General features: G+C 40.6%; 1 protein-coding gene across 3 annotated transcripts; it reads left to right on the forward strand.

The window, feature by feature from the left end:
• The first annotated feature begins 5,607 nt into the window (after positions 1–5,607).
• Positions 5,608–51,041, forward strand: LOC117552967 (kinase suppressor of Ras 1-like). 3 transcript variants are annotated; one of them, XM_034226697.1, is made up of 21 exons: positions 5,608–6,153; positions 18,307–18,447; positions 25,533–25,680; positions 25,769–26,258; positions 31,564–31,745; positions 32,478–32,547; positions 32,672–32,755; positions 33,185–33,246; positions 33,333–33,442; positions 34,802–34,970; positions 36,488–36,529; positions 36,842–36,890; positions 37,282–37,345; positions 38,190–38,465; positions 43,893–44,089; positions 45,054–45,150; positions 45,429–45,562; positions 45,881–46,012; positions 46,108–46,243; positions 47,208–47,341; positions 49,765–51,041. In XM_034226697.1, the coding sequence occupies exons 1-21, from the start codon at positions 5,929–5,931 to the stop codon at positions 49,769–49,771; spliced, it is 2,949 nt and encodes a 982-aa protein (XP_034082588.1). In that variant the 5' UTR covers positions 5,608–5,928; the 3' UTR covers positions 49,772–51,041. The 3 variants fall into 3 exon arrangements, with proteins under 3 accessions (XP_034082588.1, XP_034082587.1, XP_034082589.1); XM_034226696.1 differs by lacking the exon at positions 49,765–51,041 and having other exon boundaries at positions 47,208–47,594; XM_034226698.1 differs by lacking the exons at positions 36,488–36,529; positions 49,765–51,041 and having other exon boundaries at positions 47,208–47,594.
• Positions 51,042–72,089: the final 21,048 nt, after the last annotated feature.

A 72,089-nucleotide genomic window follows, 5' to 3' on the forward strand; every position in this document is an offset into this window, starting at 1 on the left:
GTGTTATAGCTGATATTCTTCCCGTTCCAATGATGTATGGGATGTATTGATTTGATACAAGCAAGCCAGTGTTTCATGTCATGGTCCGGACCCACCGGTGGGCCCATCAAGTTCAGCATTCACTGTGATGAATATAAAATAAGACACTGATACTGTTTTCTTCAATGAACATTTATTGAAAGAGAAATATACCATAACAGAACATGTGTGTGTGTGTTAACGTGTGTTCACGCACATAGTTGGCAATGCAAAATTGTGGAATGTCACCTCAGGCTCCTCTCCCTTAGGGGCTGTTAACTGTGATGGTTATTCTCGCGTCCAGGAAAGAGAAGCTTAAAAAGGAGACTAAATGGAGTCTCTGAGATGTTTTCAAATTGGTACTTTAATTAATAAAAAGCATGGTAAAGTCACAAACAGGATATAAGTCCGACAGAAAAGCAGCTGCCTCTGGCCCTCGCTAGCAGAGAAAAGAGGCCGAACCCCTCAGGTTTCGTTGTTTATATAGCCTCTCCTGGCTCCTCCCTGGGGGCCGGCTCTCCGACTATTTAATGTCCGTTGTTACACATATCACAGTATACAGACATTGTACATTCAATATATATCTAAACACTCCTTTTCTCCTCCTTAACTCTATCATGACTTTCCATTCAACACATTCCAAACGCTGTAATCAACACTCCAAAAAATACAGGAAATCCTTCACAGCAATTCGATTTCCGGTCGCTCCGAATGTTGTGACATGCTACCCACATCTGTAAACGATAACGTACTCAAATAAACTGTACCTTCATTTAATATCCAACAATAATAATATCTCGACATCTATAGTTGTAGTGTTGAAATCAGTAGGTTTCGGTGTGCAACATCATATCATATCGCTGCTAAATTCACCTCTATAGGAAATGGTATATTAGCCTCATGCTAAATGCTAACCGGAGGTGAAGGATTTTCAGAATAAAAGTCTAACTGGTTGTGCACAAGAACTTCTGGTTTTTCAGTATAAAACAGTATTTAAACTAAAGGTACATTTAAGGTACATTATGCCATCAAAACATTGATTTTAATTTCTAACAGGGCCTCTATCTCAGGGGCCTCTCCCTCCTCTCCCTCAGGGGCCTCTATCTCAGGGGCCTCTCCCTCAGGTGCCTCTTCCTGGTCTGTTGTAGGCTCATAGTCTGGGTCGCTGTTGTCTTCCATTTCTGAGACATCTTCCTCTATCTCCTCTTCATCTGGTTCAATCTCCTCTTCATCTGGTTCAAAAATGTGTCCAGAGCCTCTCGTACAGGAAATCGCCTAATCGGTCGCCTGCTCATTGTGTCAATGAGTCAAATGTGAGCAAGGCACAAATATAACTGCTTGAGAGCCAGTAAGGGAGGCGCATTTAGCACGAGAAAGTGAGAGGTTTGTGTTTCTCGAGGGGCACAGAGCTCGCACCTGTGAGAAGGTATGATACATTGTATCATACAGCGAGAGAAAGGGAGAAGTTCCTGTAACGTGTGTGTGTGTGTGTGTGTGTGTGTGTGTGTGTGTGTGTGTGTGTGTGTGTGTGTATAGTAGTGCTGGGGGGAAACGATTATTTTGAAAACGATTAATCGGGCGATTATTTGATCGATTAGTCGACTAATCTAACGATTATTTTTCTGTTGTTCAATTCATAAAAAACGTAATGTAAAAAAAACGTAATGTAAAAAAAAAATGTTTCACGATACTGTGTCTCAGGGGATCTTAATATTTAAGAACCTATTAATGTGTTATACCAGATTAACGGAAATAATCTCAGCTAATTGACGATACAAACCATGTTTACCAAAACAAAACACAAGTCTCATAAGAAGCATCTAAATGACCCCTGAGCGAAAAATGCTAACGGACATTGGCACAGAACTCAAGATAAAAAGTACCCTTATTACTTATCGTAGCTGCACATACAATATATCCGATTAAAGCTGAGACTCCACAGATTATGTAGGTATATAGTATCATCACTGAGTGATCCGGACTCGCGACAGGGGAAGCAAATACAGTCATCACAACACGTACCTTCACAGAGCTTCTAGGGAGATCGTCTCACCACCGTAGCTGTCAATCTGATCAAAAGACGTGTTCAATGGCATTAAAATGAGAAAAAACGCGGCTGAATCGATTAATCCATAGGTTTTTAACGTAAAAAAATGATTGAATTTATAATCCATAATTCCATTTTATGTAAAAAATCGGAGAGCAAATGCTAGCTGCTAATGGTAGCCACCACAGCTAGCTGCTGCTTCTGCTAGGCTATGCAGCAGTCTCAGTGAGATATACATATATAAATATCTTTGCGTTTTGGACTAACTTTAAAATATTCCCATGCTTTTGAAGACCTAGGGCGAGATGTTTTCGTTTGGGGGCTTCGTGCGCAATCCTGTGAGGAGGAGGTGGTAGCCGTTTCAGTCTCCATTGTGTTTGAAGTGCGATTGCGAACTGCTTGTTGCTTTGGGTGACCCACGTGTGTGTAGCGACGCGTCGACGCGGAAATATGTCGTCGACGATATTTTGAAGTCGACGTTGTCGACGCGTCGCTACAGCACTAGTGTATAGATGTTTTCCATCTGCAGGATGAACATAATACACTCATACCCATTCATTTTCTATGGCGGTCAAATCTGACCGAAAACGTCAAGGGTGTTTCACTGTTGAATAAATCACTCAAAATTCAATGCAAGTGGTGATCATCAAGTGTATAGGTTCAGAGGCCTAGTGTGGAGGATAACATAAGGTATTGAGGCAATTGGATGAAAAACACAATATTTATGATTAAAATAAAAGTAATTCGGTCACTTTTGATCCGAAACGCAAGAGAAGGGTTAATTAAGTGATGGATTATAAACACATTTGAAATGTGGCTTGTTGTTGTTTTGGAGTAAAGTAGTTTTTTCCTCTTTCTATGGGTTTATTCTCCGGAAAAAATAATCATATTTTAGATGGGTTAAATTATTTAAAAAATGTTTAAAACCCACTGGTGTGATGCTCTGTTTCCACTACTAACATCACATCATTGTGGAAAGTGCACAGTCTGCATTTGTATGCAGACCATGTTCACTCACTGGACTACATGCAAGTGGAATGTCAACTATGTGGACTTGGATTGGCAGGACGGGGAGGGGGCTGTACTCTGATCACAGATTGTACCGAAGGATCCTGTGGCCTGATAATCCTATTGCTAAAAAATCTCTAGTTTCCCTCTAGGCCTACTGTGCATCTCTTTTGCTCAACACAGTGTACGGAGGCAGTGCACGGTGCTGTGAGTGAGGGGGAAGGTGGTCATTATTCTTTGGGCCCTGCCTCTCCACACTACTGTGCAATTGTGCTGTACAAGTGTATCTGCAGTGGCGGTTCTAGACCAATTTGACTGGGGGGGCCAGGCTGGGGCCAGTTATTTTTTGACGGGGGCACAATAAATGCAGGACGAAAAAGACAAAGACAGTATGAAGTAATTGCGCATAAGAAAACAATGCAATACAGTTATTGGTATTTGTTTCAGTACACTTATTTATTTCAGATACTTATAGTTACAGTTTTTACGCTCTAATGCAGGGGTCTCCAACCTTTTTTAGGATGATAGCTACTTTCAAAAAATCGTGTTGTGAGCTACTTTTATTCCTCTTTTTGTTTTGTTTTTTGCAGTGTATATATTTAGCACATTTTAACATTATTATATCCTTACCTTTAACCTTTGTGTGCTGTTTGGGTCTGTGGGACCCGTTTTCAGTGTTTACTAAAAGAAAATGTATGCAATTTAATTATTTTAACCTGCTTTATTTGGGGGGGGACCTAACATCCTCTAGGGGGGTCCGGGGGCATGCTCCCCCGGGAAGATTTTATTTTAATTGTTGAAGTTAAAAGCATCAATCTGGTGCACTTTGAGCCCAAAATGAATTCATGGATACAGCTCTCAACACTCATATGAAAGAGAGCTGTATACTTTTCAATAATCAAAACATCTTTAGAATATGATCACAACCAATAATAAATCATTTAAACTTGCTTATTCTTATTTTATGTTACCTATAGTTTAGTTAGCATTCTTTCTTTTTATTTATGCATATTTTACTAATCACTCCCCTTTTAAACTTTTTTTTTTTTTTACTGTCTTATAGTACACATTGGAATGGCCACAGGGGGGTCCAAAGTCAGTGTTAAGGGGAACTGGCCCCCCTTTCCCCCCCCCCCTAGAACCGCCCCTGAGTGTATGAGACGAGTATAACATCCCGAATGCCTATTGTAGACAGTAGCACAATACATTTGGCTACTCTACTTTATTACAGTTTTGGAGTATGTGTACTTAAGCTTGGTATTTTTATTTACAGCTACTTCATACAAATCCATACAATTCAGAGGCAGCTCCATTTATTTGTAGAGCTTTAGTGACTTTGAAGATTCAGATTCAGCATAATACAAGATATAACCAACAAATGACTTATTATGCATAAGTATAGGTTGAGACCAATCAATATGATCCCTTGGTGAAATTCACAAGCTACCACTGATATATTTAATATATATTGATATATTTGTATGATGTATTTTATTAATCATTTTTAAAAAGCACCTCCTCTACCAGATGCAACATAGAAGCAATGGAATATTTATAATCCAAGTTCCAACAATATAACATATCTTGTTCTGAAATGGTCCATTGTGCTGAATTAATACATTTACTTTTTTTTACTATAAATGTTATTTGAAACTCATATTTTCTACTTCTATTTATGTAAACTTTTGAATGCAGGGAATGTGCATATATTACAATTACAACACATTTACCTAACAGTTATGAAAGTGGTTAAGGAATACTAAATCCATAAATAAGGCCTAACAAAAGGTTGTAGGCCGAAGCTTGATGAAATGGAGCCTTTACTTACACTTAACAAGGCAATTAACTCTACCCAAAATAGCAATCAAAACAAAACTAGAAAATGTAAATGTATTTAAGAACCATCATATCATAAATAAGCAGATAGTTAAAACTGTAATGTGTAAAATAACAATCAACAAATCATAACAAATAAATAAAAACAAAGTGGGGACAATGATGAACATCATGGATACATTAATTGTCACAACTAACTATACGATCAGTTGTACTGTACACCTCACCCATTGTTCCCTTATTTGTATATGACCTTCATTTCCAATCTTCATGTTTTTAAATGTTGTATATTTCATTTTCAAGATCCATTAATTTAGAGTGAATTAGATTATCATCTATTAATCAGTTCCTTATATTGTGTTTGCTACAAATAATTAAAAGTAAGCCTCTTTCTTCTTGATCTTTTGGTGTTTTTCCAAGTAGTAGGATAAGTGGGTCAAAATGGGCCCTGAACTCATCACCTTAATGCAATGCAGACATATTTAAACCTATTAATTGTACCTGTGCTTTTCTGTTATGGAGTCTTATATTTTCCAGTACAAATGTTAGTAAAATATCCTTTAAAAAAGCTATTTACTGTCTCTAATTCGCGTGTTTGTGTGAGAGGGTGGGGGAGGTTGTTGTAGCGTGGAGTATAGCCCACTTGACTCCATTTCCCAAAGTGCACCGCGCCACATGATGTTCCCAACAGCTGACAGACGGTGAAAGCCTCTGCCAGAGAGCTGTCGGTGGAAGAGAGTAGCCTGTCGTCGGTAGCCTGTACGGACCGAGAACACAAGCCGAGCTCTGCTGCTCTTCGGCCCGCTTCACCACCAGTCACCGTCGAGCACCGCGTTTTCATAAATTAAAAAAACATTAGCATCCTGACTTTCTGTCCTGAATTGGAGTTTAGGGGACATTCGCTGTCAGCTAACTTCCACAATAGGTCGCTGCGTCGCTGGCTGGACTGCTGCATGTGTTTTTATTGTCGCCTAACAGTTTGACTCCAGCCCCCTTCCACCCGTGCCCAATGCTGAGGAATGGATAGTGTGTCTGCTACCGGGGGGAAGATGGTGGAGAGTGATGAGCAGCCGGAGAGGGGAAGCGGCGGCGGCGGCGGTGTTGGTGGCGCAGCGATGGCCGCACTACATCAATGCGAACTCATCCAGAACATGATTGAAATCTCCATCTCCAGTTTACAGGGGCTCCGGACCAAATGCGCCGCGTCCAACGACCTCACACAACAAGAAATACGCACTTTGGAGGTAATGCGCTTATTTTTTAAATAATAAATATGTCCTGCAATAGAGAGCACTGTAGTCAAATTGCGGAGTCATGAAGCCCTAACACCATGTCCGCCTCGTATAGGCTGAATATCGGCTGCAAGCGAGGCGCCCTATCACTGAGTGTCACTGAGCTGAGCACATTCTGTCGCTTACAATAAACCACTGATCCGATGCATTGAGGTGCATATATCAAAAATGATATTGAAATGTCTGCATGTGTTATTCCTGTAGAAGATTCGTTGTGTGACCTCTTTTTCGAGGTGGAAATATGCTGGGATACTTCGCTGGCCTAATGGCACACATTCAATAATCTGATGCTGCTATAATTTACGCTACTGTGTGCTGTTCCCTGCACAGGATTTGGAGTCTGCGGATTATCATATGGCACGCTACACAAACAAAATACAAATGTATGATGTGTAGATCTGTTTGCCAGACCGGATTTTCCTGCATCTGGATGCATATTGTGCTCATTGGTTTTGGGATGACTTGACATTGCTTTGCGCAAGAGCCATGGCTTCAAAGGGCCTCAGCATATAGGCAGTGAGTGAGGTATCAGCAAGAATGCACTATTCTAGCCTTTCAACCATTACCATGTATATTATAAAAGAATAGCTGCAAAATAAGATGCTTCTATCACCATAATCAGGAGTGCTTTTTATATAAAGGGACTTATAATTTATTTTGTAATTGTACAATGCTATGATGATGTTATTGTCCTTTTTTATACATAGGCTATAGTTTTTTCTATCTCAGGCCTTCAGCTTTCCATCCTTGGGATATTTACAGTCACATATTGTTTTTGCAATATCCTCAGCTGCGAGATGACTGGAGGAATCATGTCATGGAAAGTCCAGCTTCATGTTGTTAGTAACAATGCCATGAGGGGACATAAGGCCCGGCTTCTGCAGAGGAGGGTGATGGGGAAATGGGGGTTGGTGTGTTGGGGTGCAAAAGGCTGATACAGTGGATTTTAATGAGTCTTGAAAAACTGTTTCGTAGCACAAAGTTGAAAGGCTTACAAATGTGAATGTATCTTTAGTATTGGCTCCAGACACATGCAGACATTCTCGAGACATGATAGATGGTAAATGGCTTTTCTGCCTCATGGTTTATTTAGGCGTTATACCTTGGATAAAAGGAATATTCACTCCTGATTGGCTGGAGGCTATCAATTATCCATGTCTGTTTTATTTCTGTATAACTGACACCCAATGAACAATTGTGAACGAATGTTCCAGAAAGCTCCGAGAATGTAGTTTCAGTCACACATGAGATGCAATATGACCTTCAGAATGGTCAAGAAGCAACATTGGTAATTTGCAGATTTACTGTGTTTCTGCTACTTTTGCATGTTTTCCTGAGCAGGCCAGCTAGCCACAAAAAAATCAACAACAAATATCAGTTTGTATTTGTGATACACAAATAAATGAACAACCTAAAAGAAGTTGATGACAGAGCCATGATATAAGTGCAGCTTTTTTCCATTTTCATAATGCCAACAAAATATTTTCATAGTTCTTTAGCGAGCTGGCAGGTTTGATCTACAAGTTGGCCAGACACTGTGTGGGGACCCTTTTTCTCCCGCTCAAGTAAAGCAACCCAGGAAGTATTAACTGGCTAAAAACATGGTCTGGAAAAAGAGTGTACACAAATAAATGTTGAAGTCAAGTTCACGGCCTGTCCCGCCCTACATACTCCGATCTTCTTCTTCTGTGGTCATGCGTGCTGCGTCACTGCGTGCGAACGGGACGTGATCTGGCAGAGTACTTCCTGAGGTGCGCTGTCTTTCAGATGCTTTTTGCACTGGCATTGTTCTACATGACAATGTTCTTGTTCTTTCCTGTTTCTTGACACCTATTAAAGCTGCTCTGAGGGGTATTTCCTGTTGTAAGAGAGTTGTGAAGGGGGGATCCCTGAAAGTAAGAAGTGCAAAATGTGATACCTCAAGTTAGCTTAGCTTGTTTGTAGTTTAGCCAGGTTCATTGTTCTTCCATATTGCAATTTGAGGATGAGAACAACTAGGATTGATTGGAAATGTACCACTTGCCTCAGAATGATCACTGGCGTTTAGCTGCTGAACTGGAAACAGGTACAGTAGTTGTTTCTGATGTACAGTACAACGTGGATTTCCTTATATTATTTGGATTCAAGCCTTGTTTTCATTGGTTATACGTTTTGTCTCAATGGTCAAACTATTTGTACTCTTCAGCCCTACCCAGTCTATGGCCCTACCTCACATGCAACAGCATACGACTTCAAGTTGTTTAAACTGTTTCAAAATATGTATTTACTGAAGACAAATGTGACTAAAAATGGGATCACAGTTAGTGTTAAAAAACATTCAGAAAATTCTGTTGAACTGATCTTTTGCCGTCGGTCTCATAATGCATCAGCAGAATTGTTGATTCATTTGAAGTATGTAAGATATGTGGAGCTGACTTTGATCAGTTCCAGTTTGTAGCTGCAGGTGCTTTGAAAAACGATTTTTAATTTTAAGATGACTATTTTTCCTATTTTTATTTGTATTCATAAACAAAGGACGAGATAATTAAACAGTAGTTCTTCTTGCTTTGCATTGATTCTTTATTTCAGATTTTTGGAAGCATCATTCCTGTCAAGGGCAGAAGTCACAACTATTTAAAAAGAGAATGTGATAATATATAGAAGACAGTATTCAACTTCATAAGTCATAATACATATTCTCCCTTTTTCTTTTTAACCTGCTGAACATTAAACAGAAGTTTTAGATATGTGGTTAAGTCTGCCAGCTTCATTGTTGCTGCTCTTTGGCCTTTAAGAACCCTGTGAGGAAAACCGAGGTAAGAGAATGTCTCAGTACTGAACTCTTTAATTGCATTCAAAAGGCATCGTAAAGTTAATTGGTCAAGAATGTTATGTTTATTCAAACAATACATTAAAACTATTTTTTGATTTTCTTCTAGATGGGCATTTTATTTTTAAGCTAGTGATCGCTGATCCGGGTCAAATGTCAGAGTCGAATGTTGACCTCATTTCTAAGCAGCCTAGTATTTTAACGGGTTTTCTGGCCGGGCATGGGGCACTGTCATGATCAGCAGACTTACTTCCTTTATCTTTACTGGCACACCATTTTGAAACCACATCTTGCCATAAGTGTACACTTTCACTTCCTTCTCCAGCCCTCCTTCAGATGTTCATTTGGCACATGCGTAAGTCAGTCAGCAGACTCTGATCATAGATTTACGCTGACTCTAAAGACCCTGGTAGATTCAAAATGTTTGCCATATACTGTATGTCAGGTGCTGTCATGACCAAGATATACAGAAAACGCATCTCTGTTGTGTCTGTACCTTGACCCAATGTTGTGAGAGATTTACAATGGAGCTATACCCTCCAGGTCGAAACAGTGAAGCCAATGTGGAAGTGCCTTAAACCTGCATCATCTTTAATTTCCTGCAAATGGTTGCAAAAAGAATTATAATTGTGTAGAAGTCCATGAGAAAATGGCCATACTTCTAACTTGATGTATTACCTCAGTTTATATTTTACTGACAAGTTTATGGGCTCAAACGCTAGATTTAAGTCTTCTTCTTCGTTGTGCTTATTTTGCACATGATAGTTGCATTTAAAGTAAATAGACAACCAAGCAGGGTTTGCTTTAGGGCTTGGCTACCTTGTGATTGACGTTTGATGTTGTCTGTGTTTTTTTCAAAGGGTTTTACATTTTTTACGGTGTGTTTTCAGTTTAAAAGTTAATTGTAAAATCACCTACAAATGGCTTTTTCAGCATTCGTTTGTCACTTCTTCTTTTGTCACTTCTGGCTCCTAATAAATCAAGATGGCGGGGGCCAAATTGCCAAACTCAAGGCCTCAAAACCTTAGTCCAAAAACGATTGGGTGACATCTCAGTGACTAGGTCCTCTTCATATTTACAGTCTGCGTTTATAATATAGCCCCTGCCATTATCTTGAAATCAAAGCAAGCACCTGTAAACCATCCTGTAGCAGCTACACGTAATATATATGATTACTACAAACGCTTGGAGCGCCGTGAGGTCGGAGTAGTTGTCACATTCAAGGTGCAAAGGGGCATCGCTCCAATATTGCACTGGAGTGCCATCGAGAGAGACTTGATCTCACTTTATACTCTCATTGAAAGAGCTTTATTATTCCACTTGAACTGTGTGTGTGTGTGTTTTTCTGCCTTTTGCCAGTGAGAGGATAATGATACTGGCCTCTCAAATGGAGTGCTAACTGGTACTTCACTTTTCACATGTTAATCCCACTCAGCCTGGTCTCTGCCCCTTTGATACGTTTACTGTAACTCTTTATATGTTCCTGTCATTTTGACCAACCAAATTACTCGACATAATACACACATTTAGAAACAACAATTCAAACCATGCTGGAAACCCTTTGCTTATGATTTACATAACCTAAATAAAGTGTCCAAGATTTTTTTTTTTTACATAAAAGCAATTCTTATCTTGTTTAATCACAGCTGTCTGGGTAATGATCAGCAAACAGGAAAGCGTCACTCTGTCTTGTCTCCTCACGGTGTTGGAGAGAGTTTGCTGTGCGAGCTGTTGTGGCTGCATCTATATTTAGACATCTTTCTTCCTACGCATTTTCAGGGTTGGTTGTTAAATAAGAAAATCAAATGACGCGCAAAGAGCCTGTGCAAGAGGGGAGAGCAGGGAGGGGAGAATCAAAGCCAATCTGCTGGGCTACTTCTTAGTGGTGGTGTGTGTGTGTGTGTGTGTGTGTGTGTGGGTGTGTGTGTGTGGTTGGGTGTGTGGTGTGTGTGTGTGTGTTGTGTGTGTGTGTGTGTGTAGTGTGTGTGTGTGTGTGGTGTGTGTGTGTGTGTGTGTGTGTGTGGTGTGTGTGTGTGTGGGTGTGTTGTGTGTGTGTGTTGTGTGTGTGTGGTGTGTGTGTGTGTGTGTGTGTGTGTGTGTGTGTGTGGTGTGTGTGTTGTGTGTGTGTGTGTGTGTGTGTGTGTTGTGTGTGTGTGTGGTGGTGTGTGTGTGTTGTGTGTGTGTGTGTGTTGTGTGTGTGTGTGTGTGTGTGTGTGTGTGTGTGTGTGTGTGTGTGTGTGTGTGTGTGTGTGTGTGTGTCCTAGGAGAAGACAATGGAGGATGTTGCTCCGGGTAGAGAGGAAACACAACTGTAGCAACGCTGACCCTGTCTCTGTTTCCTTTTTTTGTGGTGGAGCCGATAAGAATGGGCTGCATGATGGGGAAATCAGGGAGGTTTAAAGTGTGTAGGCAGGCCTTAATCTATTCTTAAACTGACTCAGGATGAGTTGCATTACATCCTGTACTTTTTAGGTTTTGGTCTGCAGTACATCTCTAGTGGGAAAGGGCCAATTTGCTTGCCCAAATAATAACGTGGTGTCTGGTTGTGAATGTGCTATGTTTATAGGGCTGCAACTAATGCATTTGCAGATTTAGTGTGTGTGTCAACTTTATCACCTCCTCCCCCCTAGCCTTGTCCAGTAGGGGTCAACAAGCACTGGGGATAACAACAATGGGGGAGGGGCTACAGGGCATTGTCTGAGACTGTATCCCCCCTAAGTCCATGTGACCTGGCCTCTGCATTACTACGTCTGTCTGGCTCCATTGTGCGCTTGTCTTTTGACATTTTCATCTTTTTTTTTACAAGAGGATAAAAGTTTCAGCATCAAAAAGTAAATTTCACCCAGGCCTGCTCAGATAATATGTCGAGAAAATTATATAATTATAAATGATATATGTATTTTAGAACTATTCTTATTAATTGATTATTGAATTTTGGTGTGTTTTTTTTTAAACTATATATATTGTGAGCCTTAGCCTCTGAATTTACCCTAGGGATCAATAAAGAACATATAGAATAGAAGCGTTTAATGTCATTATACATGTACAATGAGATAATAAATGCTTCTCCCTTTCAAGGGTGCCATCAAAACAAAAAAACATCACAACATAAGACAACAAATACACGCAGCATACATACTTAGGAATAAGGAATAAAGTGCAGTGATTATTTCCAGGATTATAAAAATAAAATCTGTAAAGTAATAAATAATAATAGTAGGTATGTATTTATAATATAGTAATGATATATATGTATATATGTACAGAGTCACATTTATCGTACAGAGTCACATTTATGATTTAAGAGGTATGATTTCAGGTGTTAAGAGCAATGATGGCTCTTGGGAAAAAACTGTCTTTGAGTCTGTTTGTTTTGGATTGTATACACCTGTAGCGCCTGCCGGAGGGCAGCAGGTTGAACCGGTGAAAGCCGGGGTGTGAACTGTCTTAACAATGTTTTTGGCTCTACTGAGGCAGCGGGAGGTGTAATGTCCATCAGGGAGGGGAGAGGGCAGCCGATGATCCTCTGTGCTGCTTTTACGACTCTCTGGAGCCTCATATATAAATAAAGGTGTTTTTTTTTCAAATGTGTATTAATAATCTAAATCTTAAAAGCATCTACAGCTGTCACAAATGTAAAGGAGTTAAAAGTAGAACATTTGCCTCGAAGTAGAAATATAGAGTAGCAGGAAAATGAAATGATCTTATCTATTAAGAAGGCCCTATTATGTTTTTCCCTGGCATGTTATATACATTTTTGTGCATGTAAATGGTCTAAATGTCCAAGAGCCCTCCATAGTGACATCATTATGTTACACTTGTGCTTCTATTGGCTAGGGCTCCAACAAATTGTACGTGATTGGCTAAAGGGCCGGACATCTGTAAGCAGTTGACCAATAATAACAGAGCCGGCCAGCTAACCAATCACAATCGTAACACGTTTTGAACATTAAAGCATGTAAACACATCACAGTAGAGGCACAAAATACAAATATGAACCTGAAAATACAATAGGGCCCCTTTAAGTATATTTACTTTCCACCACTGGTCCCTTTGTTTGTTGCTAAAAGTGAACATGTTTTGCACAAATGTTGTTTTCTCAAACAGCATTTGTCTCTATATTTTTGGGATTTTTCTTGGCCTTTTAATGATCAATATGACCCGAGATGTAGAAGTGTTTCTGTCCTGACGTCAAGAAACATACGAATTTCCAGTCTTGAGATACCCGTGTAAATATAATTTTCTGGAATAAAGCATTATTGCTCAGATAGGACATATCCCTGGCAGGTGCACCAAAAGGGGCTGTGTCAGCAGGAGCATAACTGGAGCCATGGGATCTGCCTCGCTCCCCCTCCCCCTCCTGTCTCTCCCCTCTCTGGTGGCCTACTCTCTGGCTGTCACTCATGTCCTCGCAGCATTAGGCCGTTGCCATGGTGTTGTTTAGCTCTGCTGACAGGTAGGCTCTGACGCCATATCTCCTCCCCCTCCTCCCACCTCCAGGCCACACGTCAAACGCTGCTTTCTTCACTCTGCACCAAAAATAATAAGCACAGGAGGGGCCTGTCATTATCTCTCTGCTTGTTAAGATGCTCCCAACACAAACACACTGATATCAATGCTTATGTAACTATCCACCTTTTGATTTTGGGTCAATAATATTGGTCATGGTTTTTTTGCTAGTACAGTTATTACCCCGAGCAGACGCATGGTGATGTTTGCATGTTGAGATCATGTATTGTGTTTGAGCTCCGTGTGTCACATGTATGGGAAAATCCCACTGAAATGTTGCTGACGACTCAGAAGAGGTGTTGCTAGGTAACCTGACGTCACAGGTCTAAACTGGTGTGTATGGGGGAAGTGGGGGGCACTGGAGGCTAGCTCATTAGCAACATCGAGTATAAGGCCTTTCACTGCCAGTTCACATCTTCACAAACACTTAATTCAGATACTTAAAGAGAGCTATGAATAATCTGTGAGGCTCTGTAATGCAGAATGTTGGATTTATGCAACGTCTGGATATAAAAATATCCCGGTTTCACATTGTGCATGCACATGGATACACATTACTATTTCCATTCACATGTGTAAAATAAGAAGGAAAACATTGTTTATCCTGAGGGAAATTTCTGTGCAGCAGTTGCAATACAAAGGGAGAAGAGTGCAAATGTATAAATTATAGCAAAATGGGGATAATAATAATAATAATAATAATAATGTGCAAATCCTATCCTCCTGAGACCCACCCATTCATTTGTGTCCTCTGTGGTGCACATTGGTTTTTGGTCCATTACTTTGAGGTTATACATGCCACAGCATTAAATCCAATTTTACTCCACAGAGGACATCCTGGGCTTTTCAAACATATGACATATGTGGGGGTGTGGCTTTGAAAAAGATAATTTCATTGTATTTCAAAATGGCGTCCAACAACACAAGCACTGTTTATAGAAAGATAAATGGTAAGTTTGTAATTTTGTAAGTACCAGTGTTGTGAGTTCAATATTTTTAATTAATTATAGTAAGGGGACATCTTAGGAGTTAGTGTAGTGAGTTTTCAGAGCAGTGTAATAATGATTTGATCTAAAACTAAATGTTTTTATGAATGTCCTCTGAGGAGGGCATGGGGGTTTGCTTACTTTTTATTTCCCCCATTTTACACAACACAAATGGAGTCCACTATGGGCCACAACTAACACGTAGGTTTCTGTAGGGTTCATGGCAGACGGATGCAGTGGGAAAACATACATCAAGTGCCTCATGTATCTCTGCATTTCAGAAAAGGATGGAGTACTACAAATGAGGGCTCAATATTTGTTGCATTGAGTTGTTGTGCTCTAATGTTGTCTAAATGTACTTGTATGTTAATGTTGTTTGTATACTATGCTTCGCATAACTAACACCCGATGTCCTCTACGAAGGACACACAATAAAACAAAAAAATATATTTTTAGTTAGTGTCAGTCATTATGTTAATACCACCCTAAAAACTTGTGTGATAAAAAAAAAAGGACATTTTAAACCTTTTTCTTTCTGGATCTCAGGAGGACATATTTATTCTGAAGAATGCCAAAATCAGGTTAGGATATGTAACATTTCCACATTAAATGTATTATACTAATAGATTCATGCAATACATTTTGTTGAGTTGAGTAACTAGCTTTAAGCAGTAATTGATTGAAGTTTTTATCCACATTTTTACGATTTTGAAGGTGAAACTGCTATAAACCGCCTCCATTGGACTCCTTTGTGTACTTCCGCGACATGTTGACATCACTATGTTACACTTGCGCTAGTAGCGCTCCAACCCATTGGACGCGACAGGCTAAGGGGTGGGATATCTCCCCTTAGCCTGTCACATACGAGCAGACTGGGCTCTGGTTTCAGACAGAGGGTGAAAAGAGGTGCTGCAGCAAAAAATCAAGAGCTTTTTGAACATTAAAGCATAAAACCATGTCAGAGTAGAGGCACAAAATACAAATATGAACCTGAACATGAGCAGAATAGGCCTTTTTAATAAAAAAACAAGCCGAGTTACCATTAGCTGTGAGCTTAAAACCCCTCCATCCTATAAACACAGACCTTAAAGAGTGAAAGAGCTTACTAGACTTTTGAATGAGCAGGTGTTTATGCTTTTTGGTGGATGAAGATAGGCACAGTTATTTTGCATTTGTTTTCTTCAGTATCAATCAGCTTTCATGACACGGTCTATGCTTGTAATTTTTTTTCAAAACATCCATTTTTATTAGTTTACATTCAATAATGCATGCCATTTTATTATTTTATAATGCCCTTGAGTGCAACCTAATAAAAGCTGAGTAATTGCAGAGCTGAAAAGCTGCAGTCAGCGTCAATACGGAGGGCATTTACTTCCTCTCCATCCTCTTTCATCTCAGTGGAGATGCTTTTGTTAGCTGCCACCAAGCAGCCTTTTCACATCCCAAGGCCGCACTTTTGAGAGTATCAGGGCTGCATGAGCTCCTGTGTGCTTCTGGAATGGAAGTTAAATGAGCAGAGAAAGCCGCACGCTCCTCATTGTAGCTCGGCACTCGAGAGCTAGCTGGTGTCGCACACAGCTCTTCTGAAGGTGCTGCCTGCTGTAATAGACTCTCATAGATAGACTGCGAGATAAGGAGACACACTATACGGCACAACGCGGCCGATGCAAGCCAATACCACGGTGTACATTGTGATACTTACTCACAGGACCACTGCACTTGACATTGGCTTTCAAAGCACGGTGGGTAAAGTCTCACAGCTTTTATATGCGGGTGAATATGAGATGCGCTGCGACGACGGTCTTCACCTGGGCTGATTAGCAGATGTAAGGGGAAGATTGTAAGGGGAGGTTACTGTGTGCATAGGCTACTACCTTGAGCAACAGGCAAGCCTTTGTTCTTCTTCTTCTCATCTTCATCAGTAGCGCCACCTGAATGTGTAGACATTGGGAAGCTGTTTGGAGAGGATAAGGAGGTATAAGTCGAAAAAAGCCAATGTTTTATTTTCACAAAGGAATATATTTATTATGCTTTGTAGCTTTTATACCACACACTTTTTATGGCTAATTGGGAAAAGCTTGTGAGGATAATTCTTAATATACAATATATGACCAATATATTGTATATGTTTTTCTTATCGACTTATCGTCCTTTTCTTTGGTTTGGGAACATTTTGGGTTTAAGCCGAGTAAGAGACAAGAATTGTTTTTGCTACATATATTTTATTTTAGCTGTGCAATATATATATATATATATATATATATATATACTTCCAGTATTTAATACTTTCACCTGGCAGCTATGTCGCTAAACTGTTACTGTTTTTGGATGTATATTTTGTAAATACTGTAATTTCTAGTGTTATTTTTAATATTTGTATGCATGCTCATGATTGATATTAAGCTATCTTTGGCTCTTTATTTGCTGTAACAAATGTACATTTCCACTCTGGGATGAATAAAGGTATTCTGATTCTGATTTAGAGCTAATATTTGTGTTTTTTTAACATTTAAGAAATTAATGTTCCAAATCTTAGGAGTATAAAGAATTTGTCAGGTTTTTTTTGGGCATCAGAGATAAAGATTATTTTTTAGTTATTGTTATGGTTTTATTTTATTTATGTTTTTTTATATCAGATATTTTTGATTTAATGCCAATGTCTTAAACTTCTTGAGAATGTAAATGGATAAATAAGCACTGTTATCAATAGTAACACTGTATGATTGACTGTGTACTTAAAACTAAATAACATTATTACAAATAATAGAAGACAGATTGTATAGAAATCCATGAGAAAAATGACTTTGCACTTAATTTAAAACTTCAGTAAACATTTTCCCAGCAGTACCAGACAAAAGGTGCAATTCCACACAATGTTTTCTAGGAGTTTGTGGTGAAAAGGAGAGTACAGTGCCTCTGAAACGAACTGGAAAAGTGTCTGGTCATATGGCACTTTCTTCATTATGTCACCGAGCTGCTTCGTGTTCCAAACACTCTTTGTTTGCTGTGCCAGCACCGCAGATGCTCTCATTAGATGACCAGCTCATTGTTCCTCTCTGTGATAATAGTCTTTATATCTAATTAACTGTCTTCTGCACTGGGGGAACTGGGAAATTGGGTTAAACAAACATGGGATCATTACCGCAGGTACATTGAGTTCAAAACGGAAGTATGGAGTAATTCATGTGACCTTTTATTCTATTGAACGTCGATGGTACATAAATACTGTTAGCCTGTATAAGCTTCGGTGAACTGTAAAATAGTTGACTAATTGATTAGAAGGTCTGCAGAAAAACAAGGGACAACTATTTTGATAATCCATTCATTGTTAATATAATCCTTAATGCAAAAATGCAGTTTTTAAATGTGGAGATTTCCTCTTTTTTTCTTGTTTGTATCTTATTAAAAATAATACGTTTTGGTTTGGAATTTGAAAAACTGGACATCTTTCACTATTTCTGACATTTTATATACTTAGATTAACAGGTAATAAAAATCCTTGTTGCACCTATATTGATAAATGTAAATTAGATTTTGCCCTTTTTTGATGTTATGTCACTTTTATAAAATCCACAATAGCCAGTAGTTACTTTGTCATTGCTCCAAAGAGTTATGTTTGGTATTTCAGTAAAATAACTACACACATACTGCTTATTTCTTTGTAATCTCACTAAAAGAGTCCACTTCCTACATCACGGTGGGACATTGGAGGCCTGCTCCTTAGCTGGAGCTCATAGCACACTGTGAGTCTCCCCTTCTAACCTGCCCCCCCCTCATCTGTTCTCTATTGCTCCCCTGCAGGTGAAGCTGATGAAATACATCTGTAAACAGCTGCAGTGCAAGCAAAAAGTGCCGGAGACGGAGAGGCCCGAGGCTCTGGAACGCTACCCGCACTTAAGAGACTGGCTTCGCACCATCAACCTGCGGCCAGAGCTCAGCCAGGTGGGTCATGCCGTTTTCTGTTAATATCAGTCTCCCCTCACCCTCTCTGTCTGAGGGACTGTGCTCCTGTCACATTAATGTGGATTCTGTTTGTGTACTCAGTCCCTCGCTCACATGTACATGAGGAATACTTGACCCATGACCATCAGAATCTCTTTCTAAAAGAGGAGCACTGCCATTTTATTTATGCTCATCATATTCAAGGAATTGATCATTTAAAGGTCACATGTCATGGCCATTTCCACTGATCATAATTCCATTGTTGAGGTCTACTAGAATAGATTTATACTGTGCAATTTTCCAAACTCACATTGTTTCGCATACAGCATTTCTGTAAACTACGTGTATTCACTCTCTCCACTAAACGGTTCGTTGCAGCTCGTTGCAGCTCTTGCCCCCCCCCCTCCCTGTGAGCCCAGTGTGCTCCGATTGGTCGGGACCAGTCGGGACGTTGTGAATCGCGCTAAGCTCCGTGGAGGTGTGATTTCCTTGTTTAGCGATACACAGCGAAACACAGCCAAACTCATCCTGAGCCCACACAAAGTCACAGCCGAAGTAAAAACAATAAGTGTGGCTTGATATTGAGTAAGAAAAAGGTTGATAAACGCTGTGAGAATGGGTCTGCAGAGAGAATTGCGCCGCGATCCCAACTGTCTGTTATCAGCCTGAAGCCAGGGAGAAGAGATCAGCAGAGCTGCCTGCACTGAGTGTGTGAGGAAGTCCGTGGATTGGTCAATTTGGACCAATCAGCGGGGGCTTAACGTAACGGCTCCGCGGACGTAACGTAACGGCTCCACGGATTGGTCCATTTCGTTCCGGGTACGACATGACATCAGATGTCCCCGGAAGAATCAAATGGTTGATGACGTTTCACCAACGACGCGTTTTGGGGAGGTATTTTCTGTATTAGAGTTTTACTCGCTACAGGGTGTACTTTGAGGGTTTTGACTCTGCACAACGTTTACATGCATAAAAACCTTCATAACACACAAGGGGACGGGTAATAACCGGAAAAGCATGACATGTGACCTTTAAAAAGAAAATCCTTATTTCACATTTCTTTCATGCAATTTATTAACTACTGCCCTTTATGTTTTGGGGATCTGTTGGGGGAATGGACAGCTCCTTTTTTTATGGGTCAGGAATTTCAACTTAATTCTGTTTGTTAAAGTCTGACATATCTTTAGGAACGGGCTTTAATAGACAAGTAACACCTTCATGATATCATGCCGATCTAGATCCCTCCGCTTCGCGTCGGGCTCCTGATCAGCCTGTCGGTGTTCTTTTCCCCATAATGACCAAGTCGCTGCACATTATCCCGCTTATTACATGGCCACATTCTCAACAAAGTAACGATATGACTCCCAATATTAATTGAAATGCTTTTATGGATTTAGAAAATGATTTTATTGATTTAAAAAATAGTTGTATGTATTTATTTAAATTGACATGCATCCGCTAAGAAAAATAGTCCGTTGTTACTGTTTGAACTAACGTAGCAATGGCAGGAACTGCTTCGATAGTGTTTTTGAGGAGCTTTTTGATTACAGAGTTGAAAACATCGTTGCTTGCTTTAAAAGTAGCACAATTCATTATGTCAAACTTGGAAAGTATCTAGATATCCCTGCCCTAATGCCAAAGGAACTGGCAACTGAATATGTGTCGCCGTTTGATGTCTATGTCTGGACCGCTGCGTAAAAAGGAGGGTTTCTGCCCGTTACTTCTCTGCTGTTTTCTTGTCGCTCTTGTCTTGTCGCTCTTGTCTTGTCGCTCTTGTCTTGTCGCTCTTGTCTTGTCAGTTAGAAAAGCAAACTGCATGCAGTTTGCTTTTCAGCCAAACGCTATATTCCATGGTGGCTTGATTGTATAAGTCAGCTTGTGAATAAATCACTATTCTTGCACCTTCCTTGCACCGCCTCTGACTCCATATCTCTCGGCACTACACTGGTGACCCTGATACGTCTTGAGAAGTTCCGGGACGGAGCCGAACACGGCAAAAGGAACTCGAGTTCCTTTCTCGAAATGCCGGGGTTTGATTGGAGACGTCCGTGGCTGCCACCGGCACGCGGACTGAGGCTCGGTGCGCGCTCCGAAGAAGGCTGGAGACGTTGCTCGCCGTTCCCGCATCGGCTTTCTATCCAACGGGGGGACGATGCACGACCTGCTGGGTCGACCAGCAACCCCATTGCTACTCGTTGGGTTTGTTCTTCGGGCGTGCGGCTGCTTCTGGTGCCGAAGAGGAGGTTCGACCAGCCAGGTTGACCTCATGTGGACACTCACATTTTTCACCACCTCCCCGGCGGTTCCAGACGCCACTCACGTTTTAATATCGACGCCTGGGTGGGCACTCCTGGACCCCGTCTCGCCCTCGACGGTTTTGGACGTCGCCCATGCTGCCATCGGCCCGTGGGTGGCGCGCTCCGGAGCCCTGTCTGCCTGCTCCTGCCTCCGGGGATATCCAGACGCCACTCACGTTCATCTGCGCCTGGGTGGTGCACTCCTGGAACCCCCCTCTCGCCTCGACAGTTCCGGACGTCGCCCATGCTCCATCGGCCCGTGGGTGGCGCGCTCCGGGACCCTGTCTGGCCTCTCCTGCTTCACGGGGATGCCTCAGCGCCTGCTTGAGGACTTCATGCCCCGCCGCCGCGGCACGCTGCCTGCGCCGGGTTGCTCTCCTGCTTCCCGGGGATACCTCGATACCTGCCGAGGACTCGTGCCCGCCGCCGTTGCACGTCTGCCTGCGGCCGGGTTGCGCTCCTTCCTCCCGGGGGGAACTGCTCCTCTCTTCCGGGGATACCTAGACGCCTGCCGAGGACTTCTTGCCACCGCCGTTGTGCGTCTGGCCTGCGGCCGGGTTGCGCTCTTTCCTGGGGCTGATGTTGAAGTTTAAATTGATGGTATAAACCAGGATTAGAGTAAAATAGACGATAAAGCAGGTCATGCAAAAATCAAGATGGCGACCCCCGCAATGATGTCATGTGTAGATGGCAGTGGCGAACCGTGTCTATCACAACTGGACCTTCCCCCCCCGGCGTTATAATGTCCGTCTTTTCACTGAATTGTCGTCTTGAAAAGGGTACTCGCAACAATTCCGCAACAACTTCATCTTCACCTGTTGCACTTGTCATTTCAATGTTATAAACAATAAAACGGCATGAATTGCTTCGTCGCATTCATCTAGATCAGGGGTGCCCAACCAGTCGATCGCGGGGAGATTCCCAGTCGATCGCGAGATGTGTCTAAAAATAGAACAACAATATTCAGTTTTATCGTTAATGTCCTATAACATAATCTTCCTGTGCCAGAATAATGCACTTGAACGCATCAAAGCTTTGTGATTGGCCGGCGTGACCCCATGTGTCGGGGCGTGGCTGGTCGGCAGTGGGCACTATTTCGCTGAGGTTGTCCGTGTCAACAACAGGAGTGACAGTCCGCACACACACAAGACCGCAATTATGGCAGAAGCAAAAAAGCCTCAAATATATCATTTTCACTCCGAGTGGGAGGATGATTATTTTTGTATCTATTCCAATTCAAAGTCCATCTGTCTCATCTGCAATGCGAGCGTGGCTTTATCGAAGAAGGGTAATTTAGGAGCGGCATTTCAAAACAGTGCACAAACGAGACGGAATTCCCTCGTGATTCTGCCCTACGCTCCCAAAAGGGGAGGGGCCTGAAAGGACAGCTAAATGCACAGCAGTCCATTTCCACCAGGCCCAACAACAAGAGCAAGGCTGCTACCATAGCATCTTATCGTGTCAGTCACGTTCTTGCGAAACACATGAAGTCTTTCAAAGACGGCGAAGTTGTGAAAGAAGCATTCCTGGAGGCTGCCGACGCGCTTTTGGGGGACAGTAAAAATAACAGTAGAATTTCAACAGGTTTTTGATATAAATATAATACAAACTCAAGTTAGATACCGTTATTAATCAGCTGTAAGTTTTAGTTTGTTTGAACTTATTCATTATAATTATTGTACAAAATGGTATAAGAATGCAAACATTAAGATCTGTTCTGTTTAAATTGATTATAGTCTATTATCAATTCAGGTTAAGAAACTAGTGTTGCTTGCATCCTATTTTAAAGGCATTTCTTTTGATACTCTACTAAAACGCAACAAAAAAAAAGGGTTTGATTCTATTAATTTTGTCTTTTACATATAATTGTAACGCAATACATGATTGTCACTAAAAGTCTTGTCTCTACATTACAATCAAATATAAAAAATAATTGATTAATTAATTTGAATACAAATTCAAGTTAGTAGCTATTATAGGCATAAAAAGACAGAAATGTATAATTCTTTCTTTAATATAAATGTTTCTTCCGCGCGTTAAGTGTCCAAACCGGGTTTGTCTGGATAAGCGCATTTTTAAAACATAGTCATTGTCCATGCCGGTTTCAGTTGGATTATTTGTCACAGTTGCTCCGATCAGATCGGTCTCCTCCATTTTGTAAATTATTTACGACTTTTGAATCCACATAAACACATCGGCAAAATCCAGTTTACTTTGACCATGTGTTTTAAACAGTTTAATCCCTTTTTGAATTGTTTCCACTTGCGCCGTCCTTTCATTTCTTTATACAGCGGGAATCCAAATGAATTAATCCTGAGTCCAATAACCATCAAAGTCACTCCAATAGTGCTCCTTGATTACGCTTTCATCCTCCTTTAACACAATACTTCACATTCATCCAGTTTGTGACAGTAGTTGTAGCATTTTGAGACTTTGAAACTCTAATTACTGCTGTTGCGCCCCCCCCCCCCCCCCCCCCCCCCCCATTCGATCAAGGATGTAGAATACCTTAGTTTGAAGGATATTCTACCCAGAGACCCAGAAACAAGATCTGATTGGTTGCTTTCTTTTCTAACACAAAACCACTGAAATGCGTAGTGCATGGTCCGAGAAGGACAAACAAATCAACGCAACACTGTAATATTACAGATCAACAACAGAGATACGATTCTCATTTATTCATTTTATATACATTTTATTACATTGTATTTATATAATTAAATCGATTTTTTGTTTGTTTTATCTGAGTGTTCCAGGGTATTCTCTGAATACCTTGAAGGCCCTGACGGTTTGCCACTGGTAGATGGTAACCCTCAGTTTGCAATACAAGAAAATACTCTCACAATAGTCTCCTCCAGACAAGTCATTGTTCACAAATCTATGGGTGTTGTTGAGATTCCACATCCACTACTTTTATTCTATCTATGGTACACATGCATAACAGTTCTGACCAATAATACTGTGTCATGACAGCGCAGCACAGCAATCATGTATGCTGGAAAAGCCATGCTGTTCGTGGTGCTATTATTGTAATGTTATTATGAGTGAGTAGGTGGGAGGGGAGGCAGGGCCCACAGCCTCTTTGGAATATCACATCACTCACCCTCGTGTGTTTGTGTGTCTATATGCGTGTGTGCTTTCTCTTGCTTACAGTGTACACATGAGTGTGGGAGGCTGCCCTAGTTTTGGGATCATTGGTTGCCCTCTCCGATCAAAGGGTTTAACCTGACTGATAAGCAATTGCGTACTTCCCATGTCAGAAAAACATCCTCAGCGCACTGGACTATCTCATATTTCCTTGTTTCATACACAAACAGTTTGTGGTGTTGCTAGCGGCCTTTGACCTACACTTCCTTAATTGACTTTTATCTGCTTTTTGCAATACACTTCTTTAGACTTTGTTTGTTTTTACCAAATACATTGTAACTTGATGAATTATTGTTGTCATTGCACATCTAACAGATACATCCAAATACATGACCACTGTGTTATTTGTGTTTGTAGCCAATAGTAGTAGTTAATGTTTGATTTTAAGGAGTGTTTTACCATCTCTTCATTTTTTGATAAAATAGCTGATTCACATTTAAACGTTGAGTATAAATTACGAGTGGTTGTTGGTGCTTAGTCTTCTAAGTTTATTCTAAGCAAACAAGTATTAGTGTCTTGCCTGAGTGTTATACTTTTAATTTGTAGCCTACCAGTGCTACTCCCACTTGATCTTGGCTTTCTAATGTTATCCTCTACTTTCAGAATGTTGTGATGTCTGTTGTCTTCCTGTTGGCTGCTGTCAAGCCTCCTTCTGTTCAGTGATCACTCATATCTTAGACAGCACCATTGTTTAGATGTGTACCAAATCATGAGTGATGTGAATAAAAAGGAAAGAATACAAAGTAATACATTGACACTCTAGCTGGGTATAATATAGATATTATATACTAGAAATCTGCTTAGATTTTTGATATTGTAACATGTCTTTTATGGTTTTGAAGGCAGCATTACAGAAAAGTGATCTGATTTAAGAACTTCTCCAAATGTTTATCCACAGTCATGATGACTATTTATAAAAATTCTCATTTTGTCAATATTTTGTGGAGGCACCAATGGTCAACCCTACAATATTATCCTAATATTGAAGTATTTGGATTACAAAAAAAACGATGAAATGTGATTTTCTTTATATTGCCCAGCCCATATAGACATTTAATTGAATCCTAGTTCAAGCTTGGTATTGTTTTCACTTGTATAACACAGGTTTAAAACCATACAAAAATGACATCAGTTTTATGGCCGATGGACAGAAACATAATGCCAACAATCTTGAGAATCAATTATTTGCAAAAAGTAATTTTCTATGAAAAAATGGCTGGAAATTATATTTCATAATTATGGAAACTTCCTGCTTTTATCTTTATCTTGGGTTTCTTTGGGTTTACAAAACAGTTATCATACAGACATCCCATTGGAGACTCTGAGGGGCATTTTAACTATTTTCTGACTTTTTTTATAGAACAAACAATTAATAGATTAAATATTCCATTAACCCAGTGTGTATGGTCATTAAAGAAAACCCTACAGGAGAAAGCTAAAATACACCTTGTCTATTAAGATTTAGCAAAGGACCACCATTAGCCTGATGATTATTTAAACCTTGTTTCTGATTACCCATTATTGTTGTTGTTGTTTTTTTTTTCCTATTTTGGAGCTATCCAATTATGAATTATATATATATTTTCTCTTTTTGCTTGTTCTTATACTGACCTCTCACCCCTTCTTTTTGATTGTCTGCAGGCAGTGGAAGCAAAGTCTTCCCTGGATACCTTGCTGCAGATGTCAGGTGCTCAGGTGAGGGAAACCATGCGAAGGCTGGGGTCCAGCTCAGAGGAATGTGCCCGGCTCAGTGCTGCCCTCTCCTGTCTGAAGAGTGCCTCGGAATCAGGTATGGGTATTCTCCACAGGAGCCTTTTATATTCAGCATGGATCACGTTGTTTTCTTGTTTTTCATACGGAATCTTCCTTCTGTGCAGGAGGTGAGCTGAGGGAAGATGACGTACCCTGGATGTCGGAGCCCTTCAGGAGGGACAGTGGCCCTCTCCTGACCGCGGAGCAGCTGACCGGGCTGGGGACCCCGCTCCGCCCTCACAGTCCTTCGCCTCTCGCCCGCCCATCAGCCGTCCACTCCACCCCATCCACCCCCTGCGCCGTGTTCCCTCACCACCGCTCGGGCTCTGTGTCGGCGGTGCCCACGCCTGATGGGCTGGCCTCCTACGGCCATACTGAGAGCCCTCTGACAGACCCGTTCCCCATGGCCTTATCCCACACCGCCCGTCTCCACGGGCGCACATCCACCCCGCCCATAACTCCGCCCTCCAAGAGGCGACACCGACTGAAGCCCCCCTGCACGCCTCCGCCTCCGTCCCGCAAAGTTCAGCACCTGCTCCCCAACATCACCCTGACGCGCAGCAAGAGCCACGAGTCCCAGCTGGGCAACCGCATCGAGGACCCCCCCACCAACAAGTAGGTGCTCATAAAGATGTTTGAACTAGACATTAAAGAGTTTTTTTAAACGTTATTTATTTTACAACAATATTGTTGCATTCTTAAAGGGGCCCTATAATGCTCATTTTCAGGTTGATATTAGTATTTTCTGCCTCCACTGTGACGCTTTATTCAAAAAGCTCTTTATTTTTCTCATACCGCACAGTCAGTATGAGAGAAATAAAGAGCTTTTTGAACCTCTTTTCACCCTCTGTCTGAAACCAGAGCCCAGTCTGCTCTGATTGGTAAGCTGGCCGGCCCCTTGTGATTGGTCAATCGCTCAGAGATGTCCTGCCCCTTAGCCTATCACGTACAATGTATTGGAGCACTAACCAATAGAAGCTTGAGTGATGTCACTATGTCGCGGAAGGAAACACAGGACTACAATAGAGGCGTTTGAGGCAGTGGGGGGTAGGGATGGGTACCGAGCCCCGGTATCAAACGGGCCCCGGGGCTGAATTATTAAAGACCGTGGTACCGTTAAGCTCCAACGTTATCAGTCTTTTTTATCGGTACGGGAGACATTTAAAAAATATGGCATATGTATTATGCTACACAAACATTATATTGCAGTTTTATTGTCGCCAACTCCGTTTCTAATATGCAAAAAGACTGCAAAATGTGTCTATGGTTATTTTTAGTATTTTCGATCTTTCCAATCCAGCCGAGAGATCTCTCTCCCCCGTCTGTGAGCGAGGGGGCGGGGCAGTTTACACACATGCAGCTGCTACATGCAGCGGAGCACACACACACGGCGGAGATGGCGGAGAGAACGCGCTCCGAGGTGAGGTTAAACTTTACCCGTCTCGATGTGGACAATGCTCGTTGCCAAAAGTGCAATAAGAGTTTAGCATGTCAGGGCGATAACACGAGCAATTTGTCTAAACATTTAGCAAAAGTGCTCCACATTCAGACGGAGGAATGCACCGGGTTCCACCGTCTTTCTAGCAGCTCTGTAGCCCCAACCACGAGTAACTTTTCCACGTCAGGTGTTATGTATGCTAGCAGCACCACACAGAGTTAACTCAATTATACAAACATGGGTTAATGCAGGGCTGCCAACAATCACGCGTTGAGCGTGAGAGTCACGCAATGAACCCATATCTCACGCACTCACGCCACACTTGCCTTTCCTCACGCTAAGTTTTCGTCCAAAATAAATGTATAAAAATAAAGTGAAGGAACAGCAAACCGAGCAGTCTACGAAATGAGACGGTCTTCTGGCTTAGTTCAGTAAAGTTGGAACGATATTGGGAGAATCTGATTTCACGGATCAATAACTCATGAACAAAACGTTGTTCAGACACAGATGACGTCTCCTAAGTACCGTGGTAAGGTTGACAACGAACTACAATTACATTTTGATCAAAAAAAGCCAATACGCGCCGTCCTTCGAGCTGGACACATTACACATTGGTTTCTATCTGCAGCCGGAGAAGAAACGAGTGCTCAGGGACCGTCTGCAAAGTGCAACTCCCAAAAAAGAGAATACAATCATATTCAATCACTATTATACAGCTTATTACTACCAAACTCACCACACACATCAATAGTCTCCTGTGTGTCATACTACAGCAAGGAGTTTGGAAGAATATGCTTTTGAATAATTTTGGGGAATATTTATAATGTAAATAAGGCATCATCTTAAATAACTTTACTATTATACAGTATATTTCTACCAAACTCACTATTTGCATTGTTGTTGTTAGCATCTGGTTAGCTAGCTGCGCTAACGGATATTAGAAGCTGTTTCTCAAACAAGGAGAGGGAGAGCCCTCTCCTGTCAGACTGAGAGAGAGAACTACAGCTCAGTGAGGTAAGGGACTCTCTGTTTAGATAGTTTAGTCTAGTTATCTCAGTGGGTCTCAAACGTTTTGGTCACCATTTATGAGAATAAATGAAAAACAGTTATGAAATACTATATGACAGTAAAACAAGAATAGAGTTTAAAAGGGGAGTGATTTGTAAAATATCCAAAAAGAAAATCTGTTTACAGTTCTGTGTCATATGGGTGTTGAGAGAGGTATCCTTAAATTCATGTTGCTCTCAAAGTGCACCAGGTTGATGCATTTAATCCGGACCCCCCTAGAGGAGGTGAGGACCCCCCCCACACACTTATAAAATAGCACTTTACCTCTGCTTACAGCTATATGCCATTTTATATGCTGTGAGCTGATTATCGAGCCTTCATTGTAAGAGTCGCGGGTACACTGTGTATGTAAGTATTCCACTGTAGCGCCCGGTACATTAATGGGAAACCCTAGTTTGTACATGTTCAATACATTTGTAACACTGTACACATGAACGTTTCTTTTTTCGGTTCACCAAAAACAAAATCTCACTCCAAGCTGAACTCAAATGTTGGCAGCCCTGGTTAATGATTAGAGGTAACTGCAGTGTTTCCCACAGATCTGAAATATACTTGGGGGGGGGGGTGGTTGAGGTGACGTGCAACGACATTAACATTAACCTTTCTGTTGGTCGCTTGTTAGCAGACCCTTCACGCGATGGCAGAGCGAACAGGTACAGGCAGGGCCCATAGTGATAGCCCTATAGTTTAAATCTACTACCCACAAATAAACATATGGACATGGGTTACCATTTAAAAAAAATGGTAAATGTATTTAGGAACCTATCAATGTGATTTTAAGTGGGAGTGGACCTCAAATCCTCTAGGGGGGTCTGGGGGCATGCTCCCCCAGTAAGATTTGTTTTTTAATTTTGGAGTTAAATGCATCAATCTGGTGCACTTTGAGGGGAAAATAAAGAGACTAGATCTATGGAAACACCTATATTAAACAGCACTGTATACATTTCAATAATCATAAAATCATGGCCATAACCAATAACATCCCATTTCCAATATGAAAAAACACTGAAACTTGTTTATTTATTTATTTTTGGTTCATTTATAGTTGTGAGTGTGTCTGGGCTCCTGAATCAGCCTCTCCTGTCTCCCCCCCTCTCCCCCCTGCTCCTCTTTGAGGCAGCAGCAAAGACTAGTTTTAGCTCTCAACAAGTTTAAAAGTGTATCTTACCTTTTTTCACCTACTTAACTTTTTTATTTTGTATTCATGTATATTTTACTAATCACTACCCCCTCAAATGGAAATATGTGTTTACATAAATGGTGACCACACCGTTTGAGACCCACTGAGAACTTAGACTAAGTTAACTATCTAAACACTCAGGGTGTCCTTTACCTCACCTGAGCTGAGGTTATCCCGAGCTTGAATGACACACAGAGACCAATCAAGGGCTTTGATTTATGATCTGTATGACAGTGGCCATGTCGGCAGGCCACATCATGTAGACATCCAGTCACCCTGTGTGAGGCAGGCCACTTAACAGGCCAGGCCATCGGGAAACCCCCCAGTCCGGGACTGGGTACAGGAGGCGTAGAGCGAGGGATTATTGTCCACAAGTAAATCGATCGCAGATGGTGTCGTGATCGCGGACGAGAGGGGGGAAGAAGTGTGTGGGAGAGAAACTCACTCTGGAGGAACTTTTGGATTTTAGCCTTTGCAGTCCATTTACATGCACAAAAACCTATAGAACACACTATAGAAAAGGGAAAACCCCCAAAAACCTAATAGTTCCCCTTTTTAAAAAAATGCAAAAAAAAATTGCAGTTAGTAAAATAATGTTTTATCATGAACGCAGCAGTCTGAAAGCCTCCGTCTTTTTCACACCTCGGCCTTACACTGTTGTCTGCACAGACGCAGAATCTTCCTGAGAAACACTCCCACTCCCTCCCTCTCTATCTCCCTCTTTTCCATGCTTCCACTTCCTGCCTGTTGCTCCTTTGCTCCGGCTAGATGAGAGGAGCTAATCCCTGCACAGATTCCCAGAGATTAAGACTCATGTCAAAACAGGAAGTCTTTCCCGGGACTAATGCTCAGAGGTGGCAAAACACACAAAATCTATCTCGCTCTTTATATTGTGATTAGATGCACATACACAAACAAGCCACATGTTTATCCATAATATCCTGTCTGTTTATGGAAAGCTTTGGTGGGAAAGAAAAAAGGCAAAGGCTGAAATAAATATGGCTGGCATGGATCCAATGCATCTAACACACAGAGACAATCCCACTACTTTTCCTGGTTTTGTACACTGCTTGGTATTTTACCATCTGAACAGAACTCATTATATAATTAGACAAATTGACTATTTAGATATATTATCACTTTCTATTACCAACATGTCCATAACGCATTCTAAACATACTTATATTGTGTTTATAATCTGTTATATCAGGCTTCCCTCCTCCCATTGGTTTTAATACATCTTAAATCATTAATAACATTTATTAATTAAAAAATAATTTGAAAGTCTTAAAAATGCTTAAACAGGAAAAGTGGGATTCAAAATAACCTTTTAATAAGTCCATATAATGCAATACAATCATACTTTATACAGTATAGTGCAATTTAACTATGTTTTTACACAGCTCTTTAAAATGCAATTCAAGAGGTCTGCTATTCATTTCGCTAGCTAACCGCTGCTAAGAAGAACAGGCTGTGCTAAGGAGGATCAAGGGACTATGTAGAGTCATATAAGTCCGCAGAAAGAAGTCACAACAAACATTAGTTTTCATCCATCAGAAAACACCATGGAATACTTTTTAAATAAAAATATATATATTTGTGGAGAACATGGAACTTTGCATTTATGATACCAATTCATTACAGACATGGGTACAATAGAGATTGTTATAGTTAACTCACAGTCACATGCAAATAAATGCTTGCTTGTGCCTTCCGTCCGGGTGTTAAGCTTGTCACCCTGTCCGTCCCGGGCCAAAGTTATTTAGGAACTCAACATGCCTCCATAGCCCTTACATAACCCTAACCCTAAACAGTCTGTGGACCAATTCCAAACCAACACCTACTCCCTCCCACTCCGTGACGGGTTAAACGCCGTCTGTAATCACCCTCACAGCTGAAGGAGGCTCCTCCTTCTGGAGGTTGTAAACACTGCAGAAAGCTTTGGGACCAACTCCCCTCTCTCCGGCAGAAACAGGAAGCGTTCATTACCATGGTTTGGATTCGGCATCTCTCGGACAATAAATAGTAATTAGACTCCAACAATCTCAAGTGTTTTTTTCTTTTTTTGTAAATGATCTTATACCTGATGTTTATTAGCTACTTGTTTTTGCAACAAACCCTGTAAATATACAAAAATAGGGGGTCAGTTTGGAATTGGGCCTGTGTGTTGAGGCTGCAGACCTGGGGTATTGTAAACGTTAAACCGGACCTGTTTTTGCTTTCCCTCTCTTCAGATGTATAAAGAAGAATAAGTTGTTACTGAATATGCAAGTTAATGGGAATGGATGTGAGGACTCGCCCTCCCGTTACCCTGTCATGTCTTCACGCACCCCGGGAGTCACCCCCTCTGCCACCACAGCCTCTTACACCCTGCCCGGCACCCCCACCCTGATGGAGGAGCACAGCAGCCATAAAAGTGAGTCGGGAGCATGCATCTTTTTTTAAATATGTGTATGATTGCTGCAAGTTAGTCTCGACTTGTTGACTTTTATTTGGATTGGATTATTCTTCTAATTTTTGTAGATCCTCATCTCACGATAGTTGACAGAAATTCACGCCGTCTCATTTTTCCTGTAGTGATCTATTGCAACTTAAACTGAATGAAATATACGTTCATTGTTGTGAAACGTCATTTCGATCTCTCTGTTTGTAAACACAAACTGAGTAAGATTGACATTAAAGTTGACTTTGACTGACTTTTGATTTTATTTCTAATCGGGCAATATATTTTTTGTTTTTCTCAATGGATAAGGTTAGTATTTTATATTTTTCTGCCTGTATCTATTTTAGTTTTCTATATTAATAACCCTTGTTTAAGGCATCAAAAATAATCTGTGTTTATCCATTATGGTTTACAATAATAACAGGGACTAAATAAGCATAGTATGTTTAATTGGTTGGCAAAAATATGCTTTCATGTGGAAGTGTGTGTGTTTGAGCTCGATCTCAATCATTTCTATGTGAAATAAACGCTTCATAAATGTGTTTGAACTGCGTTCCAATGAGCACTTAACAATAGTTTTAATATTTAAGTGCACAGTTTTTTAATGTGATTAACCACCGGGGTTATGACCAGTATTTCTCTTCTCAAGCTTATACTCCCCTTCAATCTTTCTCCCCTTTTCCCCATCTCTTTTCCCCCGGCTAGATAACGTAGCAGGGCATCGCAACTCCCCACAAGCAGTGAGGAGGGACATCGGCCTCTCAGTCACACACAGGTAGATCTTTCTCTGACACTCAATGTCTTCTCCTCAACCTTATATCACCATGAAGCAAACTGGGTTGTTGATCAAATATCAAATAAGTGGCAAGATTTAACAGCGTTTCTTGTGTTTTCTGTAGGTTTTCAACAAAGTCCTGGCTGTCCCAAACATGTCAGGTCTGCCAGAAGAACATGATGTTTGGGGTGAAGTGCAAACACTGTCGGTGAGTTAGGGGCTTTCTATTCAACTCAAATATTAAATGTTTTTTATTGAGACAGAAGCATAAAGAATAAGGGAATGCAGGTCAAATCAGATTGTATTTACGTAGCCCAAATAAAAAATAGTAAAACATATAAAAGTTCTAGGAGGATGTTCAAGGCAAGCCTGAGTTTTGTTTTTTTTAAAGGAAGTCTTAGGCCTGCTATTAAATGTGGAGAGGACGTCTGCCTCCTAAACACAAACCTTTAACGGCGTTGTAAGCTAGGAGGAGAATTTTAAATGATATCCTGGATTTTACTGGGACTCAGTACAGAGCTGCCAATATAGGAGTCATATGATCCAGAACTCAATCATTAGCCATGAGTGCATGGAGCTGGATTGAATGAGTGGTTTTAGGTGCCATGTTTTGACATTCTGTGAACTTTCCTTTCAGGTTAAAGTGCCACAACAAATGCACCAAGGAAGCCCCTTCCTGCAGAATCTCCTTTCTACCAAGTAAGTTTATCCATTAAAAGTTGATGGAGGAAATGTGTTGTGCACGCCAAGTACATTGTGTAATTTCATCTAAATTTGTCCTCTAGTCGCCAAAATTCGGAGGACCGAGTCGGTTCCGTCTGATATAAACAACCCTGTGGACCGGCCGCCAGAGGCACCACAGTTTGGCACTTTACCAAAGGCCATCACAAAAAAGGTAAAATAAATGTTTTGGGAGGTTTAGGAGTTCTCTACTAATCTCAGATAAATAATGCTGTAAATTGTACAAAGAACCCCTTTTACTTGGTGCATTTTCAACATATTAATGTAAAGAACTGACCCCAAAGTAGTTAAATGCCGTACATATGTTTAGCTCTAAATCTGTATTGGAAAATATTTGTTTACATCCAGCTCTAGGATACCTTATGTAAATTCATGAAGCCATAGCGCAGGACTCCAATAAAATCGCACACTAGTTCTATCTCTGGCGCTTGAACATTTGAATATATGTAAATTCACACCACATTTGACAGAATCCACATTCTGTTTCCTGGATGACCTCGCCTTATGACAACTCTACATGTGTAGAGAAAATTATAATTCTAGTTATTTTACCATGGACCTTTCACCATCTACCCTTCATTACATTGTAAAGATTAGTGAAGCCCTCTTTATGATACATGGTTACACGGTCAAGAACTAGTCGCAATGCAACAACATTATACAGACAAAGAGAAAACAAATGTAGTGAAAGCGGGACGGCACAGGGAATAGCTTTGTAAAGAAATTAGCCCTCTTGTGAGTCATCCAATGTTAACGTTTTTGGTCAAAAACCTCAAATATTATTTAGAAAATAAAAGATAATGAGAGATAATTTTCAGAACATTTAAAAACAAAGAAAATGCAATTCTCAAGGTAGGAATTTAAAAAGGTCATTTACAGGGGCTGTAATAATAATACCATACTAGAAACTAAATAAGTACAAAGATCACAACACAATTTATTACAACATCATTTTACATTTTAAGTATAAATAAATAATTTTAAAGACACATTTTTTTGTTCTAGCAATACACATTATTGGTAACTGAGGTAATGAAATTCACTATCAGAATCAGTGATTAAGTAATAATAATAATAATAATTCCTTACATTTATTATAGCGCTTTTTCAATGACTCAAAGCGCTTTACATATACACACATTACACATACACATACATGCAATGGTCAGATACTGTGGACAATACCCACAGGAGCAAGTTCAGTGTAAGTGTGTGTAATCTGTAAGCAAAATATTCCTAAACTCCTATATCAATATATACAAAACTATACAAGAACAGGGTGTTCATTCAAATGATATTGTACAGCTGTTATCCGTCATGCCAACCTAATAATTTTTTTGCGAATATAAATGTGTCTCTTCACCCTGAACGCCATCAAGCAATGCAATCCAGCACCTACTCTTTGAAGTTTGAACAATCTAAACGTAATTTAAAACAAAGATTCAGCAGCTGTAGAAGTCATCCTAACTATCAACTCTGATCGTCTCGTTTGTGCCCCCCGCGTCCCCACCAGGACCATCCTCCGGTGCTGAACCAGCTGGACTCCAGCAGCAACCCGTCCTCCACCACCTCCTCCACCCCCTCCTCCCCAGCGCCCTTCCAGCAGAGCAACCCCCCAAGCGCCACTCCTCCACCCAACCCCTCGCCCAAGAACCACCGGGACAGCCGCTTCAACTTCCCAGGTGAGCCTCACTAACGCTGAGAAGCAGGAACTCAGATAGACAAACAACATTCCAGATGCACATCCTAAAATGCGCATGCTAGGATAGTACTCTTACATTTTTCCTTATAATACAGATGATCACCCAGTATTTAATAGTATGGGCTACTAACATCCTCCTCTTTCCCTTTCTCTCCATGTGTTACAGTTAGGTCAGACATTACAGTAAACATATTTTTTGTAATGCACTTGTCAATTGTGTAGGTCTGGGTAATTTGGCTTCCATGATCTTTCAGACTAGGCGAAAGAAAACATCATTAAAAACAAATGTGTTTATTTCCAAAATGTTGTCTAATGGCGTCTTGACAGTATTCTATAATCACCAAAAGTTAGCATGAAGAAATGCCTCATTTGAAGATACAATTTCAGAAAGCTTTCATAGAAACATTCAATTTCTGAAAATGTTGCTCATATTTAGCTGTCTCTTACAATACATATATTTGTAAAGTGTTTTTCTTAATATTACTTTTTTCTCATACCCTCAGCCACATACTGTATCCTCGATTCAGTAGCACTTACATAAAACATATATATATATATATTAGGGATCGACCGATATGGCTTTTTCAAGGCCGATACCGATACCGATTATTAGTAATCAAGGAGACCGATAACCGATATTTGGAACCGATATACATTTGCAGTAAAATCTGAAAATCTTGGTGTCAGAATGTAGAATAACACAAACTCCAACACAACTCAACACAACTTCGTTGAAATGCATTTAAGCATATATTATGTTTAATTCACTTTTAAACATCTTACAACTGGTTTCCTCTCTGTGCCCTTTTCTTTAGTGCAGTCATCTGCAATGAGTTAGAGAGAGAGACAAGAAGTGGGGCTGCAGGCTGACATGCTTAACTAACGATAATGCTTAATTTATTATAGGCTATCTGTCTATCTAGCATAAAATCCCAATAAGCTGCTAGCAACTGCAAAACACTAGTGCTAGCTAATGTTTTGCAAACTATTAAAAGTGAGGCTATTACAGTAGACCTAACGTTAGTCTAGTAGCCTCACTTCTAATATGTTGCTAAATATTTGCTAGATACATGTTGGCTAGCTAATGAGCTTCACATATCAACATGAAAAACTGCGAGGCTCCACTCGCCCCTTTATCAATAATGGTTAGATTTTTCCTTTGTTTTAATTCAGGAAAACATGACAAAAATGTCTTTTCTTATAGCTGTTGACAATATTTCCTTATACATTTCTTCTGTAAAAACCTTTGACTCTTAATATGTCAGCAAATTGAAACAAGAAGGGTTATTTATTTAAACATTTCAGAAAACACCTTATACAACGGGATAGTTCCCTGATGATATCCGTTAGTTAAAATGTTGTTCTTACTCAGTGTCTCCTTTAAACACTGAAGAATGCTCTTCATTTGACAAAGTCTGTTAATCCAAAGCTTCTCTAACCAAAGGTCTCTCTCCCTGCCATGCTTGTCGGTCTTCCCTCTCTTTGTCTGTGCAAAAGCTGCCTGTTACTTTCAGCACAGGCAGCAGTTTATCTTCCCCGGTGAGTTGATGGTCCTAAAGTGTCACACTGCACTGTGATTCTCCTTCTTCAGATCACATTACCCCGTAGATCTTCTCTCTGTATTCTGCATGTTTTCTATTAAACTTGTAGCACCGTATCCATCTTCATTGCATGTTGACTCTTAACAGCCTTTTGACACCATCTACTGGTGGAATGGGGATATTGCATGAACAGTGATATTCAGTATGTTTTGGAGCATGAATCTTTCTCTGAGGAAAAGGGAGTAAACATGAAAAAAGATAACATTGTTTCCCCTCAATTCCTCCTAAACGTGGTTATTTCTCTTTACAGATGTCTCCAGTCCTGCTCATTTGCACCCTGATGTCCTCCGAGACACTGTGTAAGACAATAATATTATTTTTGTATTTATTCATTTAAAAGAGACAATGGACATTAATATGACCACTTGAGTCCATTATGTAAATGTGCCAGATTAAGCAATGAAGACTGAAACATATATAAAAGCAAATAAGCCTATGGAAAAAAACACATGAGCACAGTTCAAACACATACACAAATTACAGCACATATGCACATTTAAAAGTGCATTCATACAAACCAATAAACACACAACAGAAACACAAGCACAGATGAAAGCTAATAGACACAGACAATGAGAAAAATAATAATATAGCCCCTATTCCAGGTCATTAAAAGTTCACTCTGCAAAAACACAATCATTCGTTACTTTTTGTATGGATTCCCCCTTTAATATCAGTTCTCTGTCACAGCAGTGAGATAGAGCCAGCAGCGGACGACATACGATCTGAGCTGGTAGAAGATGAGGATGAAGAGGTAACGTTCACAACACTGATCATCTTTGTAATCCACATATTCATTTGTATCTATTATTCCAGTGTTTTTTCAGTATTTTATCTGATTCTATTTAGCTTATTCACGCACCATCTTGTCTATAGCACTATTATATAGTGTATCGTATGATGTATTGTTGGAGAAGCCTGAAACTATTTGCCAAAACTGGAGCTAAGGTGCATTTGACATACAATGCCTTTGGACGAGTTGTAAATGTATTTGAGAAAACAACCGCTTTAATTCTGGTTTTATTGTCTGATAGTCTTTTCACCATATCTTGAGAGAGGAACATGTTCAAATCAGCTGTTTAATGCAAAGAGAGATGAAGGGTCCATTTTATTTCTACAAGTTGTGTTGCAGAGCCCTGATATTAATACATCAGTTCATACTTTCCATATTAATAACATACCTAGATTGAAAAAAAATGTGGTTTCATATTTAGAAACGAGTACTGATATTGCAATTGAGATATACTTTTTCGATATTAAAGGGATTGAGCTTCTTTTTTGAGGATCTCAGACTCAGAATGCCTTTATTCGTCCCGCAGCGAGGAAATGTACATCTGTTACAGCAGAAAACAGCCTAAGACAGCTTAATGTAAAATAAGAAGCATGTATAACAAAAAATGTAAGTTAAACAAAAAAGAAAATTACACAATTTGCAAAATATACATCTGTAAAATACTGCAATAATTAATATAGAATAATGTTTTTGTTTGCCTCCTAATTATCGCGCTAGCTGTGATTTCGATATTGCACTCGTCCATATTGCAATTTTGAAAAAAAAGTCGATTCATTACGCAGCCCTAATCACCATTGTCTCACAGGAAGGAGAGGAGGAAATTGAAGTCGAAGATGAAGACCCTGAAGAGGAAGAGGATAACGAGGAAGAAGAGGATGAGAATGAAGGGGAGGACAATGAAGAGGACATCAGGATGAACATGGGATCGGACGGAGAGTGTGACGAGCTGGACGACCTGCCCAGCTCCCGGGGGAACCAATGGAAGAGCCCCATCTGCCGCAAGGCCAGCCAGACCAGCGTCTACCTGCAGGAGTGGGACATCCCCTTCGAACAGCTGGACCTCGGGGAACTCATAGGAAAGGTGAGGAATTGGACCCAGATGTTAAAGGTCACCTATTAGGCAAAATCCTCTTTTTCATTTCTTTTATACATCATGCATGCAAATTAGTCTCTTATCGGCACCTCCCGCTTTTTTAATGCTGATTTGGGTGACTTGTGTAATTCGACGGACAACTTCTCACTTCAAATTTTTTAAAGAAATCTAGACCGCAAAATAATTAAACAAGAGTGCCTGTTTTTCCTGGCCAATGACAGGTTCCTTGAACACAACACGAGCGTAACGTGTCATCACGTGGTGTATTGTTGACGGAGAGAACGCTGCTCCAGCACTTCAAATATTGCAGTACCCATAAGGACATAGGCGGCGCGTGAGGCTCAGGTTTGGGAAGGCTAAATAACTTTTTTTTACCTGACGCTGCCCGCCTCCGGCGTCTAGAAAAGCGAAACTCAGTGAAAGCACCGCCTGCGGACCAATCAGAGCTCAGTGTGCGGAGTTTAAATCTATCAAGTCATATTACAGGATAAAGGAAATACAGTTTAAACTGCCGTATGCAGAGAAGACGCCGACGTGTCGCACTTATCATTCATATCACACTGATATCACATCATCAATCAGATCATCGATCAGATAATATCACAATATTTCCTTATCTGAGTCAGCTTCTCGAGCCGTATCTGGCCGTGCAACACTTACATTGTCACATATACTGTATGCAGATGTATTATTTTAAGCAACACATTAAGTTGACGAAACACTCAACTCAAATGTAATAAAGTCAGATCCACTCGTGTCTTAGAAGGGGCAGTATCATAAAACTGTTGTACACTTTCAAACACTTGGTAGTTATTTTTTAACCAGTTGTTCTATATTGTCCTTGCAGGTGCAACTATGTGGCTTGTATCCTGGATTATATGTTTAAGTCATGGATGTTTAAAGTTAATATTTGTCTAATATTAGTTTACTTTTCATTAATGAAGTATGATGTTGCGCTGTCAGTACACTTGTCCCTGTTTGTGATTGGTCAAATGTAGCTAACCCCGCCCCTTTCACGTGAACGCGCTCTCAGCTGGAGAGAGAAACCCTGGCTTGATTTACCGAGTTGATAACCAGCGTCGTAGGACCACCTAGCGAGATCTCGTTTGTTAGGGTTAGTTAAGATAACTCAAACATATCCACGGTATGTTGAACTGGCTTCGTAGTACAGGGCACAGGTGGCTGCATAGCAGCGCTAATGTCAAAGACACAAACATTATACATTATATTTTTATTTTACCAGGATGCAGTGACACAAATATTTCGGAAGGCTACCCCTAGTTTCCACCGGGTCCGTCTGTGGTGTGTTACGGCCGCGGCGTCCGCAAGGATCGCGGCCCCTCTAGTCAATGGGTGCTATTCCACCAGACGCGCCGCGTTACGGCTCAGAAGCGTCCCAGAAGCGTCTCGCCGCTGGGCTCCACTCGAAATAGGATTGAAGTCTATTTTTCGACGCGACGCAGCCGTAAGGTAATGTCGGGCAGGCAGGAAGTGGAACGTTCAGAGCATATAGCATATATATATACACACAAACTCATTTTGCAGACCCTATCCCTCCGTAGTCGTTCAAGTAGGAGGAGAAATGCCAGCGTTCTCCTCCGGTTTACAGGCACTGTGTAAATTATATAGAATAATTATGATGATTTTACCACTAAAATACAGCAACACATCTTTGATTCATGTCGTTTATAACTGGGATATTACAAATATTATTAACTTTGTCTGTACAAAGTAGCCTGTCCAGGAAATATGCTCAAATCAACTGAAACTGCGAGCTGGCAGGCAAGACGCTCCGCTTCTGAAATGCTTCTGCAACGCGCCCGGTAGTGTATGACGCCGGAGGAGGCCGGACCAAAACCGCGGCGCAGCCGTTACGCGACGCAGACGGACCCGGTGGAAACTAGGGGTTAGCCTTCCCTAGCATACAGTACACGCCGCCCCTGCATACGGAGCCGTACACACCGCAGTGTTTGCGTGGCTGTGTCTTTAGTTGTAAGCCCCGTGGCGATCTGTTGTTATTAGCATCTGGTTAGCTAGCTATGCTAACGAATATGAAGAGGTTTTTCTACAACCAGGTGGAAGATTGCTCTCTCCTTACAGACTGAGAGGCTCAAATAACCTCTGTTCAGTGAGGTTAAGGCACACCTTGATATGATCATTATAGTTATAAAAAAATAAGAGACTAAATGAAAAACAGGTATAAAATACTTTAAGACAGTAAAAAAAAAAGTTGTTAAAAATAACAAGAATAGAGTTTAAAAGGGGAGTGATTTGTAAAATATCCATAAAGAAAAAGAAATCTGCTTACTGTTCTGTTTCATATTGGTGTTGAGAGATGTATCCATAGATCTCTTCCTTTTGCTCTCAAAGTGCACCAGATTGATGCTTTTAACTTCAACATTTAAAAAAAATATCTTCCCGGGGGAGCATGCCCCCGGACCCCCCTAGATTAGGTTAGGTCCCCCCCCCCCCCCCCACTTAAATGATGTCCACATGGATAGTATACTAAATACATATGCACACATCTTGTGTCCATATATTTCTGTTTTGGTGGTCATGCCACAACCGTGCACATGCATGCATGCTCGTCATGGTGCGATATCTGGACTAAGAGGTTGCTTTTTCTTTGCACAGCATGAAAGAAAGGCCAAATGAATGGGCTGTGATTTTAGTATTTCTAAGCAGAGGTCAATAATTTGTATGGCCCTAGGAGCATGTTGAAAATGGCCCTTGAGAGGAAAAAGGTTCCCCACCCCTGCTGTAAATAATAATAATTAAAAAAAACCTTGATTTATAACTTAAAGATCAAATGCAAAGATTTTTTTATAATTGCCAATAAAATTGAAATCATATAGCTACAACACTATCTAAGATATTGCAGTATTAAAATCGGAGATAATATGCGTCTGGCAATGCGCAATATTTATTTTGTTCAACCCCCAACACCAAGTCCGACGATTTATTTCTCAGCCGCTCGTCTCCGTAAGATGGCGTCGCGTGACGTCAGAGTCGCCAAACATATTTCCACCTGGCTTATCGCTCACAGCTGCTTCCGCCGATAGTACAACTTAGTTTCGTTATCATGTCTGATTCTGAGTAGACTATAGACTAAAAGCTTTAGGAATCCAAACTATAACATAATAAGTACCCTGTATCAAGATTGATGCAAAACAAGTGAAATGTGACCTTTTTAGACAGGTTTAGAAAAATAAAGTTCAGGCGACCTCTGGGTAATTTGGGAACCATCAGTTCCATTTGAACTTTTTCACTGTAAAAATCATTTTATTACTTTGAATTATCACTATAGGTATTCATTCCATCCAAATACAACTGTTGTGAAAAGAAAAAAAAAACACACTGTTATCCTCTTAGCCCCACGGACCCAAAATTGCGTCATTTGCAGGAAACGACGTCTATGGAACCTTAATATTTAATAAACTATGAATATTTTATATCCATATAACGGGAAAAAAGTCATTTAACTGATCTTTTTCATTTATTTAAAAAAAAAAAACACAATGCTAACAGTGAGCCTCTGAATTAGCCCCGAGCGAAAAATGCTAGCCTATTACGGCACCGAAAATCACTCCTAGCTCCCTTATTACTTATCCTAGCTCCACATCCAACACATTGTTTATGATCGTAAAGACACAGAATCTAATGGTGCCCACCTCAACACTGAAAGATACAAACTCGCGAGGTTATCAACAAAAACGTACATCAAAACAAGTGGCGCTAGGTACTAACATGAGCTAGGCTTACCTTCCTCTTTGTCTGGTCTAAAATGGCATTCAAACGATAAAAACGATGATGTAGTTAATCCATAGGTTAATATCCAATGGGGCTGTGTCCCCTTTGAAATGTTCTGATAATCTATAAGCAATACAACTGCAATTCCGTTATCTGCTGTCCGCTCTGTGCTCCGTGCGCTTTGAAATCAAATGAAAATTTGTTTACCTCAATTCTTTGGCGTTTCTGCATTGCCCGGCTCTTTCGTTCTTTCGGTTGTTTTTTGTACTCAAATATGGAGGGGACGGCTCCGGGTTTCAGCCTCCGATGTACTTTAAATGCTTCTCCACCAACAGACTTGACGATGGCAGGATCAACATCGTATGCATCAGACGCGAAGTGGTCAGAGCACAACTTGCTCCATTTTGTCAGCTGCCAGCCAACACGATTCACTAAAATAATCCAGTTTCGACAGATGATTTTGTCTTGGGGAAATGAATGAAAAATTCTCCCAGATCCCGCACCGTTCGTACATCCGAAAGCACAACAATAACCCATGTTTTGCGTGATTTCGCGGATATAATTCAGAGTTTTCTGCACCAGTCATGAGCGAAAAACACCGCTGACATGTGAACAGCGCACGAGACTGCCGAGTCGGGATATTTGGCCCAGAGACTGTTTGGCCACAATGACGTCACGCGCGCGGAGGCTGCTGGGAATGACATGTCAGAAATTCAGACGGCTTTGGGTCGAGTTTTGTATCAATAAAAAGCTTTTTTTCGGGTGTATTATCTCGATTTAAATTAAATAAAAAATACAGGCAGTCTTAAAAACAACATTTCTATAAAAATGTAGCATATTTGGAAGCTTTGCATTTGACCTTTAACATCTCTGTCTCCTATTGATCTGAGTATATTATAAAGAATAGCCAGTTAATTGAAGCATTATAGCACAGGCCTTTGTCAGATGGTATATTAAGCTTTTTTTTTTCTCCTTCGAATAGTTATTTCTTTTTTTCTGCATCCCTGATACATAAACATGTGTCCCCTCTGTGTAAAGACATTCTGAAAGTTTCAGGAAAAAAGATTCTCTCTCTTTTTGTCCTGATCCATCTATATAAAAACCTGTCTGAAAAGGAGCTGATCAGATTTTGGCCACTTTATGATGTCATAGCGATTTTTTGGCTTGTGTAACCATTAGCCAATAACCAACCAAGGTAACCACCCCCACCCCCTTATTACCTGAATCTCCTCCGAGAGCACCTTTGTGTTCTTTTTAAACAAATCTCTCTCAGAGGGGCGTGGGGAGGGGCTCCTTATTTTCATCAAAAGTAACAGACAGAGAATCAGCTCTTTTGAAACAGGGCTGAAACAGAGGGGATTATGGGATGCTGCAATGATCTGTTTGGTATTTGGAGCCAAACACTTAAGAGACATGTTCTGTATATATCTGAGACCTATAACATATTGATGAAAACAGTACAATAGGGGACCTTTAAAGGGTAATTGAACGGTTTAAAAACTGTGCCTCTACGGCGTCTTTCTAACAGGTTGCCCATCTCTGTCACTTTTAGATGAGGCTCCGTGGGAATTGTAGTCTTTTATACTCTGTTGACTATAGACCTCACGATTAGGTGGCCTTTCTTATAAAAACCAAATAGTGGCTCTAACATGCTGTGTTGTTCAGGGCCGCTGGGGCAAAGTGCACAAAGGGCGGTGGCACGGAGAGGTGGCCATCCGGCTGCTGGAGATCGACGGGAACAACCAGGACCATCTGAAGCTCTTCAAGAAGGAGGTGATGAACTACAGACAGACCCGGCACGAGAACGTGGTCCTCTTCATGGGGGCCTGCATGGCCCCCCCCCACCTGGCCATCATCACGAGGTGAGAGCAGGAACATCGAACGCACCTCTAAGATGATTTTAACCCAAGAGCTTGGTATCAATATGGATTGATTCCAAGTCCAACGACCTAATATCATTGTTGCCTATCCTCATCTTTAAAACTCACTTTTATTTTGAACATGGGAGCATCTGTCTTAAAAGTGCACTTCCTTCCCTAAAAATGCTTACACATGAGATACTGTATGTGGCCTTTAATACTAGAGTTGATATAAATGCAACTGGTGTGTTTAATGTAAGTACTGTCTGATGCTGTCTGCAAGGTTGGGGGGGTTGTAAAAAAAAATGTAATCAGTAACCTAATCTGAGTATCAATTCAAAAAGTAATGTGACCTGAAAACTTTTGGATTACCTCAATATAAAATGCAAATAGATACAAGAGAAAATAAATATCTATAAGATGTTGAAATGTATTATGTAACAGAAAAATGTAACCCTAGAAAAGAAGAAACCAAGATATTTAGGATCAGAAATAATTGTATTTATAGGAAATCCTGCCTTTCATGAAGTACATTCAGGCAGTAGCCTACACCAACACTGAAACACATGAGCACGTACTACAGTTTAAAAAAGCAGAAATAAAATCTGAGCTGATAGAAAATGATCAGTTTTAGTTTACTACACAGTTAAGCTCACACACTACTAAAGGACCAAAGAAAGTGAAAACCATAAAGCACATTCAGGCAGTAGGAGTATATATTCACACTTAAAGTATTAGTCTACAGAACAGTACAGCTTACAGAGAAGAAATACAATCTGATCATTTTACAACAAACACGTTATGCTCTTTTTAGCTATTTAATTAGTATATTAGGGTAAATATTGTGATATAGGCAAATATTATATCATTGTCCAAATAACTGATCTAATATTGTATTGTGATTTTACCCCTACCAAATAAACGTTTCTTATTTTAAATTGAATATTTTCTTCTTCTTTTCCCACAGTTTCTGCAAAGGGAGAACACTGTATTCAGTTGTTCGAGACACTAAAAACACTTTGGATATTAATAAGACCAGACAAATTGCTCAGGAGATTGTAAAGGTAATGTTTCTTCTATATCTATTATCAGAACACATATTGATGCATTTGTAATAATTCAAGCACAACAAATGTCAAAGCCACATTTGATGTCCACAAGCAGCTATATATTTTCATTCTAAGAAACAGGAAATCCGTATATAAAGCCAAATATGTTAAATTGCCGATTGATGTATGGTTTATGTTTCATTTTAAAAGAGCAAGTTGTCGGCATTAAAAAGCCATTCCGCAGAAAAATAGGACTATAATAATTTATAACGGTCGTTTGTCTTCCAACGCAGGGAATGGGCTATCTGCACGCTAAAGGCATTGTTCACAAAGACTTGAAGTCGAAGAACGTTTTTCATGACACCAATAAAGTCATAATCACTGACTTCGGGCTGTTTGGGATCTCTGGAGTGGTTCAGGAGGGGAGGTAAGAAACTCTAGAGGCCTTAAAAACACAAAGTGACACAGAGAGCTCTTGCCATTACCTGGAGAGATGCAGTGATTTGTAATGATTCCTGAGTCCTGCAGGCAGTTCACTTGAAAGCTACTCTTTTTCTCTTGATTGTAAAATTGGAGAAGAAAAGAAACACTCCCTTTGCTTCATGAATAGCTTTTGTACACAGGAATTGGAGGTGGACTACATTTAGTTAATGTATTTTCCACCCTAGTTAATGATCAGATTTTCCACTCCATTTGATTTGTTTCTGACAAATGTGTACCCATTTTCCCCCCGTTTTTTTTCCAGGCGTGAGAACAAACTCAAACTTCCACATGGCTGGATTTGTTACCTCGCCCCGGAGATTGTGCGCAGGATGAGCCCGGGTAACAACGAGGACCAACTTCCTTTTTCCACCTCGGCAGATGTGTACGCCTTTGGGTGAGTTCTGCACACTCCTGTCACACCTGCGTCTGTCTGAGAGCTTACGGGACAGATGAATCATTCTTCTTCATTTCCCCCCTCCCTCCTTTCAGCACCATTTGGTACGAGCTTCAAGCAAGGGACTGGCCAATCACCAACCAGCATGTGGAAGCTACCATCTGGCAGGTGGGCAGCGGAGAGGGCATTAAGAAGGTCCTGGCGGAAATTAGCTTCGGCAAGGAGGTCTCTGTGAGTACAAACACAAACTGTGACACTGAGACAGGTTCATGATTATTCTGCTTATATCAGTCTCTGCTCTGGTGATACAGAAAGATGTGGATGTTGTAAAAACGTTTAAGATCATCATCATCTGTTTTTGGAAGGGGATTCCTTTTAAATTTGGCAAAATGTTCAACTTAAACAGATAACATTTTCAAAGGTCAAAGTCACGGTGACCGGTCACAAAACACGTAATAACTCAATCATTCATTCTCTTATTGCAAACACAATTCACACACATGTCTAATAGGTTCAAATGATCAAGTGATGACATTTTAAACAGACATGGATATATGTAATTCAAATTGACTGGTCCGAGGCATACAACCATTAGGTGGAAATTCTACTTTTTTAAATGTATTTTATTTTTTAAATTGGTGCAAAACAAAACCGTACCAACTTTACATTGAAAATAATAATGGGAGAAGTCACTTCAATGTGTAAAAAGGAAAGAAAAAAGGGGTAATATATACATTTTTGTTATAGAAGCATCTTAACACATGCATTTAAACGTCAATCAATGTATCATCACTTATGATCTAGTATGAATCAACCTAACATTATAATTTACCAAGGCTTGCCCACATATTGTCTCTGACCCCACCCATGTCCTAAATAGTTCATATGACTTATTGCCATCAAATCGGAGATACAGGGTCCCACGATTTAATCAAGTTAGACTGAAGCACTCTATTGTTCACCAGTACCTTATCTTAACATGTTGTTTTTAGTGATTGTAATGTTCCGTTATAGATCTGTTTCTGGGTTTCCAGTCTAATAATTTGTCCTTGTTGACGTTGCATATAAGGTTTCTATCTGAATGTCAGACTTGGTCTGAAAATAAAGTATCATGGTATCATATGGTATGGTCCAGAGCCACAGAGTGTGTGTGTCCTTCAGCGGGGGCATCTTCTCAAAGTGTTCTGTGTCTCAGGAGATCCTGTCTGCCTGCTGGGCGTACGACCTGAGGGACCGCCCCCCCTTCACCCAGCTGGCCGACATGCTGGAGAAGCTGCCCAAACTCAACCGCCGGCTCTCACACCCCGGACACTTCTGGAAGTCTGCAGAGTACGTATCCAACAATTAAGGACGATGAGAAGAGACTAGAAGTGTGAAACCAGAAAATATATCTCACATATTCGTATATCTTCTGTTTGCTTGTGGTACATCGGCTCCTCAGTGATGAGCTTTAGGGTTAACGGTTAGGGCAGGGGTCTGCAACCTTTTTGACCAAAAGAGCCATTTTGCTCCTTTTTCCAAAACATTTTTTTGTCTGGAGCCGCAAAACGTATTTCATAGTTTTTTATTGTTATATCAGACAAAAACTACAGTTTTTTTGCATTTATTAGGCTATTTATTACATGATATAAAACTGTTAACCTCTAATAAGAAACAAAGAACTCTTATAAGGAGAATTACAAATAATACACAGGCCTACTTTAAAATAAATTAAACACAGCACTTGGGGAATCCTCTGCACATTTGAAGGGAAAACAATATTATTAAAATGGGCCCACTTTGAAATAAATAAAACATATAGCTGCACCCTAAAAAGAGTTAAAGGTAGGGTAGGTAAGAATGGAGAAACCAGCTCGAGTGCGCTAGAATTTGAAAATACACAACCGGAAAAAATATGCCTCTTCCTTCAGACTTTCTTACAGAGTCCCTCCTCCAGCACACACGAACGCGCACATGACCAATGAGGGCACGAGATGAGTTTGTGCCAAGATGGAAGGCTGACAGGCAGGTAGGCCATCCAGTTACATCCAGCTCATCACTGAGCCGGCTCAGATGATTGGTCGTGCTTTTTACAGCGCTACGGCTTCCAGAGATACATTTTTGTATGTATTTATTGTCAAAGCATTTAATATATTCATTGCTATCAGGACATTAAGAGCATTCCATGGAATATAACAAGTGTTTTCTGAACAAATTACATACCCCATTGAATTATGACTGAAGATCGTCAGCTGTCTTCCTCTCCCTTGTTGTTCCTCGATACGTAAAGGCTGCAGCACCTTTAACAACTTCTCTCTACATATCAAACATACCGGTAAACCAGCATCGCTTTCTGTGAAAGCAGATAACTCTATCCACACAGAATTAAATCCTGTGTTCCTCCGGTACTTTTCTTTGATTTATCCATAGTTCGCTCATCGAGCCGGGGGTCAGGTTATTCGCCTCCAAGAAAAGGCGCTCGCGCGGGACCGTAGCAGGATGTGACGCATATTTTAGTTGACCTTTTTGTTTTTTATTTATGTGTCACAGTATCACCTCAAAATACAAGATACGAAACATTTTCAACCATGCAACAAAATATAAATAGTCCTACAAATACTTTTATTTTATTTCCTTCTTATTTTTGTCTAAGCTCAAGGGAGCCAGAGCAGAGGGCTTAAAGGGCCGCATGCGGCTCGTGGGCCGCGGGTTGCCGACCCCTGGGTTAGGGTTACACAGTCTTATTTGGTAAATAACATCAGTTACATAGGTTTGAAATAATTTATAATTCCTTTTTAACCTCGCTCTCTAATGGAATGTGAACATTGTGGTTTAAATATGTCAATGTGAATTGTAAAGTTTGATTTATTCACTGTCACACAAGACTCCTGATTATTGTCACTTGAGGGAAAAGTGTTGTATTATTATTTCTCACATGTTGTCATCATATGTGTGTGTTAATCCTGTAATTTGCTGCACCAGCTATTTCACTTTAATGTACGCATTCATTTACAACTTTACATCATGTTTCCCACTGGTTTTCCACTTCTTATTTATGATTTGATTTCTCACAAACCGCTAATCATTTTCTACTTCGAGTCTACCATTTTCAAAACATTTTTAAAACCAGCAGTCAAGGCTTCACTATCAATCCTAGTTAAATGTCAGTTTTGATTAGCTGTATGATGGGAGAAATACAAGCTTGTTTTCTTTGCGATGTGAAAATAAATATAGCTTTTCATGCACTGGTCAATATTGGGTTATTGTAGTTGCATAACGTATTCTTTTGTGGAAAGAAAACATCCAAAAACACATTTTTATGGAAATATTTTGACTCTAAGATGTTAGTCAAATGAAACCAGCTTTTTGAACATCTTGTGATTATATTTCTGTTCTGGAAAAGCATGAAAATGTGAACATATAAACATATAAACACAAGATAATAGGTCATTTCAATATTTAAAACTTCAGTAAACTTGAATGTAAAAATGTTATTTACTGGTAGTGTCCCCTTAAGAGAAATACAAACTACTTAACTTAAATCTTCATAAAATGATGAAGTGAATCTTTAAAAAACTGTAACAGCTAGCTTTTCACGAAGTATAATCCCTTAACTAATCTGTGTATGTAATATCCTGCTGCTTTACAATGATGCTTTCTGCACTGTATCACTTTCACTAACCGTCTAACGTTGTGTTTCCCTTTGCTCTTTTCTCTCTTTTATTATTTTATTCTCTCTCTTTTAATTTTTTTATTTCTCTTTTCTTCTCCAGGTTGTAGCAGTCACCCTGAAACATAAGCAATGCAAAACAAAGCCTGGGTCTGCCTTGCATGCTCCTGTATCCTTAACTCTTACAGGATTGATTAAAGCATTGCCTGAAAACAGACTCCGCTTTCCACTAACCCGCAGTCTGATCTTCCATGTCTAACCGTTTTTTTCTCGTCGGGGGGGAAGAGAGGACCGGTGGAGCGAGGTGTGGTGGACGGGGGAGGGGGGGGGGACAGCTGTTGTCCTTCACGCTTTCCCTCCCCCCTTCTTTCGTCTAATATCTCTTTGTTCTATGATGTTGTTCCGGGACTCTGAATAACTGGCTTGTGGTGTCTGTGCTGACTGACTGCTGTGCCTGCTCACCTTCTCTGTGCTGCTGTGATGTGGTTGTTCTCACATGGCCTCCTTTTACCCTCTGAAACACACACACACACACACACACACACGCACGCAAAATTAAAAGGAGCCTACTATAAAATGGACCACTTAATTTATCAGTGTTTCCCCCCCTCGAGGGGTTTACACGTGCAGGCTGAGTGATGTTCTCAAAGCCTCTCTATCTCACTTTTTATTGGTTGTGCTGAGACCGTCACCAGCCAATGAGGACATAACCACAATACGCACTTTGTCAACAGGAGCAAAAAATAACTCTTTTTGTTGTTTTGTTCGGTTTGGAATAATCATATTTGCAGTGTTTTCTTTGGTAACACTTTTTACTGTGCCACTTCTACGATGCATTATAAACATACTTCCAATTTGTTACAAGCTGCTTAAATCACTGTTTAATTATAGTTTTAAGCACTTGTAGATTTCCGTAATGCTTTATAACAATAGTATTAACATGTAAAGCATTTTTTAATGACTTAGAAGGTCATGTATCAGCAATACGTTACATAATTGTTTCTCGCTGATTGTGTTTTTGTACCAGTGTATTATATCTATTATACTTTGTAATACATTTAAAAAATGTTATAAGGAATATTAATCTTTTTATAATGCATTATAATTGTTGATAATGCATTAGAATGTGATTTTGATTTTTTTTATTTGATCAGATTTATTTAGAATGTGTAAAACAATAATACAAAAATGTAACATGAGAATTATTATACAATACAAAAAATAAGCAGTGTCAAATTGATATACAAAAATATTACTCTACTTAATTACACATCTGAAAAGGGGTGGGAAGAAGTTTACACTTATTTAATCCCACCCCTTCTCCCAAAAACTAAATTATTAAGATCTATAGATATGGTCATTATTATTTTTTAAATTGACAAACATCATATGTGTAATTCGTGGCACAATTCAAACGGGATCGAAAGATAATCTTTCTCTCTCCATTGACTTCAATACATACTTTTTCCGAAATAAGATCCCATGGAGCTCCCCCGGAAAGGGAGGGACTTCACCTCTCTAGGCAAGGCAAGGCACGTTTATTTATATAGCACCTTTCAACACAAGGCAATTCAAAGTGCTTTACAAAAAACGAAAGACATTAAGAAAATGGCATTTAAAATCAGTCATTAAATCAAATCAAGTTTTATTTATATAGCACATTTATAAACGATTTTTGGTCGAGCCAAAGTGCTGTACATATAATAAAAGTAGCCTACAGTAGAGACACTTTACAGCAAATACAACAGCACAGATTGTTCAGAATATCAGTATGAGAAAAATGACACCCTCTATCCTTAGAAGAAAAGATAATAAAATAAACATTAAAAAGAAAAAAATAATAATTAAAAGAAAAAAATACATGGATAAAAGTTACAGTGCAGTCTAAGATGTGAATAGTTCAATTAAAAGCAGCGGCAAAAAGAAAAGTCTTTAGTCTGGATTTAAAAGTAGTCAGAGTTGCAGCGGACCTGCAGGTTTCTGGGAGTTTGTTCCAGATATTTGGAGCATAATAACTAAATGCTGTTTTTCCATGTTTAGTTCTGACTCTGGGGACAGAAAGCTGACCAGTCCCTGAAGACCTGAGAGATCTGGATGGTTCATAATTTAGCAGGAGGTCAGAAATGTATTTTGGGCCTAAACCATTCAAAGCTTTATAAACCAGCAGCAGTATTTTTGAAATATATTCTTTGACACACAGGAAGCCTAGATATATTCTTTAGGTGATAGTAGGCTGATTTAGTAACTGTTTTAATGTGACTGTTGAAACTCAGGTCAGAGTCCATGACTACACCTAGATTTCTGGCTTTATCTGTTGTTTTGAACATTGCAGACTGAAGCTCAGCGCTAACTTTTATACGTTCTGACTTGGCTCCAAAAACCATTACCTCAGTTTTATCTGTTTAATTGGAGAAAGTTCTGACACATCCAGTCATTGATTTGTTCAATGCACTTACTCAGTGTTTGAATTGGAGCACCTGGTGAAATTGTTACGTACATTTGTGTGTCATCTGCATAGCTATGGTAACTTATTTTGTTGTTTTTCATTATCTGAGCCAGTGGTAGCATGTAGATGTTAAAGAGAAGAGGCCCCAAGATGGAGCCTTGAGGTACCCCACATGTCATATTTGTCAACTCAGATGTGTATTTACCTATAGAAACAAAGTTGTTTCTGTCCTTTAAGTAGGATTCAAACCAATTCAGAACTGTTTCCGAAAGTCCCACCCAGTTTTCCAGTCGGTCTAATAATATGCTGTGGTCAACAGTGTCAAACGCAGCACTGAGATCTAATAATACTAACACTGAAGTTCTGCCACTGTCTGTGTTTAAGTGGATGTCATTGAAGACCTTTACAAGAGCAGTCTCAGTGCTGTGATTTGGACGAAAGCCTGACTGGAACACATCAAAACAGCTATTTAAATGCAAGAAATTACTCAACTGTTGAAAAACAACTTTTTCAATGATTTTACCTAGAAATGGGAGGTTTGATATGGGCCTGTAATTGTTCATTACTGAAGCATCTAGATTATTCTTTTTTAAGAGCGGTTTAATGACTGCAGTTTTCAGGGCCTGTGGAAAAATACCTGAGTGAAGAGATTTGTTTACTATATGAAGTAGATCTGAGGCCATGCAACGAAAAACATCTTTGAAAAATCCTGTTGGAATAATATCAAGGCAGCAGGAGGAGGATTTCAGAAGTTGAATAATGTCCTCTAGGTTTTTATCATTAATCTGATGGAATTGTGTCATGGTTTTGAATTGATATTAGGTGGACATAGGGACAACACATTTGCTGTTCCTGATGCAGAGGCACTGACTGCTTGTCTAATTTTCTGAATTTTGTCAGTGAAGGAGACAAAATCATTGCATGCCCTGGTGGATAGAAATTCAGAGGCTACTGACAGTTAGTCTGTCAACGGTAGCAAACAAGGCACGTGCATTGTTTTTGTTTTTGGTAATGATGTCAGAGAAGAAAGACTGTTGTGCGTTTTTTAATTCCAAATTATAAAGGCCAAGTCTCTCTTTATAGATTTCAAAGTGAACCTGGAGATTTGTTTTTCGCCACCTACGTTCAGCTTTTCGACACTCTTTTTTCTGCTCACACGGTCATGGCCTTTCTCCATGGAGATATTTTCTTCCCAGTCACTTCCTTTACCTTAGTTGGAGCAATGGCATCTATAACATTTTGAATTTTTGAATTAAAATGATCTACTAGCTCATTTACTGAGATGTTAGCAGGGGCAAGTGTGGAAGAAAAATTCTGAGTAAAAATGTCCCTAGTATTTTCAGTTAAATATCGCTTTGTGGTTATCTCTATAACCTTTAACAAGATGTTGTGACAATCAGGCTTGTTGTTTCTCTGTAGTTTTGCTGTCAGGCAAACAAACAACCGAACCCAGCTGGAAACATAATCTAAAATGTCCAAGTGACCAGAAATTATTAATTATTATGAAACTTGACCTTAGAAGTCATTATGAAATGTTTTATTTTAAGTGATATTTGTTGTTAAAAATAATGTTTTTGTATATTTATGAACTTATAACTATGTGTATATAGTGGTATAAGCAGTTTTTAAGGTATTACAAGTATGTTTATAATGCATTAAGGACATGGGCATCATGAAAAGTGCTTCCTTTTCTTTTTTTATCTTCAAAAGGGTCTCAGAGAGTTGGACAGTGTGATATGCTCACTTGTATGTTGTCATTTTTGGAGTATAACCTGGTAAATTCACTGTTATTTGGATGCATTTGAAAACGGGGCACTGATGAGGAATTCTGTTTCCGGAAATGAAAAGACACAAGGGAAATATTCCTTTCATAATTCCTAATCCACATGGGAATAGAATAATGCTGGCTTTTTGTGATAAATGACTTTTTTATTAATATCATCCATTGAAGTGTAAAGTGCACCTTATACAAATATGACTTAAGAAAGATCCTTCTTCAAGAAGTTGAGTGATTTCATTCTCTGCGCAAAAAGGGAAAAATGAATCAGGAACCTGGCGCTGAAGTGTCCTATTATCTTCCCAGAACATGCCTCTTGTGCGCGTTTGTGTATGCTCTTTGTGATTGCAGGCTTCAGGTCGCGTGCTGGAATTTATTTGGTGTGTGTGTCTCTGTGTGTGCGTGCAAGTGTGACTAAGGTGAGCTTATTGTGTTGAATTCCGTAGGGGTGATTTTGTGGAAGACTGCATTAAATGTTGTGTTGCAAATCCAATGGTATGTAATGTAAATACATTATTTAATGTACAGCAAATGAACATGTTTCTTCTAATATTTGTAAAAACATTTTATATGTAAAATACATCACAATGTTTTGGAATAGGTACTGCTATGGCTACTACAGATGTAAATATATTTATATTTTTTTCATGTATATAATACTGTTTAAAAGCTGTACATTTTTTTTAGAATGGGCCTACATGTTTTTTTATGTTATTGTAAAAATTCATATTTTTGTATTGCATGTGACTACCATTCTGTACACACAGTTTCTGTTTTCATCCAATAAAGACAATAAAATGAGGCTTGTCATGTAACAATACAGTGGACTTTGTTTTTATTTTACTCAAATACAATGTATTCAATTTGATTATTTTCAAATTATACTGTATAATTGACAGATCCTAAAACTAACTTTAGTTTTCTAGGCTTACTTTAAAAAATGAGATGACTAAATACATTACATTGTTAGATTTTACATATATGTACTTGGTGTTTACAGCGTATACAGATTAATTATACAAAGTAATCCTTAGCTTGTACTGAGATCTCACTCAGGAAACGCATATGATTGAAAAATATGCCATAAAATATGATACTGATTGGTGAGTTGATGTTCCAACAAACAGGGTTTATAGGATAAAAGACAAACCAGGAAAGTGATGGCATTTTTTTAATCTCATTACCCAGTATTGGAAAAGTCATGGAATAAGTGCAAATGCTTGAAAGCTTTGAAAATGTCACAGCATTTTGTCAGGAAATACATTCTCACAGTAATCTTCTTCACCTTCAAACTGTGACATAATACAGCTTTAATATGTGTCGATCACCACATAGGATTCTTCATTTTCTCCCTTCTCCTTTCATACATTTGAGCTAGCTGAAACTATATTTGTATAGATTCTAAAAATGATATGTTTGGATAATGCCATGCATTTTAACATTACTTTTGTATTATGTATGCTATTGTTACCACATTTTGAAGTCTTGAGAACTGAGTAAAGAAAAAATGTACTCAAACAATTGGTTCTATTTTCCCTTGTGCATGAAAGCCATTGCCAGACTGATATAAGTGTTGTAAAGCTGTTTTAGGTATATTTGCTATGCCTGTATATGAAGTGAACATGAACATAACAACATATTGGAATAGGTTTCTGTATAGTTTTTATATCATAATTAACATTTAGAGTAACGTATATGGTCCTGTTTGTGTTCTTTTAGGTTGTGAGTGGAGGATCTGTGAAAATAGAATGTCAGAGTTGTTAGACTAGGACAGAGATGAACATATGGATTCAAAGCATACCTCATTTACAATAATTAAACATTTAAAAAAACAATCATTTGGGCATTTTAGAAAGATCATTAGTGTTGTGTATTGTAGGCGAGTGAAAGTAGGCTGGTTGTTGTCTTGGGAGAATGAAAAGCCTCCACTCAGAATGTGTAGGAAGAAGAGCATGTGTAATATGAGCACACCCGGTGGGTGTTATCTCCCCGATGGTCCTGCAAGAAAGCAAGGATTGTCTAACTTCTCTTTCAATTTGTAATTTTGCTTAACCTTGGAGCTCATTTGAGTATCTTATAGAAGCTTTTATCATCTGTGTCATGTTCAAAATCCCAGTTGGCCTCTAGGTGGCATAAAGACCCAACATAAATCAATTGTAGTCAACTTCAGTCTCTACATTCTGAACCATATTAGCCGCTTTTACACCAAGTACTTTGTCGTACTTAGTTCCCAGCACTTAGGCCCAATCCCAAACCACGCTCTACACCCTACCCCTACACACTTCCCCTCCATGTTGGAGTGAACTCCATGGAGTGACACTCGCAGCTCAATGAGGCTCCCTCCTGTCAGATGGAGAGAGTAAATACAGCGGCAAGCTTTGGGACAAACTCCCCTCTCTCCGGCAGAAACAGGAAATGCCGTAACTGTATGTAACAACGGTTTCAAATCAGCATCTCTTAGACAACAAATGTAAATTAATACTCAAATAAAACTCCAAACATCTTAATTGTGTTACTTTTTTGTAAAGGTCTTTTAGTTTTAAACCTGATTTTTATAAGCTTCTTATTTTTTGCAACAGTCTGTAAATATACACAACTTTATAAATAAAATGCACACATTTTACCTTTTTCTAGACTAAACACAGGTATGATCCTAATTTTTTTTTTTAAATGAGGTTATCATGAGGTTGTTAACATCGCAATTTATCAGTGGATGTTTGCTGGAACTACTGACGGACACACAGCGTTGAGACTAGAGACCGGGGCTGCTTCTCAGGTCGACTATTTTCATTTCCTCGCTCCTCGGTCCTCGGTCTCACCGGAAGTTGATTTGCCTGCTCCATCTTGAGTACCGTCCCATGGCTCTTATTTCTGGCCGGAGGACCGAGGATCGAGGAGCGATAATGGAGGAGCGATAATCGAGGAACCACCAGACCATCCTCCGATGAAATCCTCAGATACTCGCCCCGCCCCCTTACTGTGTATCGCTCACTGATTGGACGATGCAGTGCATGCACTGATCTCATGCTTCTTGACATGAGAGGCAGAGTGAAGAAAATACATGAACCTCACGGGAGTCACTCCTCAGTTTATATACCGTGTTTTGTTTCAATTCATGTATCATTTAGTTACAAATATGTGATATATCTGAACAACAAAGTGGTCAAAAATCATTTTATTCATTTGTTGGAAACATTTTCATGATCGCTTTTTTCGTTTTACATTTTCATTTATTGTCATTTCCATTCAGTCAGTCATTAAGTGCTATTAAAATGTTAATGTGCTACATATCCAAACAAACAAACAAACAAAGTGTGCAATCCAATGAATGTTAATATAACTGGGTTTTGATAGATAACATATCTCTTTTTCTTCTCTCAATTATTTTATTTCTTTTGTGCCCTCTAATCAATATTAATCAAACTATTGTTCGTTTATACATTTTAAGAATGGCGTTTATCTTTTTTGAGAATGAGTTCTTATTTTATTTTATTTATTGGGATCTACAACAGATGATACAAATGTTTGTGTCAGTAAATGTGTACTAACAGAGGCGGGGGGGGGTGTGGAAATAACGGGGACAGAGCTGCTGTCAGACGATCAGCTGTGCAGCGTCATCACAAACGGATGTCGCTTCACGTGACGCTCCGGAGGAAAGGACGTCCCATTGCTCTTAAAACTCATTTCCCTGCTTCTCGTGGTTTCCTTGCGTCCCTCCATGCTTCCTTGGTAGGAGGGACTAGTCACAGGGAAACGACGCAAGTGAGGGAAGCAAGGATTTCATTTAATCGACCTGAGAAGCAGCCCGGGGCTGCAGTCGAATAGTCCATTTAGCTTAGGAACCTTCCTAACGGAGTGAAATGACCCGGAAGTCCCTCAGTGGCAGCCATGATAAGTGCCGTTTGAATTCTCTAGAATGATAGGAAAGGAGGTTTCAAACTTCCTTTACCTCCTTTAGCTTAGGAACCACTGGACCTCCCTAACCGAAAGGAGAGGAGAAAATGCTGCCCCACAATGCCTTGCAGCCGCAGCATTTGACGTCACACACAGTCAGCCGTTCACGGAAACAATCGATTATGACGGATACATGATATTGTGGTGACCACCTATTAATACACTGGGACATAATTCATACATGGAACTACAGTTGGGGCTATTGTTTCCACACGGACATATATGTGTTGTTATCTATATATGTTGTGTGCCCTCCTGGCTCTCTCTCTTGTCGTCCCGGGCTGCGACCCAACAACATCTACATTTCTGCTGCTCATTAAAGCAAGCTTTGTACCTCCATTGCACCGCCTCCGACTCCCTATCTCTCGGCACTACATTGGTGACCCTGACAACGTCTCGTGAAGTTTCCGAGACGGACCCGAACATGGCGAAAAGCGCTGTTTTTCTCGTTATGCCAGAGATTGTTCGAGACGTCCGTGGCTGCCATGGGCACACGGACTGAGGCTCGGTGCGCCCCCCGCGGAATGGCTGAGGACGTCACTCGCCATTCCCGCATCGTCTCGACACTGGAGGACAGCGGGCCTTCCATCTACACGGAGACACCTGCTGGGTAGGGGAGAGAACCAGACTCCTTCCACGCGGGGTTGTTTCTTCGGGGCGTGCGGCTGCAAGTCCAGGCTGCGCTAGCTATCGACGACTAGCAGCTAACCCACGTTAGCTAACGGCTACGGCTAGCAGCTACCGATGGCTGCCAGCTAGCTGCTAACGGCTATCGATCCTTTTTTTTTCTTCTTTCTGGTGCCGAAGAGGAGGTTCGACCAGCCGGTTGAACCTCATGTGGAACACTCTCACATTTTCAACCACCTCCACGGCGGTTCCAGACGCCACTCACGTTTTCATCGACGCCTGGGTGGTGCACTCCTGGACCCCGTCTCGCCTCGACGGTTTTTGGACGTCGCCCATGCTGCCATCGGCCCGTGGGTGGCGCGCTCCTGAGCCTGTCTGGCCTCATCCTGCCTTCCGGGGATATCCAGACGCCACTCACGTTCATCGGCGCCTGGGTGGCGCACTCCTGGACCCCCTCTCGCCTCGACAGTTCCGGACGTCGCCCGTGCTCCATCGGCCCATGGGTGGCGCGCTCCGGGACCCTGTCTGGCCTCTCCTGCTTCCCGGGGATGCCTCAGCGCCTGCTGAGGACTTCGTGCCCACCGCCGTTGTGCGTCTGCCTGCGGCCGGGTTGCGCTCTTTCCTGCTGGGTTCTCCGCGACACCTACTGCGGCCCCCTTACGACGGCCCGCCCCCGGTGTGGGGTGCCCTCGCCCTCGTTAGGGGCCCCTGCCCTCTCCTGGCGGCCCCCTTTCGTGGCCCGTTCCATGGCCCGGTCCTCACCTGCGGCCCCACCCTCCTCGGCCCCTGTGGTGCTTCCTCCACGGACGCGAGGATTTTTTTGCCATGTTTGAATTCTGGGGGGGGCTTGTGTGGGGACCACCTATTAATACACTGGGACATAATTCATACATGGAACTACAGTTGGGGCTATTGTTTCCACACGGACATATATGTGTTGTTATCTATATATGTTGTGTGCCCTCCTGGCTCTCTCTCTTGTCGTCCCGGGCTGCGACCCAACAACATCTACATTTCTGCTGCTCATTAAAGCAAGCTTTGTACCTCCATTGCACCGCCTCCGACTCCCTATCTCTCGGCACTACAATATCATGAAAGTTACAGTGCTTATTAAGCTTTTTAAAACGTATGTGGTAAGTTGCCAAAGTGCTTTGTTTTGAACGTTCATCAGTATTATAATCAAAAAGAGAAATATGAACGTTAGTTTTTACTGAAATGATCAAATAAAGTCAACATTTCACTGAGCTGTGTGGGGTTTGTTCAACTTTTAAAAGATGTTTGAATGGTGATGTACACAGTGATAGATGTTAAAGACTAACGTTTATAATAAATACATTTGTATTGATTTTAAGATCTTTTAATAGTTCATACAATCATACTGGGATTTTTTTGTATTAATGTAGACCGGAGGGAGAGGGTGACGAGCATAAGTTTCACTTTCCTTTTTTATTTCAATTCCAACTTTGGTCATGAAGAATATGTTTCTCTGTTGTCCACGTTCATAAAGCATAAAACAACAGCATCAGAGCACGGTGCAGAGTCTCTAGATGAGTTTACAGTAGTCCCTCGTTCTTATTAAACATCCATGTTGTAGTCCGCTGTATAGAAAACTGTAGTTTCCATAGTTTCCCCACAGCAGCAGACGCACACAATGACGTCCGCTGGCGCATCATAAACACGAGCTGATTTTTAAACTATCCGAACGCAACCCGGGGTTGCGTTCCGATAATCCAAAAATCAGCTCCTAAATTCTAACCCTATCTCCTATTCCTTGACCTCTGAGTGAAACGTCACGGGGTTAAGGGATAGTGGATAGGAGAATTCAAAAGGACTGAGACTGCGGTACTTTAGAGCAGTGGTTCTCAAAGTGGGGTCCGCGACCCCCCGGGGGTCCGTGGCACTCTGCCAGGGGGTCCGTGAAACGTTTTCAGATTCATTAATTTAAATTATCATATCATTTTTTTTCATTTTTTTTTTTTTTCAACAAATAATCTTTTTTTTTTTAATCTAAAATATTTCATAGATTACGTTCAAATCTAACAAATAGATACATTTAAAAATCAAGCGCGTTACCGTGGAAACAACAATAACTGTTACGTCAGTCAAAGAGCGCCGCTGCAAGCATCATAGATATATAACACGGCTAGCATACTACGAAGATGGACAGATTTTTAAAACGACCGGTTACGGCTACAAATGAAGTAAATGAAAAACAGACAGGTCCACAGAAAACTACCGGTATGCTTAGTCCCAACTTACTTTAGTTACTGTACTGCAAAAAGCAGACGGTGTTTCAGAGCCGGTTCGGAGCTGGAGCTTGAAAAGCACCGGGTTTTCCTGTTCACACCGCAGCGGAGCAGCCTCTTAGCTCCGGAATCCGGTTTGTTTCAAGCTCCAAAAAATTGTCCGGCCAGAGCAAAAGCACCACATACGTCACGCTTACGTCGAGGCGGGGGCAGGGGCAGAGACAGATCAACTCCTGAACAACAACAAAAAGCCCGCGTTTTATCCAGTTTGTACAACGATGGAGAAACTTAACCAGAGTTTCAGAGTTTCAGTGTTTCTGCCATAGACTGTATATATAAAGGTTTCTGCTCATGGTGAAGCAACGTGTCTGCGTGTTAAGGTGGAACCTGAGCATTCACGTTGATCACCTCTCATTATAACTCATTATAAATCTATAAAACTATAAATATTAAACTTTACTTCACGTGTTCATTTGAGAACAGCTGTTACATACCTGGGTGAAGGTTACAGTTCATTTAAATGAAAGATACAACGTTACTCCACACTCATGGTTCAGTCCACCTTAAGAAATAAGACCGACCTAGGAAGCAGTTGTGTTTTAAAAAAACCTTTATTGACACGAGTACACTTTTTTATAAGAATATAACTAAACCACAGAAATGACTCCGGAAAAGCTGCAGATAGAGCCATAAGAAATTAATGCAACTGATTTCATCCGCGCGGTTTGGCTTTATGAAGCTGGCACGAAAACGGTTACGTCATGACGCAAACGATGACGCAAACGATAAGGCAACGACGCATTACCAGTCGGACTCTGGGCTGTGTGAAAAGAGCCAGAGCTAAACCGAAGAACTGGTTCTGAACCTAAAAAGCTCTAGCACGGAGCTTGAAAAATTGTAATTTAAAACACATTTCCTACATGTCTACACCACCTTGCCCTCTTTGGATTTAATCAAGAAACATTAACCCTGTATAATGTTAACCAAAACTGTAAAATTATGTTATATTACTAAAAACGTATTATTGGGAATCGCGAGAAGTTTCAGAGCGACAGAGACACAGAGCGTCCCCGTAACCAGGGGCGGACTGGCCATCTGTATAATCTGGAGAACCACAGAACGGCCGGTCGTCAAGGGCCGTTGACGGCCGGCCGACCCTTTAAAAAAAAAAATTGTTTGACGGCATCATTTAAGTTGCGCTGACGGGCGACAGCGGCCGCTAATGCAGTTGTGTGGTTCTTATCTGTCAACAACACACGAAGAAGAAAAAAAGACCGGCCACACGAAGAGAAGGGATTAGACGCCGCGGCAGACAGGAAGAATAAAAAAACATGGATACAAATCAAAGAAAACGAAAAGAAAAAGGTGGGGCCGAGAAGGCGAGAACAAAAAAGATGAAGTCACTCGCAGGTGAAGCATATACATGTCGCAAATTGACAGACCTTTTTGGCAGCAGCGCTGCTACGAGCATTATCAGCAGCAGCTTAGAACAAGTGCAAGATGATGAAGAGAATGATGAGGGCGTGAGTTCAGATATACAGCCAGCCTCCTGCGTTCATGATGAGGGACAGAGTTGAGCTGCTGGAAGAACCAGCTCAACTGGCACACGTGCAGGGCAAGAGCAAGAGGTGGGTGAGAATTATCTCTTGAACTCAGTGGCGTTTTCTCCTGGAGGCCAAGGGAAGCCAGGCTTCCCCTGTTTTTTTGGATTGTAGTTATAATTTTAATAAATACATAAAAACACTTCGTGTAGTTTCGGTAATTATTCCGCCGGCCCGTCTCTCCCCCATTATCATTGAGTATTTTACAAAGAGTGAAACAGCGCCCCTCTAGGTGTTATGGTGAAACAGTAGATTGCACTCTGTTGCGAGAGGAGGCTAGCCGAAATTGGCTTCCCTTGGTGAAAATAATTGAGGGATTGACCAATCAGATGATGCACGTCATGCCTCACAATCCAATCAAATCGCATCAACTTCAGTTCGTACTGTAACTGTCATCACTGCCCTTAAAAAGTAGCAAGCAACTGAAGCAAGTGCAATTATGGAGGGTGGAGATTTGGAGTATTTCATCAAAAATAATTTTACTAAACTTCCGCTACAGGAAGCAGCTCAAAATGAAATCTGATGACAGGCCAATGCCCAAACTGGAGCTGTGCACAGAGAGGGAAAAAGGAGCGAGTCGGACGTAAAACTTTAAACAATAAACAGCGGATTTCTAACATTTGACATTTCATGTGGCCGGACTGGGTCAGTTTCCAGGGCTGAATTTTAGTCCCAGTCCGCCCCTGCCCGTAACCATGGTAACTCACTCTCACTCCTGCCTGGTGCGCATGGCGCGAGAGGAGAGGGAGAGACGCAGAAGTGAGACTGATTACTTTGAGCAACATGCATGGGAATAAGTTACAATATAATACATTTGTGTATATTTCTCGCTATTCAGATGGTCATGGTGCTGCTGTTGCGCAATGTGCAGAAGTGTCTTCTTTTCGCACCATGACATTATCAGTTATGAATTTGTTTTTCACTGCTTGAGAAAACGGACTTGTGGCTGAGAGCGTGTGAAAAATGTCAATTGTGTGAGAGTTGGCAGCCCTGTGAACTCGCTTGACATTATTATGTATGAAACTGCCAATCAGATTTATTTACTTATTAATCGAAGGTGCCGGAACGCTGTTCTGGATCGTTCCGGCCCACTTTAAACCCCTGTGTGTGTGTGTGTGTGTGTGTGTGTGTGTGTGTGTGTGTGTGTGTGTGTGTATGTGTGTATGTGTGTGTGTGTATGTGTGTGTGTGTGTGTGTGTGTGTGTGTGTGTGTGTGTGTGTGTGTGTGTGTGTGTGTGTGTGTGTGTGTGTGTGTGTGTGTGTGTATGTTCTGAAATGCAATTCAAATGATCACTTTTCTCTTGATTTCCCTTTGATATTTTCTTTAGGTACAGTGTTACTTGCAGCTAATTGATTGATTGTGTTATGGGTATTCTGTGTTGAGATGGTGCAAATATTTTTAATACATATCCAATATCTTTCTAATACATTTCTCTTGTGTTGTTCTTTCACATAACTAAGACTATAGAAGTGTAAAAAATAGGCTACGTCAGATTATTCCAAGGGACATACAAGTCAAATCAAGTACATTTTTATTTATATAGCCCAAAATCACAAATCAGAATGAGGGGGTCCTTGGTGTATTCTCTATCTTGTAAGGGGTCCTTGGCTGAAAAACAATTGAGAACCTCTGCTTTAGAGAATCCGAATGCACTTTCACTATCTGACGTGTTTATGATGCGCCAGCGGACGTCATGAATGTGCGTCTGCTGCTGTGGGGAAACTATGGATACAAGCGGCCGAGATGGGTTTTCTCCGCAGGGTGGCTGGCCCTTAGGGATAAGGTGAGAAGTTCGGTCATCAGGGAGGGACTCGGAGTTGAGCCGCTCCTCCTTCGCGTCGAAAGGAGCCAGTTGAGGTGGTTCGGGCACCTAGTTAGGATGCCACCTGGGCATCTCCCTAGGGAGGTTGTTCCAGGCACGTCCAGCTGGGAAGAGACCAAGGGGTAGACCTAGGACCAGGCGGAGGGATTATATCTCTTCGCTGGCCTGGGAGCGCCTTGGGATCCCCCAGACAGAGCTGGTTGATGTCGCCAGGGAAAAGAAAGTTTGGGGCTCTCTGCTGGAACTGCTACCCCCGCGACCCGACCACGGATAAGCGGGAGAAGATGGATGGATGGATGTTCAAATCAGATTTAGTCAGAAATCGGGAGAAATGCGGGATAAATATGACCCCGGGAGGAAAACGGGAGTCTCCCGCGAAAATCGGGAGGGTTGGCAAGTAATACACACGCACTTTTTGCCCCCCCCCCACTTCTGAAATGAATCCGGCGCTGCTGGAACGCAACCCAGGGTTGCGTTCCGATTATCCAAAAATCAGCTCCTAAATTCTAACCCTATCTCCTATTCCTTGACCTCTGAGTGAAACGTCACGGGGTTAAGGGATAGTGGATAGGAGAATTCAAAAGGACTTAGGAGAAGAGACTGCGGTACTTTAGAGAATCCGAATGCACTTTCACTATCCGACGTGTTTATGATGCGCCAGCGGACGTCATGAATGTGCGTCTGCTGCTGTGGGGAAACTATGGAAACTAGTTTTCTATGGAGAGGCGAAGTCACGCCCATCTACTTCCGGACCATGGGACCCCGGAAGCGAAAAATTTACATTGAATTCAATGGAGAGAGAACACGTATCTTTTGATCCCGTTTGAATTGTGCCACGAACTACACATATGATGTTTGTCAATCTTAAACAATCATTTCCATGTCAAAAAAGTCACATTTTGTCGTAAAACTGCTGAAATATAATACTATGGAAAATACGCTACTACAAAGACTACAAATCCCAAATCTCATTCTGGGTCGCGTAAGTGATGTCACAGGCATGCTCGGTGATTTATAATAAGACTCGTAATTAAAGCGAAGAAGAAGAAGATCTCATAACTGATTTATTCCCTCCAATAAATGATAGATCGCTAAAAATAAATTCACTTTTACAAGATGCCTGTGTGCTTTGTACCAGGTTGTAGTCATAAAAGTGATCATACCACTTGCTCCTTCTATCGATTCCCGTCTGATGAAAGGACCAGGAGTCGCTGGATCAGACATATCAGGTAATATCATAGGTAATATACATGTTGTGCATGGAACATAGTCAAGTTAGCTACCTAGCTAGTAGCGACGAGTAGCGAGCACGTTAGTTAGCATTACATTACTTAGCCTTGTCATTTTTAGTAGCCTTACCATGAAGTTATTATTTTATTACATGAAGTAAACCAAAATATTAAACAGTAACCAAACATGATGGTAAGTATTTCGTGAAACTTTTGAAGAGTAGCCTACTGCGCCCTCCACCGGGTGCTAAGGAAGCAGTTCAGGGAGAGTCGAAGGCAGGCATGGAGCTTTGCATGACATTCTTCTGGACGTGTTTCATTGTGATGACAATCTGTTTGTTGGAAAGACAGTCGTTGTGTGCTTATTGAGAGAAAATTGTTAGAAGAGATCATTATTCAAAGTGTTGTTACTTTAAAGTGTTGTTACTGACCTTTTTCTCTTTTATTTTCTTTACCACACCTGTAACTGCTGAGACGTTGAGGAACATGCACACTGACCTGCTCTGGCAACCTGATTTCCACTGTACGTAATAGTATTTGGTTATGGTATATTATTTATATACATCAAAGGCACAATGCACCCCCCAGAGACATACATGTATTGAGTGTGATATGTTGCATAGGTCATGTGAAATCATCTTTACATACTAGAAAACTGTAGGAGTGGCAACTTGTTTTGAAATTGAATTTTTAATATCCGATAATAAAGTTGATATGTTTTCTTTATTCTTCTCTCTTCCCAGCTCCATCACCATTCTCTGTTCCTGCATGTCCTGCTTGCTAATCAATGCTCATATTTTTTTACACAATTACAAATAAAGTCATTGTATTGTATGACATGAAGTTGTGCTTCATTCGGAGTCAATAATAAATTCATTCTGCCTTCAACTGCGCAATGATTGTGGACTGCACCGACATCCATGTAGCTGCCCCCCAGTAAGATGAACCAAGCAAAGAGGGTCCCCATCATTCCCAAGGACATCCAGCTGGCCCGCCGCATCCGCGGAGAGAGGGCTTAGACTGACCTGAGACCAGCACACCCAAACACAACAGCTCTTTTAAGAGCCACATACATTTTCAAAGAGTTGCAATCCTACGTTATTATAATGATTAAACTGTTTCATGTATCACTTAGTTTACTGAACTGTGATGAATGAAAGAAATTAGTGAGGTAGTGGTTTACTGAAGTTACAAAGACATTAATATATGAGTAACAGGTCAGTGTAAACACAAGCTTCTGTCAATTATGGATCATTCAAACTATTTATATAAAAATATGTAATAAAGTTCTAAAACAAGTATTCGGTATATTCCTTGATAGCTTTTGGAGAAGGTTGTTTTTAAGTTTACTAAAATCTATCGTTTCAACTGTTTCACTTTATAAAAAGGGAACAGGTGAGTAGAGCATCATTGAGTTTCTTATTCTGTCAGTAAATTATCCAAATGAATGTTTTTCATTAATTTAGTCAACCCTAAACAAATTGATTGTACCTTTTAATGATGACCTTACATGGTCGGCAAAGTTAAATTAACTTCAGAAAATCAAATCTGTTCGGAGAAAAAACTAATAAATGTTTAAAGATAGGAACTTGCCATCCCACTGAAAAACAGTCCGTAGAGATTTAAAGGCGTAGTTGTAGTTCAGTCCAACGTTTCATTTGGATTCATTTGACAAGTCAACTATTTTCATAAAGAATATATATATTTTTCAAAGTCAACTTTATTGTCAATCTTACTCAGTTTGAGAGATCAAAAAGACGTTTCAATAAAATTATACAATTTACAGATATGTATACAAATATATATATCCTATATACACCATCATGTATAATGATGGTGTATGATGTAGAAGGAAGTGTGGTAGATAACAAGTAAATATAGAGTTACATACAGATCCATGTTACAGCAAAAGATGGAATAACTAAGAAGCACACAGTATAATAATAATTACATGCAACAATTAAATAACTGCTCAGCATCTCCACCATAATCCCAATCTGCTGTGTCCTGTTTTCCTCCCCTCTGCATAACACCCCATCACACATACAAAACACAACGCAGAGTCCGAGGGTGTTAAGAGTATGTTTATTGAAATGTCCTCCTCTCTACTGGCCAACACAGGGAGCATATGCTGGGTGTAGAATTGTTCCAGGAGGAGGAGATTTCCATGCCATGCAGGGTCTTTGGGGATGGGGATGATGATCGCCTCCTTCGTGGTCCACACAACAAAGTAGCAGAGACTCCGGTCTGTGATGTGCAGCTGCCCTTGGACCTGGTGCCAGTATGGGTGATTCTCCTTGAGAATATATGACCCACCCTCCTCACGGAGACAGAAGGATGGTAACTGGACTGCCTCCGCGATGGTCATGTTCCTCTGGCTGTGTGGACACTTCACCTCCAGCAGGGCAGATGGCTGCACAAGTCCATCGGGTGATGCTCCCAAAACACCCGACTCACTCACAAAGAGACCAGACTCGATTCGATCACTGTCACTTGATGCCTCCACAAAAGCCTTCACCCCTTCGGCCTCGTTTACAACCCCCCAGTTGACAGTTGGCGATGTCTCTGGCCAGTGGGTTGTATGTCTCCTCTCGCTGTTGGTAAAGTTGAGACACCGGCTGGACTACTTTTTAAGTGCCAGGCTTCCTCCACTGGCACTCAACATCTGTGGAGCTGATCTGCCACATGGAAAATATTGCCAATGCTGCAGCGTGGCTGCATTTGTACATCTCCTGTGCACAATCACAGACAGCGTTCTGCATCGCGCCATCGTCTCCCATGCAGATCTGTAAAAATAAAGTAAGTACCATTTGTTAGCATGCTATAATAGATTGAATGAGCAATAATACAAGGATGGTCCGGATCTGGGGGTGGGAGGGTTTATTTTTCCATAGTTTTGTCCTCTTGTCTGTTGTTATTGTTTGTTTTTTCTGTATTTTTTGTAATTTGTGTTGTATTGGTTGTGATTGTACATTGTATTTTTCTAAATGTCTATGAATACATTTTTGAAAAACATTTGATCAACAATAAAAAAGGATTTGGTCAGGATCTAGACTCAGTGTGTAGTTTATTAATTAATCAATGCTCTCTACATTAGGAAAACACATACCAGTGTACCAGAGGGAGTCACACACAGCTGTGCCTAGATAACCAAAATCCTTGAATCGACACACAGCAAATAAACTCAAATGACACAACGAGAAAAAGGAGATCACACATACAGTATAGTCGATATAAAACTGGCCGCTTCAATCTGAAGAGCAACTAAAACAAAACACGGGAGTGTATCTTGTTCTTGTGAACACTAATGTTATCCACAGCATACACAGAGACCACGAAGTTCTTAAGGAGAAAACTAGTTGTTAAAACAAAACACGTTACTGTACCTTGTTAGCTAATGTTAGCTAGCTGACATTAACGTTACACATTGCACTCATATTACTCACCGAAACCTTGTAAAGCCGGTCCCGCATGCTGGCTCTTACAGAACCGACTATCTCCCCTTTCATATAGGTACAGCTCTCAACGTGCCCAGACTTGTAGTGATTTTCACCTCGTAAAATACTTTTATTCTCATTCTGAAAGAATGTGGTGAAATGTGCTAACGTGACGGCCATCTTTATGTTGGTGACGCGTATTGTGCGAGACGAGAGACCTGTAGTTCACTGAGCGGTTTCACACGAAAAAATGTGTAACTTCACAGTTTTACGACACATTTTTATTTTTTTGACTTGCAAAATGTTCTTTTAAATTGACAAACATCATATGTGTCATTCGTGGCACAATTCAAACGGGATCAAAAGATAACCTTTCTCTCTCCATTGACTTCAATGTATAATTTTCCGCTTCCGGGGTCCCATGGAGGCTTTCGGAAGGGGAGGGACTTCGCCTCTCTATACAGCGGACTACAACATGGATGTTTAATAAGAACGAGGGACTACTGTAAACTCATCTAGAGACTCTGCACCGTGCTCTGACGCTGTTGCTTTATGCTTTATGAACGGGGACAACAGAGAAACATATTCTTCATGACCAAAGTTGGAATTGAAATAAAAAAGTGAAACTTATGCTCGTCACCCTCTCCCTCCGGTCCACATTAATACAAATGATCCCAATACGTATGATTGTATGAACTATGAAAATATTGTAACGATCACAAAGGGAGTTGGAAACAGGCTGCTAGTTATTAGGCTTTAATAACTCTTCTTCTTTACAGATGATCACCAGTGGCGTTTTCTCCCGGAGGCCAAGGGAAGCCAGGCTTCCCCTGTTTTTTCGGATTGTAGTTATAATTTAAATAAATAAATAAAAACACTTTGTTTTGTTTCGATAATTCTCCTTTGCTGTGTGTTGCTGCCGGCCGTCTCTCCCCCATTCTCATTGAGTACTTTACAAAGAGTGAAACAGCGCCCCTCTAGATGTTATGGTGAAACAGTAGATTGCACTCTCTGTTGCGAGAGGAGGCCAGCCGAATCTGGCTTCCTTTGGTGAAAAAAAATGGAGGGATTGACCAATCAGATGAGGCCCACGTGATGCCCCTGCCAACCTGTGATTGGTCAGGGCCATGCCAAGGGAAGCCAGCCGCCTCTAGCTTCCCTTCAGGGGCGGCTGGCGGCTGGCGATTTGATTGGACACTGCCATCCAATCAAATCACATCAACATCAGTTTTAATACTGTAACTGTCATCACCGCCGTTAGAAATTATCAAGCAAATGAAGCATTATGGAGGGTGGAGATTTGGCGTACTTAATCAAACATAACTTTACTAAACTTCCGCTACAGCAGCAACTGAAAATTAAATCAGATGACAGGCCAATGCCCGCACTCGAGCTGTGTGTACACAGAGGAAAAAGGGAGAGAATCGGACGTTCAATGAGGACAATTATGTCCGCACAGAGTGGCTAACTGGAAGCGCTAAACTTCAGCGTCTATTTGGCTGGCCATGTCTTCTTTTTGACAAGGATTCGTGCTCCCTGAACAATCCTTGGGCAACTTCAGGATTCATCGACCTTGCCAACCTGTCACGGGCAATTGAGAGGCACGGTAAATCCAAAAATCACATAGATTGTGTGATTGTCTGCCTACATTAATAAGTAAAATGCTTAAATTAATAAGAAGAGAGTTTCAGCTGGAGAGTGCGTGCGGACCTGTCGGTTAGATAACAGGCGTGTGCAAGTCCTGCATCTGTGTGATACAAATGTGTGTAAAATGATACCGGGCGCTGTAATCATTCATCTGGTTACGTTATTGACCGCCCCCCGACCCAAAAAATGGGCTTCCCCTACATTTTTCCCCACGCCACGCTACTGATGATCACAGGTTCAGGAACAGCTTGTGGGTTCAACCCAAGCGGCAAACTGTGGGGTAGAGCCGGGAAGCCAATACGGAAGTGCCACACACTGCAGTTCATATATTGGCCGATAGGCGATGGCTGCAGAAAGGAGCAATTTCCATAGACCCCATGTTAAAGTGCCCAATTTTACAGCAGAAAAGAACATGTTTCTACCCCTGGCTCCATACATTTTATTATCGATATAGTTAGATTCCACCTTCATGATTATGGATCTGTGAGTGAATTGTTTTCTAACGCGACCCTTTTATTTATATTAGGTCTTAAAATGTGTGCATAAATTAGGGCGTGGTCACATTGAGTGAGGGCTCTGTCAAGTGCCTGCCGCTGTTAGCTTCTTGTCTCTCTGCTAGCTGCTCCGTGAAGCTAGCTACAGGGACTCTGCCTGCTCAGCTCATCCAGGAAACACAACTTGTAGCCGGCCGTGGTTGTTTGTTCTTCATGCTTATATATCGGACTATTGTGACTCGCTCTGCGGTTAAAACAGACGGTGCATGAATGCGGTTTTGCGGTAAGTGAAATTCTAGTGCTTTATTTATGTGTTAATGATTTCAATCAGCTACGTAATGAATGGTAAGGCTTGGGTTAGCATGTAAGCTAGTGGTAGCTACATCGGTGCTAACGATTGTAATCGTAGCCTCCAAGTTAAAATCATAGACTGTATATATAAAGGTTACAACGAAATAGACAAGAGTTAAGTGGGATAATACTGTTGAACAAACGGCTTCTGTTTGAGGTTGATAAAATAAGGTTACATCCTTGTAACTTAGAGATATTTTATTATGTAGGTAGAACTGTATGCATCTAAGGTTAATTAAAAAAATTGGCTATGCTCAAGTATGTAGACAAGCTAATGTCGAAGTAGTGTATGTGAAATCAACCTCACAATAAGATGTGTGTATATTACAATTATTAATGTCATATTTCAAGATGATTACTTAGATATTACAATATGGTTGGTTGAGCTGGAGTTCATTATTGAGCTTACACGTTAACGTCACAGTCATCTGAAGAACGAACCCAAACCTTGTTGTTTTTATTAATTTCATTACCAAATGGGTATCAAATAAACAGTAAGCATTGGTAACACAACTTCCAACGTTACAGTAAAATAAAAAGGCCCCTGACTCGGACAATACACAATCCAACATGTTCAACAGAAGAGAATCAGTTATATTGTTTGTACACATGGTACTTTACATATATATATATATATATATATATATATATATATATACATCAGTTAAGTTGAGGGTTTTTTCCATGCAAAAAGTTACATTTAGATGATAACAAGCAATATGACTTTGTCAGCTTTCTAATTTAATGTATTGAAGGCAAAGATATTTAACACATAGTGAGAACTGCTACTATTTAT

Source organism: Gymnodraco acuticeps, unplaced genomic scaffold, assembly GCF_902827175.1.
Source record: "Gymnodraco acuticeps unplaced genomic scaffold, fGymAcu1.1, whole genome shotgun sequence".
Classification (NCBI taxonomy): Eukaryota; Metazoa; Chordata; class Actinopteri; order Perciformes; family Bathydraconidae; genus Gymnodraco; species Gymnodraco acuticeps.

What these genes read in the sequence shown, in the direction of transcription:
- LOC117552967 (XM_034226696.1), top strand. Translation starts at nt 5,929, where the DNA reads ATGGATAGTGTGTCTGCTACCGGGGGGAAGATGGTGGAGAGTGATGAG. An exon ending in CACCTGGCCATCATCACGAG is followed by an intron (nt 44,090 to 45,053) that starts GTGAGAGCAGGA and finishes CTTTTCCCACAG; the next exon opens with TTTCTGCAAAGGGAGAACAC. An exon ending in GCAGATGTGTACGCCTTTGG is followed by an intron (nt 46,013 to 46,107) that starts GTGAGTTCTGCA and finishes CCCTCCTTTCAG; the next exon opens with CACCATTTGGTACGAGCTTC.